This window comes from Pleurodeles waltl, chromosome 7 (genome assembly GCF_031143425.1).
Source record: "Pleurodeles waltl isolate 20211129_DDA chromosome 7, aPleWal1.hap1.20221129, whole genome shotgun sequence".
Classification (NCBI taxonomy): Eukaryota; Metazoa; Chordata; class Amphibia; order Caudata; family Salamandridae; genus Pleurodeles; species Pleurodeles waltl.
This window is the reverse complement of record NC_090446.1, coordinates 8735279-8799721: the sequence shown is the minus strand read 5'-3', so window position 1 is coordinate 8799721 and position 64443 is coordinate 8735279. Positions and strand designations below refer to the sequence as shown.

Below are 64443 nucleotides of genomic sequence, written 5' to 3'. Positions count from 1 at the left end.
GCTTCCACCAGACTCTCTTCAAATGAAGGGTTGTATCTCTTGCCCAAACTCCTCCTCATAGGTGTCATAGATAGCCATAGCGCAGACTAGAGAGGGCAGCCCCTCAGCCAGTGGAAACAGTCTGTCAACTGTATGGTGGGGTAGTGCAACCCCAGCAGGCGCAAACAATATAAAGCGTGGAGGGAGGCGCCTGCAAGCACTCTAGGCAGAGCCTATGCACGATTTATACGACCCTGTACACTCTCTGATGCCTCAGGCCGTAGGGAGCCCGGTAGCACAATTTTAAGAATAGTTTCACCCAAAAACGCTGCTCCTAGCATCTGGGGGGAAATTGGATTGTTGTATTCCCTTGAAAATCTGTGTTCAAAAGACGCGTGTGTGAAAAAGTGCATGCGCGCGAGTGCTATAGGACTGAAGGACTAGAAGGGGAATTAGCGGCCGGCTCGATATGGCAGCCGCTCTCCACTCCCGCTCCCTCTCCACAAGAAAAGAGGCATGTGACAGCCGTCGCAGCCTCCGGAAGCCAGAGCGCTCCCCTGTAAAAGGTTGCAAGTTAACAATAAATTATAGTGCTGGTTGTGCGGTGCGCGTCCTTTGCAACAGGTGTTGCTGACTCCCCGCGGGCCAGTGTCGTCAGCAACACTGTTGCCACAGAAACAAGAAACACACAATGTGATGCTAACAGCCCACGATCCGGCATCATCAGCAACCCGGTTGTCACAGCAACATAACCAACAGAAGTACACAAAGCGATTAGTACAACGCATACATAAGAGAATAAACAAAAAGTGACTTATCTGGCTGCCAAGCAGCAAAGAAAGAGGAGGTTAAGATGGTGGCAGTGACTATTGAAGGGCTAGACGGTTGGGGATTGGCCCATGTGATGGGATTTGTAGTTTTTTGGCAGTTTTCTTTATTGTATCTGATTGGCTGCTGTATTATGTGTAGTAAAGAAAGGGAAGCATAATCGGAGCCTCCGGTCCTGACATAGAATTACATCACGCATGGGCCTGGGAACCTTGGCGAGGAGAGCCAAGACAGCACTGCCAGCAGGTATCGCTGCTCCATGCGGGATGTGCTGCTCCAGGCCAGGTGTTTTCTTCGCTCTGGATTATGTTGTCTTGTTTATTCCTTTGTACAACCGGACTACAAGTCCCAGAATTCTAAGGATAACGTGTGGTCTGGAGCAGCCCATCACGCACGGACCGGGGTATACACCAGTCATCCACCTGCCTTGGCTTACTTCACTGCTTAGTAATGCAGAGTGAGGTCACGTGTCCCTGCAGCTGCTGGGTGGGATCTGTTGTTTCTGAGTCTATTTCCTCCAGATCTCATGGCTGCCTCGGTATTCTTTCCTCCAAACAAACATATAAACAGCTGTGCTCTGGCTCGCGGTTTCTGCACTTTCACTTTACCCCGGTGGTCCTTTCTCACTTTCTCTGACACACACTAAGCTCCGTGAACCCAGACCCGGAAGTATACCCTGTGGTCCTTCCTCTCTTTCTTTCACAGCACAGTTAGCTCGGTAAACTCAGACAGGGAAGCATACCCCGCGTCGGTGCCGCCCTGCGGTTGCGCGTTCCTTGTTCTGCGCATGCGCCATTGATGCGCGATGACGCGTTCCTTGTTCTGCGCATGCGCTATTGATGCGTGATGACCCGTTCCCTGTTCTGCGCATGCGCGGAAGCCTACATTGTGCTACAGCTCACTGCCAGATCCCTTCATTGTCCTCGGGTGCTCTCGGTGACTATCCCTCCCAAGGCGGTTCCTCGACCCTGCGGTAACCACGGAGGATCCTCCGCTCGAGACATGTACTGGCAGGGAGCACCCGAGGTGAGTCCTGTGACCCGGGCCGGTCAGGGGAGTAGTGTCTCCGGGGCCGCCCCGGCCGCTGCTTTCACTTCACGTCCCTGGTCCCTGGTCCCTGTCACCCCGAGGACCCGCTTCACGGCCAGGCCGAGGCCGGCCCGGCGGGGCGCGCGATGTAAACCTACCCTTCCAGTACCGGGATTTACAATAATAGCTTTAATTCCCCGGCCAAAGGCCCCTTAACTTAAGAACTTGTTTTTTATTGCACTGAATCCTGCAGATTTTCCAGTTATTAAGTCTGTTAATAATTAATATTACAACACTGGAATGTCGAGAGCTGCACTGAAGGCAGTGGAGTAGCTCCAGGCTCATAAAGGCTGGAATAAGCCAACATCCCAGTGTTGAGGAGTGGGAAATCCCTGGCCGTAGTTGTCAATAGGTGCTAGGCATCGGTCCGGAGAACAAGGCGGCTGCAGTAGCCGACACAGAGAAGCAGGCTTGTGATCGTGCCTATTGGCACACACAGGTGGAAGACAAACAACATGCCCGGGCCGCCAAGAATGCAAATGGCCTGCCCCCTCTTCTGTTGCTTCCAATCTTGGGGATATGAACAAGATTGGTATTAGAAGCTCTTAAAGTTCTGGTTGTAGGGAATTGTTTAAACCCTGCCATGAGATACTTTGGGCCTGTACCAAATAATGTTCTTTATACAAAGGCAGCCAACGTAGTTGTTTTAAGATGGGATGCTACTGATTGATGCATGGTAGGGGCATATTAGGAGAGGTGTCACTATTCTTGCTGCAGCATTCTGAGCTCTCTGCAGTTTGTTAATTAGCTATTTCAGAAGACCAAGATAAAGACTATCAGCCCTCCACTTTATGCAGAATTATTTTTTGTTGGCCTTAAGATTGTGTGCACTTTACCACTGCTAACCAGTGCTTGTGCTCTCTCCCTAAAACATTATTAAATCACCTTACACCCAACTGCCATATTTAATTTACATGTAAAACCCTGGTAATGTCGCACTAGCCGTACTCAGGGCCTGCAAATTAAATGCTACCAGTGGGCTTGCAGCACTGGTTGTGACACCCACTTAAGTAACCATTTAAACATGTCTCAGGCCTGCCATTGCAGAGCCTGTGCATGCAGTTCTAAAATGCCATTTCGACCTGACAAAGTAAACCTTTTGCCAGGCCTAAACATTCTGTTGTAATATATACAAGTCACCCGATGGTAGGCTCTGGTGGGCCCAGAGGTGAGGGTGCAGTGTTTTTGAAAAGCAGGACATGTATTTTTGAGTTGTACTTATCCTGGTGGTGAAAAACATTTGTTTGTTTTCCACTACTGCAAGGTCTACCTCCCCCATAGGATAACATTGGAGTTGCCTTATTATATTTTATAAGTGTAAGTTCCAAAAGGAAAGAGATAAACAGTATGTTGTGTTATGGATAAACACACACAGAGGCGGCAGGACTCTTTTAAGTAGATTTGTGTTTATTCCAGATAAAATCAGCACCAGTGTCCCCTCGCAGCCACTCCAGGCTCAGACTGCAATCTGTCAAGTCAAGGAAGCTCCAAGAACCACCAGTGAGTGCAGAATAGAACGTAAGAATAAAGAACATTAAACAGATTCTAAATTTACATGCCAAGCCCCATAACACTCTGGAATCACAATATAAGATCCTAACTTTCAATTGCAACTCCGAAGATAGTACTTTTAGAAAGTTGGCATTTTCTTACCTTTGCCATTTGGTGCCTGCAGCCTTTATCTGGTCACATGACTGGGTTCAACTGACAGCTGGGCTTTGTGAATTCCCTCTAGACTGTCCACACACAATGGGGAGGTTCGATGTGACTGGATGGGCCATCACTGATGGGATGGGTGACAGGAGTTGGGCCCAGCCCCACCTACACTTGAAAAGGCTGTGACCTGACTCCACACAAAAGACTGCATACCACCTGTAGTTTGTCTGGAGCCAGGGCCTGAAGAGAGGGCATTTGTGCACTTCAAAGCCGTGCCTCTAGAAGCTTTTCAACAACTTCAAAAGCACAACTGTGTATAAAAGAAGAACCTCAGACACCAACTCTTCAATTCACTTCTGGACCTGTTGATACCATTGGTGTAGCTCACTAGCTCCTTAAATGAAATTTTGGGTTCTTTGTGACCGCAAACTGGCCCATTTGTATTGGAACCTCGCCACTTGCCCCGAAAATCAGTGCAAACTGCTGCCAGCCCTCCTCTGCACAGCAAGCATTGATTGCCTGCAGAGGACCACCAACACAAAGCTCCAGGCCGCTGCCTCTCCGCAACGCCTGGCTTGCTCTTCGCATCACACCGACCACCACCAGTGATGCTCTCCCTGCTCCCCTCTTCACCACGAACAGGACTCTTGGCACAAAACTTTAGAAGGTAAAAGTTCAGCAGGACTGATCAGAGACTGTATCTGACCTGCGCTCCATCGCGGTCTGTCTGAACTTTTGACTTTGACCCGGTCTAGCGTGACCAGATATCCACAGTAGGAGCTTTATGCTTTTAGGCGCTGTTTTTCACTTTATTCTTTCAAAATTCATAACTCCGGTTCTACCAATTGGAATTTTGGGCCAGATGTACTAAAGGATTTTACCCATTCTGTGTCTATGAGAAAAAGCTTTCGTACATATGGCCCTTTGTCCTTTTGGTCATGTTCTATTTATTCAATTTTGCTTTATTTTTATAACCTGGTGTCAGATCTTTCTGGGTGGTGTTTTTACTATTTTGCTATTTGAAGTGTTGCACAAATACTTTGCACTTTGCCTCTAAGTTAAACCTGACTGTTCTGTCCCAAACTACCAGAGGGTTGAGTACAAGTTAATTTGGGTTTTGTGTGTGCCTTACCCTGATTGTGGTTGGTGCTTGACGAGAGCTCACACCCCAGTCCACCAGTAAGCCAATTTCTCACAGTAATTGACATGATTTGTGGATGAAATGATAAGTCAGAGTCAAACTTCTATTGTTCACTGTGGAAGGTGATGTGGGACGTATAGGCAGCCGTTCTAAAGCTGAGAACTAGTTGTTATTTTCATACAGGAGTATCTCACTTTGTAGCAGTTCTGCATTTCAAATGACTCTCATTCATTCGATTACCTCGGTAAAACAGACATAAAAGGTATGTTCTGTCTTAACAGATTTTTTTTTATCAATAGAGAGGATTAACTGTGTATCATCTGCATATGCTATCACTGTCACTCAAAATGACTCACTCAAGGCTGCCAAAGACACCATATAAACATTGAACAACAGAAGTCTCAAAGAAGACCTCTCTGGGACTCCATAGTTCAATATTTTATATTCTGAGCAAAACATACAGTGTGACAAAGCCAGTTTTCTATTGTCAAGAAATTATTGCAACCATTTAATGCAAGCCCGCACATTCCCACCTCTGCCGTCCTTTGCAGAAGCATGGTATGGGGCACAGTATCAAATGTTGTCAACAAATCTAAAAGGCAAGATGGTGGTGGTCTTCCTGGTGTACCCGAAGGTGGCAGAGGTGACGGTGTCATTGAGAACTGGAATGAGGGCGGTGCAGAGGAGCTCTAGTCCTTTAGTGGAGGCACTGTGGGGCAAGGTCTTCTGAATGGTTAGAAGGCATGGTAAAGGTGGTTTCCAGGCGGGTGATTGTTGGCCAAGAGGTCAGCACAGTTTCTGGTGTGTTCTGTTTCTTGTGTTGGAGGTCTGCAAGAGTTGAGTGGGTCAAGTTGAGGTGCGAAGTTGTTGTATACTGTGCTGATCTTGTTGCTGAAGAAGTGAGCAAGCTAGGAGTAGAGTTCCTGTCAGAGGTGATGGTTGTGGAGCTAGCGGCGTGGGAGATGAATTGCTTCACTTTGAACTCTTGTCATTCAGTTCAGTCAGGGCTGACCGCATGGTAAATTTGAGTTGCTGGTGGTAGTGCTAAAGGGTTTATTTATAGGTTTGTCTGCAATGGGTGTGACTGCATTGGCACGCCAGCTGTTTGCAATGATGTTTGGTGGTTTGTGAGTCATCAGTGTACTAACTTGCTAGGTGTTTGATTTTGAGTGAGGCCAGGGTGTCCAATTGTTGAAGTTACCAATGGGTCATGAAAGGTTGACTTCTTGGTGCCTCCGGTGGTGGGTATGAAGTACTGCAGATCATAGTTCCTCAACAATAGTGTTCCAGTTGGGTCGGGTGGTCTTGATGGGTTTGGTTCATGTTGGTGGGTTAGGTGTAGGTCAAAACAGATGAGGCACTGGTCCGCCCAGGTGAAAGGGGTGGTCTTGTTCCCCATGATATTTGCCAAGTTGGTGAAGGCAGGGTTGAGGAAATGTCAAGCAGCGTGGGTGGGGACCTTCACTTATTGAGTAAGTCCATGTGTCTTGAGGTCTTCCAGGAAATTGTTGGTGTTAGGGACGGTGTGATACTTTGAGTGAAGTTGAGGTCACCAAGGAGGATGAAGGAGCTAGAGTTTTGCATGAAAGGGGTTATGGTGTCCGCAATGGTGTTTCAAAAGGCAGCTCTTGGTCCAAGAGGCTGGGAGAGTAGGGTTTCTCCTGGGTAGTGTTGCTCAAGAGGCTGAGTTTGAAAGCCAGATTTTTGAGTTGGTTGCAGGAGTTTTTCAAGATGATAGAGCAGTGAATGTTTTCCTTATAAGTGATTACTTTGGGTTTGCTTTTTCTGTCCAATCTTGTCATCTTGGAGCTGGGAGGGAAGCGTGTTGAAATGTGTGGCGCGAAAGTAGGTTTGAGTCAGGTGTCGGTAAGGAAGAGTAGATCCAGCAAGAGGTCTTTCAGGAGGTCCCCTGTTTTTCAATGTGGTGTTTGATGAGTGAGAAAGTGTTGATGAGAGCACATGTCAGTGTGGGGTGAGTACTGCAAATGGCAGTATCCTGTGAGACAAGTTTGCTTGTGTGTGGAGGAGGGGTGATGGGCTGTGAGAGCTGGGAAAGGCGCAGAAGTAGCATCAGGCAGCCTAGGTGAATGCACTTTTAGTGCTGGCCGGGGAGGCCTGGCTGTAGTGCGGCAATGGGTGTCCAGGGTTTTAACTGTGGAGATCTGAGGCAGAGTAGCGTCTTGAGCTGCGATGGCTGGTGGGAGGACCGGGGTCCTAGCACTGGGCTTGAATGGAAACAGAGAAGCTTGCATTTGGCTCCCCGGCACCCGGCGTGGACAGGAACAGAGAAGGTTGCATTTGGCTCCCCTTCGGTGTGCTCGCTGCACTTGTCCATGGTGCAGCCACCATTAAGAAACTCCGGGAGAGGAGGTATTGGTGGTTGGCAAGGCTGGACGGAGCACGAGCATGCAGCAAGAAAACAAAGGAGGCAGTGGTGGGAAGGAGCAGGTGACTCTGCGGCACTGGGGGTAAAATGATAAGGAGGCAGAGTGCCAAAGCGAAACAGAGGCAAAAATGATGTGGAAAGACAGGCAAAAGGAAAGCTGAAGTCAGAGTGAGAGACTGAGTGAAAAGCGGTTTGCTGCAGGGACTCATAATGATGCAGCAGAGCGGAAGCAGGGTCCCAAAAGGCTACGCCTGGCCTTAGGGCCAAGGCAACAGGTAAGGCGGTCATGCAGGGCCAGGCAGCATTTTGTAACATATTTTAAAGTTTGCTGAGCTCTGGATCTGTGCTCTGCCTTTGATACAATATACAACCCTTCTTTAATTCAGTGACCTCACAATCCAAGCCATTGCCCTATTCTGAATCTCCTTGCATCTTTCCAAATGCTCTCATATAATTCCTTCCTTCCATTCTTGCCCTCCTCTTTTCCAAAGTTGCCACCAACAATCTCTAACCTCAGCTCATCCCAGACAGCATAAGTCCTTCAACTACATCTACGCCAAGGTCCTCAGATAATCCCCAAACTGGAAAATTTTGCAAACCTTGGCTCCTGTGCCCTCGGCCACTGCCTTGCAGCACGTTTTGCATAACCACCTTAAGCTCTGCTGCTCAAAATGAAAGATTAACACCTACAGAAACTGGGCCACCCCACCCCGCTGCCTTATGTCCCCAAGAACAAGGACCTACCTTGACCATCAACAGCAAAATAAGGAACCTGGGGTGGGTCGTAAACTCTGATCACAAAGTTCATCCTTAGGTAAGTCAAGTGAACAAAGCCTTCTTCCCAGTAAGCTTTATGCACCACATTTTCCCACAGTTTTGTTCCCCCAAAAGTTACAGGCCCTAATTGCTTAATAGAGCTCACATTCATTGCATAAACGTATTATATCCAGAAGCACCCATCGTTGCCATTCACAGACACTTGTCCTCTGCTGCCCGGCATCTTCTACACCTTATTATCTGCATATCATCATCCATGCCCTCCAGGCTCTTTTCTGGCTGCCTGTGGCCAGATACATCTACTTAAAGGCACTCTCCATCATTCACTGGGGTATCCCCAAAGTATGCTAGATTTTCCTGCACCTCAGACTAGGCACCTACTGCCAAACACGAAGGACCTTCAGATCAACACTGGCCCTGCTCCTGACCACTCCATGTTCAGAAAGTCCTGCATTGTTTGAACGTGGTTTGTAGCTCAGATAGCTAAATAGTAGAACGCCCTTCCACTAAGTATAAGAATCCTTGACAGCCACTTAGATTTCTGTGGTGCTTCCATGCACTCAAGTTACCCCACAACAAACACCAGTCTTGCTGTCTCATTGTGAATGTGCGGACCATCAAGAGCAGTGGATATGATTGTATCAGCAAGCACAAATTGTCCCACAATATATTCTTTTGTGCCACGGACATGCCTACGGGAAGGACCAACTGTGTGGCAACCCGGCTGGAGCTTCTGTGGCCTTTATGTATTTAGCACAATGATTGGAACTTAGGTCATACTAGAAACATACAATAACACACTGTTTCAGTCATACATGGAAATCTGGAAGGCCACTTGCTAGGTGGTACCAGAACATTCGGGTTGCCACATCAGTGGTAAGAAGCCCGATACAAATGTTTTATTGTAAATTACATTATTCCTATGCAGCAGAAGTGTGCACCTGGTAGAATGACTGGACGTACAGTAGTAACATGTTTATCCCATGCTTCATTAGCGTCTGTCTAATACTTGTGGTCTTTTCTGCAGGATGGGATAGTGCACCAAAACTCTTGGGACTTTGCTCGTGTGAGCACGATAATTTGGACTAGCTGAGATAATAGGGGTTTTAAGTCCTTCATAGAGCCTTGGATAGATCGAATCATGACACTGATTCCTGTACCAGTACAGAGAAACTCAGTGCATCACACTAAGGGCAAAGAAAAACCCTTTTGTTACTAAAGCCCTAGTTTCAACCTTGGCAGTCGGACGAGGCCGACCGCCAAGGCTGAACCGCCAGTTGGCCGCCCATGCAGCCGGAAACCCGCCGGCCGCATTTGGACCTCCCCACCGGCCCAGCGGGGATGTCAGCTGTAACATTGCAGCCGGCTCCTAATGGAGGGCAATGTGTAATGAGGCCCTAAATGTCCTAAGTCTGATGACCCTTTCAGGTTTTGGGGTCATAAGCCCTCATGAGCTCCTTCCTGCATCAGATGTTGCTCCAAGTAGTCGGCAGAGCCTGGCTTGTTTATCTGCTTGGTGAAACAAGTGAGAAGACATTTGGAATGCTTTAAATAGAAAATGATTGTCCTTGTTTGTATCACTTTTCTGACAAGATAAGCCTGCGGATTTGGCAAAGCCATGCAGGCTTGAAGTGTAAAGTTGGATAAATGCTGATGCCCGGCAGTGTTCAGTGTCATCACATGGTGATAACTTGTTAAACAACAGAGAACAGCTGGTGACCTCCTGTCTAAGAAAGTACTAGTTAGGCTGACTCTTTATATTTATTTTGTTTTTCGCCTACCCCTCGTTTGCCTGGACTTCATCTCGTACGTAGCCTCTCTGGTGTGTAGAGGGCTAGATTATGTAGGTGCTGGTGATAACCAATGAATAATTGTAGATTAAATGATATGGTCAGAGTATCCTATAGTTTACTAAATGCTGTAGAGAAGTAAGTAATATAACTTTTTGTATTTCAGACTCAGATCATTCAAGATGGCGCTGCCTATTTCTCTGAGGAAGAGTGGAGGCTGTTACAGGAATGGCAAAAGGAACTGTACGGGAATGTGATGAAAGAAATCCACCAAGCCCTGATGTCACTTGGTAATGTCCTTATGCAGAAGCTTTGCAGTCTGTGAGATGTCTAACATCACTGTATCCACAGAGGGTTTGGGTTCCAAGTAGGCCTTTGATGTGGCTTGAAGATTGGTAAGATCAGATCATTCTCCTTTTTCCAGTGATATGGTTTGTTCAGGTGTATCCATGCTTAGAAGCCAGTAGTGAAAGTTTGCAGGGTAGAAAGAAGGGGTGGGATGTCATTGGCTGTAGGTGCCACTAGATCAGGGGTCATAGTATATAAAGTGCCCCAGGAGTGCAACAGGCATGTGCGCCCACTTTGCGTGCCCTGAGGCACTTTGGTATTATAGAAAGGGCCACAAACGCTTCTACAGCCTTTTCTGTAAAACAGATAACTCTGGCGCACATATAGCGCTAATCACCAGAGAGTGTTCCCTCATTTGCACGGGGACAGAGCCCTATGTAGATGAGGGAACACCCTTTACCTCTGCTCCGTTGCTCCGTGTGCACAGAGACTGAGAAGCTGTCAGGACCGCCCTGACAGTGTGCCACTTCAGTGCGCCTCTGATGGCAGCCCTCCGGCGGGGTACAAGGGGTCGTATGGACCTCCCCCCAGACATCCCTTTGCAGGCATGTGCAGACGCTAACTGGGATCTCTAATACCAATTAAAAGTGCAGGCGGGTTGCTAACTGCACAGTGGAGCACAGAGCGGCTGCTTCAAAGCTGCACCCTTTTTCACTTGAATGCGCTGTGTGAGTTCGCTGCTGCGTTGGGGGCAGCGCTTTCAATGTAATAGCGCACACTTTCTCTGTTTGCGCCCAGCGCACCTATTTTAAAGTGCGCTGTGGCGCAAACAGAGAAAGCACACCCTGTAATGGGGCCCCAGGTGATATGGATCAGTACGGGGAACAAGACACCTGTAAAAGTGGACTTTAGCGAAGCAGGTTTGTGACCGTCATTATTGACACACACAAGTAGATGAATAGACTGTAAATTATTTCTTAGATATCGTGTGTGATATGACCTGGTGGCCATTACTTCTCATTAAAATAAAAAGCTGAACATGGAGTCAATAGTAAGTCTTTGGTCTCATTAACTGTAGCTGCAGCAGACTTACCTGGATTAAGTGATATAATTAATAGGGACAGAGCTGGGGATATTTACGTACGAGTAATGCTCATTCCAGAGGTGAAACCCACATTTTTTATGCTTGAAAAGGTGTATCAGTTTTTCATTCAGTGTGCAAAATACAGTCAAATCTCAATACAACAGCAACCAACTAGAAGCAATAATTATTTTTTTATAACCTGGGCTCTATATATAATTCAATATTTTTTTATTTTATTTGCCATATACCATGTTTATATTGAAAGAGAACTATATTGCTTCTGTAAATTAGAGGTGAGTTATGGGTGGTGCGATTCCATCAGATTCTAAGTTTCAGCACACAATAAAATCGCACAAAGCATGTCGGGCGACAAGAACATTTGAAACAAACATATTCTTGTGTCTGCTGGTTACAGACACCTTGTGCAGTGGGTTGTCGCCTGTCTCACGTTTCGTGTTGTGCTGTGAATGCCCTGGATTTGGTGCATTTATTTGAGGTGTGTGTGTTTGTGCACACAGTTTAAGCCCTGCACCACTTTCTTAACATAAGTCAATCTAGGGTCGGGTATAATGTGTATGTAAAATGTACTACACTATTGTCATCAATACAAAATAATGCCTGCTTTACTTTGACAGGTCCACTCATTTCCGGCGCTGCGATGTCAGTAAGAGCGAAAGAGAAGCAAGAGGTGTGCCCCACCGACAAGCAGGATCTTCAGGAAAGACTCACTAATAACTGTGCCATGAGTAAGTGGGAAGGGCATGAGTTGTTCCCGGACAGCTGTAGGCATCATCCACAGCCAGAAGACTAGGCCTCGCCCTCTCTTTATACCTCTTCGTCTACCTCTTTCACGCTCTCTCACTCTTACTAGTTTAGCTTAGCTTTGTCTCTTTTTCATTCTTCCCTCTTTCTCTTTCTGTCTCTTTCTCATGAGCCACCCTGCAGCACTTAGGATATAAAGGAAATTAATCACTGAATAACAGCTAGAGAATGGCCAGGGCTAGACCCAACCTCAAAACAGTCTCTAAAGCCATTCTCCAAGCCTGTTCTTCACAGATTTCCACTTTGACTGGTGCATGTTTAGGAAACCTGAGGGGGGGGGGGGGGGTGTTAGGTGCTCATCTGGTCACATTTCACACAGCACGGTGACCAAGAATCAGTAGCCCAGCACATGATCAAGCAGAATAGATTGGAGTGTTCTATCGAAAGGGAACGGTTTTTATTTGTTTCCTGAATGTTAACAGATTCCTCTTTTGCCAGAAGGGTAAGGAGAGGAAGGTGTCATGTAATGTCCTTTTAACCATCGCAAACATTTGCTCTAGCTTGACAAAACTTCTTCCTCAACCTGGTATTTTCCTCTGGATTGGAGTTCCTGAATCTAGTGCAGCCTAGTAAAACTTTCTAGAGCACACGTACACTGATGTATCATGGTGCTTTATAATCCAGGAGCTTTAAGGGGCAGATATTGAGTAATGGCTGAAAGGTTATAGAGCTCTCACTTCAGGTGAATATATCCTTGTAGCATTTATCTGAATCTCTTACGGTTCTGGGTGCTTTTAAACTTGGCGCCAACCATTCTGAATGTTTTATCACTGGGTCTCACCTGGTAGATTTTACGGAACGCTGAAGTAAACAAGTATCATATGAGAAGAGAGCTTGAGGCACTAATACGCTAGAACTCACCTCTCAGAAAAGAAGGTACAGAGGCGGGGACTGCCTTATGAATTGCAAGATTTACAAATCACTCGTTTCTCCACAAGAAGCCAGTGTAGTGTTCTGAGGATTTATGAAAGGTAGTCATATATTTTAAGTCCAACCAAGATCATGGCTGTAGCATTTTGGACGTGTTGCAGGTGTCCCATTGGGTAAAAAGGAAAACCAAGGCAGCCACTGTTGCCGTAGCCGAACAGGGTGTGTATGAAGGTGTTCAGCGCCTGAATGCCTAACAAAGAAGATAAGTCTAAAATTGTTCCGCTGGAAAAAGTTATTAATGGCATAGTTAACTTGATTCAGTTTTGACAAATGACAATAGAAAAGTAGACCCAGATCTTGACGGGCACCTGGATTGGGGTATGGGTCTGTGGAGCATGGTTGGAAGCTTTTATCCCACAACAGAGAAGTAAAAATAACTTTGTCTTCATTAGATTTATTTGAGAATCAGGTTCTGATGAATGAGAAGCACTGATATAGAGGAGCCGGGCTGTCACCAGGGGTGTTGTATAGAAGTCAAACAGTCATACTGAGAGTAAAGGACTTGGGGGCTCATTCTAATGAACCCGCCTTGGTTGGGATTGGAAAGGCAGCCAGTCGTGATCTTCCAAATAGAAGGCAGGTTAGCCACATACGCGTAACACCTTCAATACCAATTTCCTTTAGTTGAGTGAGAAAAAGTGGATGATGGATTGTCTCAGAGGCAGCAAAGAGATTTAGCTCGATCATCAGCCAGGCACTCACATCCAACCCTGCCTCCGGCTCTTTCAACTGAGAAAGTTTTCCCAGGAAAGGTAAAGGAAACTGGCATGTAATTTCAGAGTTCTGAAGAATCCAGAGAAGCCCTTTTTTAATGAAAGATCAAGCACAGCAGATTTCCACTCGTTGGCATAAACACCAACGGCAAAAGAAGAGGTCTGAGCTGCTGAGATGAGGGAAGTAACCAAAGGACCTAGAGCCCTGCAGTATCTCACGAGAGTAGGGGTCAGCCCTGGAGCCCGAGGAGAGGTCAGCAAGGACCCAAACAAAGGACCTAGAGCCCTGCAGTATCTTACAAGAGTAGGGGTCCCACCTAGAGCCCTGCAGTATCTTACGAGAGTAGGGGTCCCACCTAGAGCCCTGCAGTATCTCACGAGAGTAGGGGTCAGCCCTGGAGCCCGAGGAGAGGTCAGCAAGGACCCAACCAAAGGACCTAGAGCCCTGCAGTATCTTACGAGAGTAGGGGTCCCACCTAGAGCCCTGCAGTATCTTACGAGAGTAGGGGTCCCACCTAGAGCCCTGCAGTATCTCACGAGAGTAGGGGTCAGCCCTGGAGCCCGAGGAGAGGTCAGCAAGGACCCAACCAAAGGACCTAGAGCCCTGCAGTATCTTACGAGAGTAGGGGTCAGCCCGGGAGCCCGAGGAGAGGTCAGCAAGGACCCAACCAAAGGACCCAGTGCCCTGCAGTATCTTACGAGAGTAGGAGTCAGCCCGGGAGCCAGAGGAGAGGTCAGCAAGGACCCTACCAAAGGACCTAGAGCCCTGCAGTATCTTACGAGAGTAGGGGTCAGCCCAAGGAGAGGCCTGCAAGGTCCCAACCAAAGGACCTAGAGCCCTGCAGTATTTTACGAGAGTAGGGGTCAGCCCGGGAGCCCGAGGAGAGGTCAGCAAGGACCCAACCAAAGGACCCAGTGCCCTGCAGTATCTTACGAGAGTAGGGGTCAGCCCGGGAGCCAGAGGAGAGGTCAGCAAGGACCCTACAAAAGGACCTAGAGCCCTGCAGTATCTTCCGAGAGTAGGGGTCAGTCCGGCAGTCCGAGGAGAGGTCAGCAAGGACCCAACCAAAGGACCTAGAGCCCTGCAGTGTCTTACGAAAGTAGGGGTCAGCACGGGAGCCCGAGGAGAGGTCAGCAAGGACCCAACCAAAGGACCTAGAGCCCTGCAGTATCTTGCAAGAGTAAGGGTCAGCCCGGGAGCCCTCTCCTCCAGTATCATACGAGAGTAGGGTTCAGCCCAGGAGCCCGAGGAGAGGCCAGCAAGGTCCCAACCAAAGGACCTAGAGCCCTGCTGTAAGGAAATGCCTCCTTGGCATGGTTGCCCCCTGACTTTTTGCCTTTGCTGATGCTATGTTTACAATTGAAAGTGTGCTGAGGCCTGCTAACCAGGCCCCAGCACCAGTGTTCTTTCCCTAACCTGTACTTTTGTATCCACAATTGGCAGACCCTGGCATCCAGATAAGTCCCTTGTAACTGGTACTTCTAGTACCAAGGGCCCTGATGCCAAGGAAGGTCTCTAAGGGCTGCAGCCTGTCTTATGCCACCCTGGAGACCTCTCACTCAGCACAGACACCCTGCTTGCCAGCTTGTGTGTGCTAGTGAGGACAAAACGAGTAAGTCGACATGGCACTCCCCTCAGGGTGCCATGCCAGCCTCTCACTGCCTATGCAGTATAGGTAAGACACCCCTCTAGCAGGCCTTACAGCCCTAAGGCAGGGTGCACTATACCATGGGTGAGGGTACCAGTGCATGAGCATGGTACCCCTACAGTGTCTAAACAAAACCTTAGACATTGTAAGTGCAGGGTAGCCATAAGAGTATATGGTCTAGGAGTCTGTCAAACACGAACTCCACAGCACCATAATGGCTACACTGAAAACTGGGAAGTTTGGTATCAAACTTCTCAGCACAATAAATGCACACTGATGCCAGTGTACATTTTATTGTAAAATACACCACAGAGGGCACCTTAGAGGTGCCCCCTGAAACTTAACCGACTATCTGTGTAGGCTGACTAGTTTTAGCAGCCTGCCACAAACCGAGACATGTTGCTGGCCCCATGGGGAGAGTGCCTTTGTCACTCTGAGGCCAGTAACAAAGCCTGCACTGGGTGGAGATGCTAACACCTCTCCCAGGCAGGAATTGTCACACCTGGCGGTGAGCCTCAAAGGCTCACCTCCTTTGTGCCAACCCAGCAGGACACTCCAGCTAGTGGAGTTGCCCGCCCCCTCCGGCCAGGCCCCACTTTTGGCGGCAAGGCCGGAGAAAATAATGAGAAAAACAAGGAGGAGTCACTGGCCAGTCAGGACAGCCCCTAAGGTGTCCTGAGCTGAGGTGACTCTGACTTTTAGAAATCCTCCATCTTGCAGATGGAGGATTCCCCCAATAGGGTTAGGATTGTGACCCCCTCCCCTTGGGAGGAGGCACAAAGAGGGTGTACCCACCCTCAGGGCTAGTAGCCATTGGCTACTAACCCCCCAGACCTAAACACGCCCTTAAATTTAGTATTTAAGGGCTACCCTGAACCCTAGAAAATCAGATTCCTGCAACTACAAGAAGAAGGACTGCCCAGCTGAAAACCCCTGCAGCGAAAGACCAGAAGACGACAACTGCCTTGGCTCCAGAAACTCACCGGCCTGTCTCCTGCCTTCCAAAGATCCTGCTCCAGCGACGCCTTCCAAAGGGACCAGCGACCTCGACATCCTCTGAGGACTGCCCCTGCTTCGAAAAGACAAGAAACTCCCGAGGACAGCGGACCTGCTCCAAGAAAGGCTGCAACTTTGTTTCCAGCAGCCTTGAAAGAACCCTGCAAGCTCCCCGCAAGAAGCGTGAGACTTGCAACACTGCACCCGGCGACCCCGACTCGGCTGGTGGAGATCCGACGCCTCAGGAGGGACCCCAGGACTACTCTGATACTGTGAGTACCAAAACCTGTCCCCCCTGAGCCCCCACAGCGCCGCCTGCAGAGGGAATCCCGAGGCTTCCCCTGACCGCGACTCCTTGAACCTAAAGTCCCGACGCCTGGGAGAGACCCTGCATCCGCAGCCCCCAGGACCCGAAGGACCGGACTTTCACTGGAGAAGTGACCCCCAGGAGTCCCTCTCCCTTACCCAAGTGGAGGTTTCCCCGAGGAATCCCCCCCTTGCCTGCCTGCAGCGCTGAAGAGATCCCGAGATCTCTCATAGACTAACATTGCAAACCCGACGCTTGTTTCTACACTGCACCCGGCCGCCCCCGCGCTGCTGAGGGTGAAATTTCTGTGTGGGCTTGTGTCCCCCCCGGTGCCCTACAAAACCCCCCTGGTCTGCCCTCCGAAGACGCGGGTACTTACCTGCAAGCAGACCGGAACCGGGGCACCCCCTTCTCTCCATTCTAGCCTATGCGTTTTGGGCACCACTTTGAACTCTGCACCTGACCGGCCCTGAGCTGCTGGTGTGGTGACTTTGGGGTTGCTCTGAACCCCCAACGGTGGGCTACCTTGGACCAAGGACTGAACCCTGTAAGTGTCTTACTTACCTGGTAAAACTAACAAATACTTACCTCCCCTAGGAACTGTGAAAATTGCACTAAGTGTCCACTTTTAAAACAGCTATTTGTGAATAACTTGAAAAGTATACATGCAATTTTGATGATTTGAAGTTCCTAAAGTACTTACCTGCAATACCTTTCGAACGAGATATTACATGTAGAATTTGAACCTGTGATTCTTAAAATAAACTAAGAAAAGATATTTTTCTATATAAAAACCTATTGGCTGGATTTGTCTCTGAGTGTGTGTACTTCATTTATTGTCTATGTGTATGTACAACAAATGCTTAACACTACTCCTTGGATAAGCCTACTGCTCGACCACACTACCACAAAATAGAGCATTAGTATTATCTCTTTTTACCACTATTTTACCTCTAAGGGGAACCCTTGGACTCTGTGCATGCTATTCCTTACTTTGAAATAGCACATACAGAGCCAACTTCCTACATTGGTGGATCAGCGGTGGGGTACAAGACTTTGCATTTGCTGGACTACTCAGCCAATACCTGATCACACGACAAATTCCAAAATTGTCATTAGAAATTGATTTTTGCAATTTGAAAAGTTTTCTAAATTCTTAAAAGACCTGCTAGGGCCTTGTGTTAGATCCTGTTTAGCATTTCTTTTAGAGTTTAAAAGTTTGTAAAAGTTTGAATTAGATTCTAGAACCAGTTGTAGATTCTTAAAAAGTATTCCAACTTTTAGAAGCAAAATGTCTAGCACAGATGTGACTGTGGTGGAACTCGACACCACACCTTACCTCCATCTTAAGATGAGGGAGCTAAGGTCACTCTGTAAAATAAAGAAAATAACAATGGGCCCCAAACCTACCAAAATACAGCTCCAGGAGCTTTTGGCAGAGTTTGAAAAGGCCAACCCCTCTGAGGGTGGCAACTCAGAGGAAGAGGATAGTGACTTGGAGGACAATTCCCCCCTACCAGTCCTATCTAGGGAGAACAGGGTCCCTCAAACCCTGACTCCAAAAATAATAGTCAGAGATGCTGGTTCCCTCACAGGAGAGACCAACACCTCTGAAATCACTGAGGATAGCCCCAGTGAAGAGGACATCCAGTTAGCCAGGATGGCCAAAAGATTGGCTTTGGAAAGACAGATCCTAGCCATAGAGAGGGAAAGACAAGAGATGGGCCTAGGACCCATCAATGGTGGCAGCAACATAAATAGGGTCAGAGATTCTCCTGACATGTTGAAAATCCCCAAAGGGATTGTAAGTAAATATGAAGAGGGTGATGACATCACCAAATGGTTCACAGCTTTTGAGAGGGCTTGTGTAACCAGAAAAGTGAACAGATCTCACTGGGGTGCTCTCCTTTGGGAAATGTTCACAGGAAAGTGTAGGGATAGACTCCTCACACTCTCTGGACAAGATGCAGAATCTTATGACCTCATGAAGGGTACCCTGATTGAGGGCTTTGGATTCTCCACTGAGGAGTACAGGATTAGGTTCAGGGGGGCTCAAAAATCCTCGAGCCAGACCTGGGTTGACTTTGTTGACTACTCAGTGAAAACACTAGATGGTTGGATTCAAGGCAGTGGTGTAAGTAATTATGATGGGCTGTACAATTTATTTGTGAAAGAACACCTGTTAAGTAATTGTTTCAATGATAAACTGCATCAGCATCTGGTAGACCTAGGACCAATTTCTCCCCAAGAATTGGGAAAGAAGGCGGACCATTGGGTCAAGACAAGGGTGTCCAAGACTTCAACAGGGGGTGACCAAAAGAAAGGGGTCACAAAGACTCCCCAGGGGAAGGGTGATGAGACAACCAAAACTAAAAATAGTAAAGAGTCTTCTACAGGCCCCCAAAAACCTGCACAGGAGGGTGGGCCCAGAGCCTCTTCACAAAACAATGGGTACAAGGGTAAAAACTTTGATCCCAAAAAGGCCTGGTGTCATAGCTGTAAACAGCATGGACACCAAACTGGAGACAAGGCCTGTCCCAAGAAAGGTTCCACTCCAAACTCCCATCCAGGTAACACTGGTATGGCTAGTCTCCAAGTGGGATCAACAGTGTGCCCAGAGCAAATCAGGGTCCACACTGAAGCTACTCTAGTTTCTGAGGGTGGGGTGGATTTAGCCACACTAGCTGTCTGGCCGCCTAACATGCAAAAATACAGACAGCAACTCTTAATTAATGGGACTAGAATAGAGGGCCTGAGGGATACAGGTGCCAGTGTCACCATGGTGACAGAGAAACTGGTTTCCCCTGGCCAATACCTGACTGGAAAAACTTACACAGTCACCAACGCTGACAATCAGAGAAAAGTACATCCCATGGCAATGGTTACTTTAGAATGGGGAGGGGTCAATGGCCTGAAACAGGTGGTGGTCTCCTCAAATATCCCAGTGGACTGTCTGCTTGGAAATGACCTGGAGTCCTCAGCATGGGCTGAGGTAGAACTAAAAACCCATGCAGCAATGCTGGGTATCCCTGAACTGGTGTGTGTGAAAACGAGAGCACAGTGCAAGGCACAGGGTGAACAAGTAGAGCTGGAGTCTGGAAGAATGGCCCAGCCTACCAAGAGAACAGGAAAGTCAGTTGGGAAACCAACTGCAACACAGCAAAAGAAAGGGAACCTCTCTTCTCAGGAAGAAGTTCTGCCCTCTGAGGGAACTGAGCCTTTGGAGCTTGAACCTTATCAGGTTGAGCTCTTAGGCCCAGGGGGACCCTCAAGGGAGGAGCTGTGTAAGGGACAAGAAATCTGTCCCTCTCTTGAAGGCCTTAGGCAGCAAGCTGCTGAAGAGTCCAAAGGCAAGAAAAATGGAACGCATAGGGTCTATTGGGAAGATGGGCTCCTGTACACTGAGGCCAGAGACCCCAAACCTGGTGCCACTAGGAGAGTGGTAGTGCCTCAGCTGTTCAGGAAGTTCATCCTAACATTGGCCCATGACATTCCCCTTGCTGGACATTTGGGACAAACCAAGACGTGGGAGAGGTTAGTCAACCACTTCTACTGGCCCAATATGTCCAACATGGTTAAGGAGTTTTGCCTCTCCTGCCCCACCTGTCAAGCCAGTGGTAAGACAGGTGGGCATCCAAAGGCCCCCCTCATTCCACTTCCTGTGGTGGGGGTGCCCTTTGAAAGAGTGGGTGTGGACATAGTTGGTCCACTAGAACCTCCCACAGCCTCAGGAAATATGTATATCCTGGTAGTAGTGGATCATGCTACCAGGTATCCTGAAGCTATTCCCCTTAGGTCGACTACTGCCCCTGCAGTAGCCAAGGCCCTCATTGGTATCTTTACCAGAGTGGGTTTTCCTAAGGAGGTGGTGTCTGACAGAGGTACCAACTTCATGTCAGCATACCTAAAGCACATGTGGAATGAGTGTGGGGTGACTTATAAATTCACTACACCATACCATCCACAAACTAATGGCTTGGTTGAGAGATTCAACAAGACATTAAAAGGCATGATCATGGGGCTCCCAGAAAAGCTCAAAAGGAGATGGGATGTCCTCTTGCCATGTCTGCTTTTCGCTTACAGAGAGGTGCCACAGAAGGGAGTAGGATTCTCACCCTTTGAACTTCTGTTTGGTCATCCTGTAAGGGGACCACTTGCTCTTGTTAAAGAAGGCTGGGAGAGACCTCTCCATGAGCCAAAACAAGACATAGTGGACTATGTACTTGGCCTTCGCTCTAGAATGGCAGAGTACATGGAAAAGGCAACCAAAAACCTTGAGGCCAGCCAACAGCTCCAGAAGTTTTGGTATGACCAAAAGGCTGCACTGGTTGAGTTCCAACCAGGGCAGAAAGTCTGGGTTCTGGAGCCTGTGGCTCCCAGGGCACTCCAGGACAAATGGAGTGGCCCTTACCCAGTACTAGAGAGGAAGAGTCAGGTCACCTACTTGGTGGACCTGGGCACAAGCAGGAGCCCCAAGAGGGTGATCCATGTGAACCGCCTTAAGCTCTTCCATGACAGGGCTGATGTGAATCTGTTGATGGTAACAGATGAGGATCAGGAGGCAGAGAGTGAACCTCTCCCTGATCTTCTGTCATCAGACCCAAAAGATGGCACAGTAGATGGAGTGATCTACTCAGACACCCTCTCTGGCCAACAGCAAGCTGATTGTAGGAGAGTCCTACAACAGTTTCCTGAACTCTTCTCCTTAACCCCTGGTCAGACACACCTGTGTACCCATGATGTGGACACAGGAGACAGCATGCCTGTCAAGAACAAAATCTTTAGACAGTCTGACCATGTTAAGGAAAGCATCAAGGTGGAAGTCCACAAGATGCTGGAATTGGGAGTGATTGAGCGCTCTGACAGCCCCTGGGCTAGCCCAGTGGTCTTAGTCCCCAAACCTCACACCAAAGATGGAAAGAAAGAGATGAGGTTTTGTGTGGACTACAGAGGACTCAATTCTGTCACCAAGACAGATGCTCATCCAATTCCAAGAGCTGATGAGCTCATAGACAAATTAGGTGCTGCCAAATTCCTAAGTACCTTTGACTTGACAGCAGGGTACTGGCAAATAAAAATGGCACCTGGAGCAAAAGAGAAAACAGCATTCTCCACACCTGATGGGCATTATCAGTTTACTGTTATGCCCTTTGGTTTAAAGAATGCCCCTGCCACCTTCCAAAGGTTGGTGAATCAAGTCCTTGCTGGCTTGGAGTCCTTTAGCACAGCTTATCTTGATGATATTGCTGTCTTTAGCTCCACCTGGCAGGATCACCTGGTCCACCTGAGGAAGGTTTTGAAGGCTCTGCAATCTGCAGGCCTCTCTATCAAGGCATCCAAATGCCAGATAGGGCAGGGAACTGTGGTTTACTTGGGACACCTTGTAGGTGGAGGCCAAGTTCAGCCACTCCAACCCAAGATCCAGACTATTCTGGACTGGGTAGCTCCAAAAACCCAGACTCAAGTCAGGGCATTCCTTGGCTTGACTGGGTATTACAGGAGGTTTGTGAAGGGATATGGATCCATTGTGACAGCCCTCACTGAACTCACCTCCAAGAAAATGCCCAAGAAGGTAAACTGGACTGTGGAATGCCAACAGGCCTTTGACACCCTGAAACAGGCAATGTGCTCAGCGCCAGTTCTCAAAGCTCCAGATTATTCTAAGCAGTTCATTGTGCAGACTGATGCCTCTGAACATGGGATAGGGGCAGTTTTGTCCCAAACAAATGATGATGGCCTTGACCAGCCTGTTGCTTTCATTAGCAGGAGGTTACTCCCCAGGGAGCAGCGTTGGAGTGCCATTGAGAGGGAGGCCTTTGCTGTGGTTTGGTCCCTGAAGAAGCTGAGACCATACCTCTTTGGGACTCACTTCCTAGTTCAAACTGACCACAGACCTCTCAAATGGCTGATGCAAATGAAAGGTGAAAATCCTAAACTGTTGAGGTGGTCCATCTCCCTACAGGGAATGGACTTTATAGTGGAACACAGACCTGGGACTGCCCATGCCAATGCAGATGGCCTTTCCAGGTTCTTCCACTTAGAAAATGAAGACTCTCTTGGGAAAGGTTAGTCTCATCCTCTTTCGTTTGGGGGGGGGTTGTGTAAGGAAATGCCTCCTTGGCATGGTTGCCCCCTGACTTTTTGCCTTTGCTGATGCTATGTTTACAATTGAAAGTGTGCTGAGGCCTGCTAACCAGGCCCCAGCACCAGTGTTCTTTCCCTAACCTGTACTTTTGTATCCACAATTGGCAGACCCTGGCATCCAGATAAGTCCCTTGTAACTGGTACTTCTAGTACCAAGGGCCCTGATGCCAAGGAAGGTCTCTAAGGGCTGCAGCCTGTCTTATGCCACCCTGGAGACCTCTCACTCAGCACAGACACCCTGCTTGCCAGCTTGTGTGTGCTAGTGAGGACAAAACGAGTAAGTCGACATGGCACTCCCCTCAGGGTGCCATGCCAGCCTCTCACTGCCTATGCAGTATAGGTAAGACACCCCTCTAGCAGGCCTTACAGCCCTAAGGCAGGGTGCACTATACCATGGGTGAGGGTACCAGTGCATGAGCATGGTACCCCTACAGTGTCTAAACAAAACCTTAGACATTGTAAGTGCAGGGTAGCCATAAGAGTATATGGTCTGGGAGTCTGTCAAACACGAACTCCACAGCACCATAATGGCTACACTGAAAACTGGGAAGTTTGGTATCAAACTTCTCAGCACAATAAATGCACACTGATGCCAGTGTACATTTTATTGTAAAATACACCACAGAGGGCACCTTAGAGGTGCCCCCTGAAACTTAACCGACTATCTGTGTAGGCTGACTAGTTTTAGCAGCCTGCCACAAACCGAGACATGTTGCTGGCCCCATGGGGAGAGTGCCTTTGTCACTCTGAGGCCAGTAACAAAGCCTGCACTGGGTGGAGATGCTAACACCTCTCCCAGGCAGGAATTGTCACACCTGGCGGTGAGCCTCAAAGGCTCACCTCCTTTGTGCCAACCCAGCAGGACACTCCAGCTAGTGGAGTTGCCCGCCCCCTCCGGCCAGGCCCCACTTTTGGCGGCAAGGCCGGAGAAAATAATGAGAAAAACAAGGAGGAGTCACTGGCCAGTCAGGACAGCCCCTAAGGTGTCCTGAGCTGAGGTGACTCTGACTTTTAGAAATCCTCCATCTTGCAGATGGAGGATTCCCCCAATAGGGTTAGGATTGTGACCCCCTCCCCTTGGGAGGAGGCACAAAGAGGGTGTACCCACCCTCAGGGCTAGTAGCCATTGGCTACTAACCCCCCAGACCTAAACACGCCCTTAAATTTAGTATTTAAGGGCTACCCTGAACCCTAGAAAATCAGATTCCTGCAACTACAAGAAGAAGGACTGCCCAGCTGAAAACCCCTGCAGCGAAAGACCAGAAGACGACAACTGCCTTGGCTCCAGAAACTCACCGGCCTGTCTCCTGCCTTCCAAAGATCCTGCTCCAGCGACGCCTTCCAAAGGGACCAGCAACCTCGACATCCTCTGAGGACTGCCCCTGCTTCGAAAAGACAAGAAACTCCCGAGGACAGCGGACCTGCTCCAAGAAAGGCTGCAACTTTGTTTCCAGCAGCCTTGAAAGAACCCTGCAAGCTCCCCGCAAGAAGCGTGAGACTTGCAACACTGCACCCGGCGACCCCGACTCGGCTGGTGGAGATCCGACGCCTCAGGAGGGACCCCAGGACTACTCTGATACTGTGAGTACCAAAACCTGTCCCCCCTGAGCCCCCACAGCGCCGCCTGCAGAGGGAATCCCGAGGCTTCCCCTGACCGCGACTCCTTGAACCTAAAGTCCCGACGCCTGGGAGAGACCCTGCATCCGCAGCCCCCAGGACCCGAAGGACCGGACTTTCACTGGAGAAGTGACCCCCAGGAGTCCCTCTCCCTTACCCAAGTGGAGGTTTCCCCGAGGAATCCCCCCCTTGCCTGCCTGCAGCGCTGAAGAGATCCCGAGATCTCTCATAGACTAACATTGCAAACCCGACGCTTGTTTCTACACTGCACCCGGCCGCCCCCGCGCTGCTGAGGGTGAAATTTCTGTGTGGGCTTGTGTCCCCCCCGGTGCCCTACAAAACCCCCCTGGTCTGCCCTCCGAAGACGCGGGTACTTACCTGCAAGCAGACCGGAACCGGGGCACCCCCTTCTCTCCATTCTAGCCTATGCGTTTTGGGCACCACTTTGAACTCTGCACCTGACCGGCCCTGAGCTGCTGGTGTGGTGACTTTGGGGTTGCTCTGAACCCCCAACGGTGGGCTACCTTGGACCAAGGACTGAACCCTGTAAGTGTCTTACTTACCTGGTAAAACTAACAAATACTTACCTCCCCTAGGAACTGTGAAAATTGCACTAAGTGTCCACTTTTAAAACAGCTATTTGTGAATAACTTGAAAAGTATACATGCAATTTTGATGATTTGAAGTTCCTAAAGTACTTACCTGCAATACCTTTCGAACGAGATATTACATGTAGAATTTGAACCTGTGATTCTTAAAATAAACTAAGAAAAGATATTTTTCTATATAAAAACCTATTGGCTGGATTTGTCTCTGAGTGTGTGTACTTCATTTATTGTCTATGTGTATGTACAACAAATGCTTAACACTACTCCTTGGATAAGCCTACTGCTCGACCACACTACCACAAAATAGAGCATTAGTATTATCTCTTTTTACCACTATTTTACCTCTAAGGGGAACCCTTGGACTCTGTGCATGCTATTCCTTACTTTGAAATAGCACATACAGAGCCAACTTCCTACACCTGCAGTATCTTACAAGAGTAGGAGTCAGCCCAGGAGCCCGAGGAGAGGTCAGCAAGGACCCAACCAAAGGACCTAGAGCCCTGCAGTATCTTACAAGAGTAGGAGTCAGCCCAGGAGCCCGAGGAGAGGTCAGCAAGGACCCAACCAAAGGACCTAGAGCCCTGCAGTATCTTACGAGAGTAGGGTTCAGCCCGGGAGCCAGAGGAGAGGCCAGCAAGGTCCCAACCAAAGGACCTAGAGCCCTGCAGTATCTTGCGAGAGTAGGGGCCAGCCCGAGCAGAGGTCAGCAAGGACCCAACCAAAGGACCTAGAGCCCTGCAGTATCTTACGATAGTAGGGGTCAGCCCAGCAGCCCGAGGACAGGTCAGCAAGGACCCAACCAAAGGACCTAGAGCCCTGTAGTATCTCATGAGAGTAGGGGTCCCAACTAGAGCCCTGCAGTATCTCACGAGAGTAGGGGTCAGCCCGGGAGCCCAAGGAGAGGTCAGCAAGGACCCAACCAAAGGACCTACAGCCCTGCAGTATCTCACGAGAGTAGGGGTCCCACTTAGAGCCCTGCAGTATCTTTCGAGAGCAGGGGTCAGCCCGAGGAGAGGACAGCAAGGACCCAACTAAAGGACCTAGAGCCCTTCAGTATCTTACAAGAGTAGTGGTCAGCCCAAGGAGAGGCCAGCAAGGACCCAACCAAAGGACCTAGAGCCCTGCAGTATCTCACAAGAGTAGGGGTCAGTCCGGCAGCCTGAGGAGAGGTCAGCAAGGACCCAACCAAAGGACCTAGAGCCCTGCAGTATCTCACGAGAGTAGGGGTCAGCCCGGGAGCCCAAGGAGAGGTCAGCAAGGACCCAACCAAAGGACCTAGAGCCCTGCAGTATCTTACAAGAGTAAGGGTCAGCCCTGGAGCCCCCTCCTCCAGTATCTTACGAGAGTAGGGTTCAGCCTGGGAGTCCAAGGAGAGGTCAGCAAGGTCCCAACCAAAGGACCTAGAGTGCTGCAGTATCTTACAAGAGTAAGGGTCAGCCCGGGAGCCCTCTCCTCCAGTATCTTACGAGAGTAGGGTTCAGCCTGGGAGTCCAAGGAGAGGTCAGCAAGGTCCCAAACAAAGGACCTAGAGTGCTGCAGTATCTTACGAGAGTAGGGGTCAGCCCGGGAGCCCAAGGAGAGGTCAGCAAGGACCCAAACAAAGGACCTAGAGCCCTGCAGTATCTCACGAGAGTAGGGGTCAGTCCAGCAGCCTGAGGACAGGTCAGCAAGGACCCAACCAAAGGACCTAGATCCCTGCAGTATCTTACAAGAGTAAGGGTCAGCCCGGGAGCCCCCTCCTCCAGTATCTTACGAGAGTAGGGGTCAGCCCGGGAGCCCAAGGAGAGGTCAGCAAGCACCCGGTGTTCCATTCTTCTTGAAAGAATGGACAAAAGTCTACAAGAGTTCTTTTGAACGGGAAAATTTACTAATAGCTCCACCCTCGCTTTCTACTGATTATTTTGCTTCAGATAGTGGAATTTTTGTCTCGCATTGGGACCGTGAGGCAGGTGAGTCCGCTTTGGTTGCGGTGGGGGTGGAGTGGTGGATTAGAACACTGACATAGGGGAAGGTTATGTTGTCTATGAAGTCTGCAGTTTTCATAAATGTTCAAATTAAAGGATGAAATAACTTGGTGTACTTGTTTTTGAGACGCAGTTTGATCACAAATTAAACTAAGGGCCTGATTTAAGCGAAGTTGCCACTTTCTTTGCACTCCTTAGCGCCCCCTAACGCCACCAAGTGTGCACTGTATCTAAGATAAGGCACACAGTTAGGGAACTAGTGTCAACATTTTTGCCTCTAGTTTGGAGCTTTGCAGGATTAGCGTCAAAAATGTTGACGCTAATCCTTGAAAACCCATTGAGGCCCATTGTAAACAATGGTGTGCCTTCTTTTAATGACTGCTCAGAGCAGGCGCTAAAAGTGCCAGAAAAAATGGCGCAAAGAAATCTCTTAGATTTCTTTGCACCATTTGTTCGGCCCCACTAACGGGGGAACGCCCCCTTTGCATACATTTTGCCTGGCGCAGGCATAATGTAGTGCAAAGGGTTACAAAGTGGTGCAACGAATGCATTGCGTCGTGTTATAAATATGGCGTGTGGATTTTTTCTCCTCGTTGGTCCACATTAGCATAAAACAATTCCGCTAATATGGCGCAAGGAGGTGCTAGGGGCTCTTAAGTCTGCCCCTGAGTGTTTTTATTTTGTCCACAACAGGTTTAAATTCATAGGCCCAGATTTAAGAGGGCCTACCGGCCATCCAACAACACATTAGCATAATACCAACACTGCACCATATTTACAGAGTGGCGCGGCACAAGGGAGAGCAGGAATAGAAAGACACGGGGGGACAAGGCACAAGGGGGGGCAGGAACAGAATGACACAGTGAGGAGGGACAAGGCACAAGGGGGAGCAGGAATAGAATGATATGGTGGGAAAGGACAAGGCACAAGGGGGAGCAGGAACAGAATGACGCGGTGAGGAAGGACAAGGCACAAGGGGGAGCAGGAAAAGAATGACCAGGTGAGGAGGGACAAGGCACAAGGGGGAGCAGGGATAGAAAGACACTAAGGAGAAATGAGGTGCATGGGAGAGCAGGCATAGAAAGAAACGAGGAGGAGGAACAAGACACGTGGGAACGCAGGGATAGAAAGACATGGGGAGAAACAAGGCACATTGGAGATAAAATAATAGAACAACATGGGGAGAAACAAGGAACATGGGAACACAAGAATAGACCGGCATGGGAGGAAGAGCAAGGCACACGAGAGACCAGGTGTAGACGCATGAAGAGGGAAGAACAAGGCACACGAGAGACCAGGTGTAGGCACGTGAAGAGGGAAGAACAAGGCACTCGAGAGACCAGGTGTAGGCGCCTGAAGAGGGAAGAACAAGGCACACGAGAGACCAGGTGTAGACGCGTGAAGAGAGAAGAAAAAGGCACATGAGAGACCAGGTGTAGACGCGTGAAGAGGGAAGAACAAGGCACACGAGAGACCAAGTGTAGACGCGTGAAAAGGGAAGAACAAGGCACACGAGAGACCAGGTGTAGGTGCGTGAAGAGGGAAGAACAAGGCACACGAGAGACCAGGTGTAGACGCATGAAGAGGGAAGAACAAGACACACGAGAGACCAGGTGTAGACGCATGAAGAGGGAAGAACAAGGCCCACGAGAGACCAGGTGTGGACGCATGAAGAGGGAAGAACAAGGCACACGAGAGAGCAGGTGAAGACGCATGAAGAGGGAAGAACAAGGCACACGAGAGACCAGGTGTAGACGCGTGAAGAGGGAAGAACAAGGCACACGAGAGACCAGGTGTAGACGCGTGAAGAGGGAAGAACAAGGCATATGAAAGAGAAGGGAGGAACACGTCACCCAGAAGAGCTGCAATAGAAAAAGAAGGTGCAAGGCATACATGAGAGAAGGAAAGGAGAGGCACAGAGGGGAGTTACAAGGCACACAGGAGAGGAGTAGAAGACATCTCAGGAGGAGGAGGAACCAGGCACAACAAAGATGATGAAAGGGAGGGGGTGAGTGAGAAAGAGAAATTAAGTCTAACAGTAAAAGAAGAGAAGGCAAGAGTTGTTAGAACAAAAAGGTACATAAATATCTAGAAACTGAAGAGTAAAAGGTCATACCGTGGAATGATAAGAAAAACAGGATGAGTTTCATGACTTGGAAAGAAGGTAATGTGGCACAAAGAAACAAATGTTAACGCTGAGGTGAAATGCTGGTAAAACAGCATTATATGCCGAGACATGTACACGAAGAGCCCACTCGCCAACACAAGATCACCTGACGATATGAGATCAGACTAATATTACCTCAAAAAGTGTGGGAGGGCGAGCATATACATAATAATTGTGGCTTATTACTGGTGGGGAATCAAACCAGGTGAGTGGAATTCATAGATCTTTGTCTTTACACAACAGGGGACGCCGGTACCAATCCTGAGCGGTTACTTCGCATCAAAAAAGAAGAACCGCCATATCTGGAGAATCATCAGGACTCGGACACACGAGAAATACAGGAGAGTCTCAATGCAGGTGAAGAATCACGGTTGTGAGATATTTTTAAATAAACCTTACTAACGCCCCTGTCCTGCCCGTCCTCTTGCGCCTACCGTTCTTCTACGTCCTTAAAAACCTGTTAGGATTTACCACCAAAATCTTCAAATTAGACCTTCCTCTCTATGTCACAAGGACAGGCTTGTATTAAGTTACTTTGAAATGACTGTGATTTTTAACTACATAAGATCATCTGTAGAAATTCAGCATGTCGCCTCAAAAGTAAAAAAAAAAAAAAAGGTATTTTGTGCACAACTCTGCAGTGCTCCGGAAAGTACAGCGCAGCGCCACTGTTCTCTGTGTGTGTGTGTTTGCGCCACTGGTGGATAAGCAGTTCCGCAAGTGTTAATCAAGGGTATTAAAAAGAGAAGGATTTCTGTGCTCGTTCCAGGCCGCGCTGCCGCCCCTCATTGACATTATTGTATCCAGAGGGTGCTTACTCTGTGATATTTGTTTTAACAATGAATCCAAAGTCATTGACAGAAATATATCAGGGGCATATCTTGGGCTGATTGATTTTCAAATAATATCCTCTGTTGGTTTGATTTTTCTAAGCAAAGATCCGCTGTTACCTTACTCTACATGTTTTTCATTTTACAAAACTGACTTTGAGTCGACCAAGGACTGGGAATCACTTTCAGTGTCGATTGATCCATTTGGTGAAGAATTAGACAAGAGCAGCGTGGACCAGAGCTCAGGTGAGATGTGAATGCTCATCACCCGAAGCATTGCTGATACCAATTAGCAACTGACTGTTTATTTGCGTGTTACAAAGGGTCCAGAACAGCTTAGAAATGTGATATATCTACTCTTCAGTTTTACTGCTGGCATTTGACTCGGATTGGCCTGTTATTTATGAAACAGTCAGATGACCATATGTCTCCATGTCCCCAAAGCTGTACGTCCCCGAAAAGAATTTCTGTTTGGTTTGTACAGGTTGATCAGATCTCTTAGTATTTGTCAGTTCTTGATTAGAATATGTGATAGAACTGAACGGTGTTTGGACAAAATATTAGAAACACAAATATCGTGGAACAGAATATTGTGTCAAAAATATCGAGGACAAGAATATTGTGAAGGTCATTTTCTAGGAGTATGTAAAGTTTTACTCTATATATATATATATATATATATAACTCCACATATATGTACCTTGGTAATATGTATCTATCTTCAAGGAACGTGGATCTGGAGTTAAGAGTAGTAAATTCATACCTATTTGCAGTTACTGTATCAATATTTTTGACACAATATTCTGTCTTTGCAGTATTTGTGTTTTCTATATTCCGTCACTGATCCATCTGTACATCTTGATTCTTTCTGTCCATACCTGCTGGATCCCGATAAGATTTGTTGGTAGATCAGCCAATGTTGATCAGATTTTTGAGTAAGCATCTGCTCTTCATGTCTGAGCTACTTACCTTCGGTAACGATGTTTCTGGTGGATACTTTATCTAAATGCAAATTCCACACCTTGTGGTTCCTCCCCATGTGCCAGAGTGGATCCAGAACCAGTTGCAATAACTGCTGCCTATCGCTAGGTGACACTGCGACCTCTGTCGCAAATTCGCCTTGGTACCAGACAGGACGACAGAGGTACATCAAAGTATCACCACTGCATGTTGATATCAGCTTAATTGCAAAGAGCGTAGTGTGAGAGACTTGAGTGCATCTAGTAGTTTTCTATATGTAATGTTGAACTTTATTAAATCCCTAACTTTCATTCCACAGAACTGGGAAGTGGGAGGGTGGTAAGCAATCTGTGATTAGATAAAGTGTCAACCTGAAAGAGTATTCCAGAAAGTAAATAGCCCAATCCTCTAATGGATACTTCAAACTACAGATTCCTCACTTTGGAAATTGATACAACAGCAGTTCCCTTCCAAAGAGGTAGGTCTGAGAAGTAGACTTTCACTAGGAAGAACCTCAGACCCAAGTGGTCAAAACGGGCTTCCCTGAGGACTTGCGAATCAATGCAGCAGAGCCTGGGGAAAATATGGATGGTATCCCCACGGCTGCTTGGAAGATGTCCAAACCCGGAAATCCCTGACCTAGGGTAGCAGTTGAGGCTTTTGTTCTGGTGGAATGAGCTCAAAGGCCTCAGGGACTGTTATTGGTCAAGCATAGCACACCTTAATGCAGAAGACAATCCATAATGAGAAGGTTCTCTTCGGAGTAGGCTTTTCTTTCTTCACGCTACTGAACATGACAAACAGCTGATCTTCTAGCTTGTATTTCTTACTCCGATCATTGTGGAAGCTACGGGCACAGCTTGGATCCAGCTGATGTAGTGTTGTCTCCTACTTAGATGATTGTAGCGGAGAAAAGAATGTGGGCAACATCGTGGGGTGCTCCACGTGGAAAGATACACAAGTCCAAAGCACCACCTCTCCAGGGAAGAAGTTAGTATACATAGGCTCAATTACACTTCACTGACGTGACATGCTTAAGTAACTGCAATGAGAAACGCATGTTTCAAGGTCTCAACGTACACTATGAAGAGGCTCGGAAAAGCACACATCAAGGTTGTTAGTGTTATATTGAGGTTCCATGGGTGGCTGTTAGTCTAGGCACATTTTATATATGTGTCTTGCAATCCTCCAAAACCAGTGTCAAGGCAGGAACTGACATCACTTGTCTCCCGTTTAACCAAGTGATCAGAAAAAACAGGGTCAAGTCAAATTTGAGTGGAAGTTTTCAGATGCTAAGTCTCATGTCATGTCCTTTGTTGATCCAGGTAGTATTGTATTTGTGCATTAGTTCTGACAGACGTCAAGAACCTGAGGTTGAGAATCAGCCTCAATTCCCATCTTTCTCAGGGACCAGATAGTACAGATCCTAGCAATCCATCCACGCGTTGTCCCTGGTATGGGCTAGCTCGCCACTTTGGCGGCAACATCGCACTTCTTTGGACACATTGTTGGTGTGGTCTGCCGACGTCGGAGTGTGATCTGGGACAATGCGTGTATGTAGGAAGTTGGCTCTGTATGTGCTATTTCAAAGTAAGGAATAGCATGCACAGAGTCCAAGGGTTCCCCTTAGAGGTAAAATAGTGGTAAAAATAGATAATACTAATGCTCTATTTTGTGGTAGTGTGGTCGAGCAGTAGGCTTATCCAAGGAGTAGTGTTAAGCATTTGTTGTACATACACATAGACAATAAATGAGGTACACACACTCAGAGACAAATCCAGCCAATAGGTTTTTGTATAGAAAAATATCTTTTCTTAGTTTATTTTAACAACCACAGGTTCAAATTCTACATGTAATATCTCATTCGAAAGGTATTGCAGGTAAGTACTTTAGGAACTTCAAATCATCAAAATTGCATGTATACTTTTCAAGTTATTCACAAATAGCTGTTTTAAAAGTGGACACTTAGTGCAATTTTCACAGTTCCTAGGGGAGGTAAGTATTTGTTAGGTTAACCAGGTAAGTAAGACACTTACAGGGCTTAGTTCTTGGTCCAAGGTAGCCCACCGTTGGGGGTTCAGAGCAACCCCAAAGTCACCACACCAGCAGCTCAGGGCCGGTCAGGTGCAGAGTTCAAAGTGGTGCCCAAAACACATAGGCTAGAATGGAGAGAAGGGGGTGCCCCGGTTCCGGTCTGCTTGCAGGTAAGTACCCGCGTCTTCGGAGGGCAGACCAGGGGGGTTTTGTAGGGCACCGGGGGGGACACAAGCCCACACAGAAATTTCACCCTCAGCGGCGCGGGGGCGGCCGGGTGCAGTGTAGAAACAAGCGTCGGGTTCGCAATGTTAGTCTATGAGAGATCTCGGGATCTCTTCAGCGCTGCAGGCAGGCAAGGGGGGGGTTCCTCGGGGAAACCTCCACTTGGGCAAGGGAGAGGGACTCCTGGGGGTCACTTCTCCAGTGAAAGTCCGGTCCTTCAGGTCCTGGGGGCTGCGGGTGCAGGGTCTCTCCCAGGCGTCGGGACTTTAGGTTCAAAGAGTCGCGGTCAGGGGAAGCCTCGGGATTCCCTCTGCAGACGGCGCTGTGGGGGCTCAGGGGGGACAGGTTTTTGTACTCACAGTCTTAGAGTAGTCCTGGGGTCCCTCCTGAGGTGTTGGATCGCCACCAGCCGAGTCGGGGTCGCCGGGTGCAGTGTTGCAAGTCTCACGCTTCTTGCGGGGAGCTTGCAGGGTTCTTTAAAGCTGCTGGAAACAAAGTTGCAGCTTTTCTTGGAGCAGGTCCGCTGTCCTCGGGAGTTTCTTGTCTTTTCGAAGCAGGGGCAGTCCTCAGAGGATGTCGAGGTCGCTGGTCCCTTTGGAAGGCGTCGCTGGAGCAGGATCTTTGGAAGGCAGGAGACAGGCCGGTGAGTTTCTGGAGCCAAGGCAGTTGTCGTCTTCTGGTCTTCCTCTGCAGGGGTTTTTCAGCTAGGCAGTCCTTCTTCTTGTAGTTGCAGGAATCTAATTTTCTAGGGTTCAGGGTAGCCCTTAAATACTAAATTTAAGGGCGTGTTTAGGTCTGGGGGGTTAGTAGCCAATGGCTACTAGCCCTGAGGGTGGGTACACCCTCTTTGTGCCTCCTCCCAAGGGGAGGGGGTCACAATCCTAACCCTATTGGGGGAATCCTCCATCTGCAAGATGGAGGATTTCTAAAAGTTAGAGTCACCTCAGCTCAGGACACCTTAGGGGCTGTCCTGACTGGCCAGTGACTCCTCCTTGTTATTCTCATTATTTTCTCCGGCCTTGCCGCCAAAAGTGGGGGCCGGGCCGGAGGGGGCGGGCAACTCCACTAGCTGGAGTGTCCTGCTGGGTTGGCACAAAGGAGGTGAGCCTTTGAGGCTCACCGCCAGGTGTGACAATTCCTGCCTGGGAGAGGTGTTAGCATCTCCACCCAGTGCAGGCTTTGTTACTGGCCTCAGAGTGACAAAGGCACTCTCCCCATGGGGCCAGCAACATGTCTCGGTTTGTGGCAGGCTGCTAAAACTAGTCAGCCTACACAGATAGTCGGTTAGGTTTCAGGGGGCACCTCTAAGGTGCCCTCTGTGGTGTGTTTTACAATAAAATGTACACTGGCATCAGTGTGCATTTATTGTGCTGAGAAGTTTGATACCAAACTTCCCAGTTTTCAGTGTAGCCATTATGGTGCTGTGGAGTTCGTGTTTGACAAACTCCCAGACCATATACTCTGATGGCTACCCTGCACTTACAATGTCTAAGGTTTTGTTTAGACACTGCAGGGGTACCATGCTCATGCACTGGTACCCTCACCTATGGTATAGTGCACCCTGCCTTAGGGCTGTAAGGCCTGCTAGAGGGGTGTCTTACCTATACTGCATAGGCAGTGAGAGGCTGGCATGGCACCCTGAGGGGAGGGCCATGTCGACTTACTCGTTTTGTCCTCACTAGCACACACAAGCTGGCAAGCAGGGTGTCTGTGCTGAGTGAGGGGTCTCCAGGGTGGCATAAGACATGCTGCAGCCCTTAGAGACCTTCCTTGGCATCAGGGCCCTTGGTACTAGAAGTACCAGTTACAAGGGACTTATCTGGATGCCAGGGTCTGCCAATTGGGGATACAAAAGTACAGGTTAGGGAAAGAACACTGGTGCTGGGGCCTGGTTAGCAGGCCTCAGCACACTTTCAATTGTAAACATAGCATCAGCAAAGGCAAAAAGTCAGGGGGCAACCATGCCAAGGAGGCATTTCCTTACACAACCCCCCCCCCAAACGAAAGAGGATGAGACTAACCTTTCCCAAGAGAGTCTTCATTTTCTAAGTGGAAGAACCTGGAAAGGCCATCTGCATTGGCATGGGCAGTCCCAGGTCTGTGTTCCACGATAAAGTCCATTCCCTGTAGGGAGATGGACCACCTCAACAGTTTAGGATTTTCACCTTTCATTTGCATCAGCCATTTGAGAGGTCTGTGGTCAGTTTGAACTAGGAAGTGAGTCCCAAAGAGGTATGGTCTCAGCTTCTTCAGGGACCAAACCACAGCAAAGGCCTCCCTCTCAATGGCACTCCAACGCTGCTCCCTGGGGAGTAACCTCCTGCTAATGAAAGCAACAGGCTGGTCAAGGCCATCATCATTTGTTTGGGACAAAACTGCCCCTATCCCATGTTCAGAGGCATCAGTCTGCACAATGAACTGCTTAGAATAATCTGGAGCTTTTAGAACTGGTGCTGAGCACATTGCCTGTTTCAGGGTGTCAAAGGCCTGTTGGCATTCCACAGTCCAGTTTACTTTCTTGGGCATTTTCTTGGAGGTGAGTTCAGTGAGGGCTGTCACAATGGATCCATATCCCTTCACAAACCTCCTGTAATACCCAGTCAAGCCAAGGAATGCCCTGACTTGAGTCTGGGTTTTTGGAGCTACCCAGTCCAGAATAGTCTGGATCTTGGGTTGGAGTGGCTGAACTTGGCCTCCACCTACAAGGTGGCCCAAGTAAACCACAGTTCCCTGCCCTATCTGGCATTTGGATGCCTTGATAGAGAGGCCTGCAGATTGCAGAGCCTTCAAAACCTTCTTCAGGTGGACCAGGTGATCCTGCCAGGTGGAGCTAAAGACAGCAATATCATCAAGATAAGCTGTGCTAAAGGACTCCAAGCCAGCAAGGACTTGATTCACCAACCTTTGGAAGGTGGCAGGGGCATTCTTTAAACCAAAGGGCATAACAGTAAACTGATAATGCCCATCAGGTGTGGAGAATGCTGTCTTTTCTTTTGCTCCAGGTGCCATTTTTATTTGCCAGTACCCTGCTGTCAAGTCAAAGGTACTTAGAAATTTGGCAGCACCTAATTTATCAATGAGCTCATCAGCTCTTGGAATTGGATGAGCATCTGTCTTGGTGACAGAATTGAGCCCTCTGTAGTCCACACAAAACCTCATCTCTTTCTTTCCATCTTTGGTGTGAGGTTTGGGGACTAAGACCACTGGGCTAGCCCAGGGGCTGTCAGAGCGCTCAATTACTCCCAATTCCAGCATCTTGTGGACTTCCACCTTGATGCTTTCCTTAACATGGTCAGATTGTCTAAAGATTTTGTTCTTGACAGGCATGCTGTCTCCTGTGTCCACATCATGGGTACACAGGGGTGTCTGACCAGGGGTTAAGGAGAAGAGTTCAGGAAACTGTTGTAGGACTCTCCTACAATCAGCTTGCTGTTGGCCAGAGAGGGTGTCTGAGTAGATCACTCCATCTACTGTACCATCTTTTGGGTCTGATGACAGAAGATCAGGGAGAGGTTCACTCTCTGCCTCCTGATCCTCATCTGTTACCATCAACAGATTGACATCAGCCCTGTCGTGGAAGAGCTTAAGGCGGTTTACATGGATCACCCTCTTGGGGCTCCTGCTTGTGCCCAGGTCCACCAAGTAGGTGACCTGACTCTTCCTCTCTAGTACTGGGTAAGGGCCACTCCATTTGTCCTGGAGTGCCCTGGGAGCCACAGGCTCCAGAACCCAGACTTTCCGCCCTGGTTGGAACTCAACCAGTGCGGCCTTTTGGTCATACCAAAACTTCTGGAGCTGTTGGCTGGCCTCAAGGTTTTTGGTTGCCTTTTCCATGTACTCTGCCATTCTAGAGCGAAGGCCAAGTACATAGTCCACTATGTCCTGTTTAGGCTCATGGAGAGGTCTCTCCCAGCCTTCTTTAACAAGAGCAAGTGGTCCCCTTACAGGATGACCAAACAGAAGTTCAAAGGGTGAGAATCCTACTCCCTTCTGTGGCACCTCTCTGTAAGCGAAAAGCAGACATGGCAAGAGGACATCCCATCTCCTTTTGAGCTTTTCTGGGAGCCCCATGATCATGCCTTTTAATGTCTTGTTGAATCTCTCAACCAAGCCATTAGTTTGTGGATGGTATGGTGTAGTGAATTTATAAGTCACTCCACACTCATTCCACATGTGCTTTAGGTATGCTGACATGAAGTTGGTACCTCTGTCAGACACCACCTCCTTAGGGAAACCCACTCTGGTAAAGATACCAATGAGGGCCTTGGCTACTGCAGGGGCAGTAGTCGACCTAAGGGGAATAGCTTCAGGATACCTGGTAGCATGATCCACTACTACCAGGATATACATATTTCCTGAGGCTGTGGGAGGTTCTAGTGGACCAACTATGTCCACACCCACTCTTTCAAAGGGAACCCCCACCACTGGAAGTGGAATGAGGGGGGCCTTTGGATGCCCACCTGTCTTACCACTGGCTTGACAGGTGGGGCAGGAGAGGCAAAACTCCTTAACCATGTTGGACATATTGGGCCAGTAGAAGTGGTTGACTAACCTCTCCCACGTCTTGGTTTGTCCCAAATGTCCAGCAAGGGGAATGTCATGGGCCAATGTTAGGATGAACTTCCTGAACAGCTGAGGCACTACCACTCTCCTAGTGGCACCAGGTTTGGGGTCTCTGGCCTCAGTGTACAGGAGTCCATCTTCCCAATAGACCCTATGCGTTCCATTTTTCTTGCCTTTGGACTCTTCAGCAGCTTGCTGCCTAAGGCCTTCAAGAGAGGGACAGGTTTCTTGTCCCTTACACAGCTCCTCCCTTGAGGGTCCCCCTGGGCCTAAGAGCTCAACCTGATAAGGTTCAAGCTCCAAAGGCTCAGTTCCCTCAGAGGGCAGAACTTCTTCCTGAGAAGAGAGGTTCCCTTTCTTTTGCTGTGTTGCAGTTGGTTTCCCAACTGACTTTCCTGTTCTCTTGGTAGGCTGGGCCATTCTTCCAGACTCCAGCTCTACTTGTTCACCCTGTGCCTTGCACTGTGCTCTTGTTTTCACACACACCAGTTCAGGGATACCCAGCATTGCTGCATGGGTTTTTAGCTCTACCTCAGCCCATGCTGAGGACTCCAGGTCATTTCCAAGCAGACAGTCCACTGGGATATTTGAGGAGACCACCACCTGTTTCAGGCCATTGACCCCTCCCCATTCTAAAGTAACCATTGCCATGGGATGTACTTTTCTCTCATTGTCAGCGTTGGTGACTGTGTAAGTTTTTCCAGTCAGGTATTGGCCAGGGGAAACCAGTTTCTCTGTCACCATGGTGACACTGGCACCTGTATCCCTCAGGCCCTCTATTCTAGTCCCATTAATTAAGAGTTGCTGTCTGTATTTTTGCATGTTAGGCGGCCAGACAGCTAGTGTGGCTAAATCCACCCCACCCTCAGAAACTAGAGTAGCTTCAGTGTGGACCCTGATTTGCTCTGGGCACACTGTTGATCCCACTTGGAGACTAGCCATACCAGTGTTACCTGGATGGGAGTTTGGAGTGGAACCTTTCTTGGGACAGGCCTTGTCTCCAGTTTGGTGTCCATGCTGTTTACAGCTATGACACCAGGCCTTTTTGGGATCAAAGTTTTTACCCTTGTACCCATTGTTTTGTGAAGAGGCTCTGGGCCCACCCTCCTGTGCAGGTTTTTGGGGGCCTGTAGAAGACTCTTTACTATTTTTAGTTTTGGTTGTCTCATCACCCTTCCCCTGGGGAGTCTTTGTGACCCCTTTCTTTTGGTCACCCCCTGTTGAAGTCTTGGACACCCTTGTCTTGACCCAATGGTCCGCCTTCTTTCCCAATTCTTGGGGAGAAATTGGTCCTAGGTCTACCAGATGCTGATGCAGTTTATCATTGAAACAATTACTTAACAGGTGTTCTTTCACAAATAAATTGTACAGCCCATCATAATTACTTACACCACTGCCTTGAATCCAACCATCCAGTGTTTTCACTGAGTAGTCAACAAAGTCAACCCAGGTCTGGCTCGAGGATTTTTGAGCCCCCCTGAACCTAATCCTGTACTCCTCAGTGGAGAATCCAAAGCCCTCAATCAGGGTACCCTTCATGAGGTCATAAGATTCTGCATCTTGTCCAGAGAGTGTGAGGAGTCTATCCCTACACTTTCCTGTGAACATTTCCCAAAGGAGAGCACCCCAGTGAGATCTGTTCACTTTTCTGGTTACACAAGCCCTCTCAAAAGCTGTGAACCATTTGGTGATGTCATCACCATCTTCATATTTAGTTACAATCCCTTTAGGGATTTTCAACATGTCAGGAGAATCTCTGACCCTATTTATGTTGCTGCCACCATTGATGGGTCCTAGGCCCATCTCTTGTCTTTCCCTTTCTATGGCTAGGATCTGTCTTTCCAAAGCCAATCTTTTGGCCATCCTGGCTAACTGGATGTCCTCTTCACTGGGGCTATCCTCAGTGATTTCAGAGGTGTTGGTCTCTCCTGTGAGGGAACCAGCATCTCTGACTATTATTTTTGGAGTCAGGGTTTGAGGGACCCTGTTCTCCCTAGATAGGACTGGTAGGGGGGAATTGTCCTCCAAGTCACTATCCTCTTCCTCTGAGTTGCCACCCTCAGAGGGGTTGGCCTTTTCAAACTCTGCCAAAAGCTCCTGGAGCTGTATTTTGGTAGGTTTGGGGCCCATTGTTATTTTCTTTATTTTACAGAGTGACCTTAGCTCCCTCATCTTAAGATGGAGGTAAGGTGTGGTGTCGAGTTCCACCACAGTCACATCTGTGCTAGACATTTTGCTTCTAAAAGTTGGAATACTTTTTAAGAATCTACAACTGGTTCTAGAATCTAATTCAAACTTTTACAAACTTTTAAACTCTAAAAGAAATGCTAAAGAGGGACTTTACACACAAGGCCCTAGCAGGACTTTTAAGAATTTAGAAAACTTTTCAAATTGCAAAAATGAATTTCTAATGACAATTTTGGAATTTGTCGTGTGATCAGGTATTGGCTGAGTAGTCCAGCAAATGCAAAGTCTTGTACCCCACCGCTGATCCACCAATGTAGGAAGTTGGCTCTGTATGTGCTATTTCAAAGTAAGGAATAGCATGCACAGAGTCCAAGGGTTCCCCTTAGAGGTAAAATAGTGGTAAAAATAGATAATACTAATGCTCTATTTTGTGGTAGTGTGGTCGAGCAGTAGGCTTATCCAAGGAGTAGTGTTAAGCATTTGTTGTACATACACATAGACAATAAATGAGGTACACACACTCAGAGACAAATCCAGCCAATAGGTTTTTGTATAGAAAAATATCTTTTCTTAGTTTATTTTAAGAACCACAGGTTCAAATTCTACATGTAATATCTCATTCGAAAGGTATTGCAGGTAAGTACTTTAGGAACTTCAAATCATCAAAATTGCATGTATACTTTTCAAGTTATTCACAAATAGCTGTTTTAAAAGTGGACACTTAGTGCAATTTTCACAGTTCCTAGGGGAGGTAAGTATTTGTTAGGTTAACCAGGTAAGTAAGACACTTACAGGGCTTAGTTCTTGGTCCAAGGTAGCCCACCGTTGGGGGTTCAGAGCAACCCCAAAGTCACCACACCAGCAGCTCAGGGCCGGTCAGGTGCAGAGTTCAAAGTGGTGCCCAAAACACATAGGCTAGAATGGAGAGAAGGGGGTGCCCCGGTTCCGGTCTGCTTGCAGGTAAGTACCCGCGTCTTCGGAGGGCAGACCAGGGGGGTTTTGTAGGGCACCGGGGGGGACACAAGCCCACACAGAAATTTCACCCTCAGCGGCGCGGGGGCGGCCGGGTGCAGTGTAGAAACAAGCGTCGGGTTCGCAATGTTAGTCTATGAGAGATCTCGGGATCTCTTCAGCGCTGCAGGCAGGCAAGGGGGGGGTTCCTCGGGGAAACCTCCACTTGGGCAAGGGAGAGGGACTCCTGGGGGTCACTTCTCCAGTGAAAGTCCGGTCCTTCAGGTCCTGGGGGCTGCGGGTGCAGGGTCTCTCCCAGGCGTCGGGACTTTAGGTTCAAAGAGTCGCGGTCAGGGGAAGCCTCGGGATTCCCTCTGCAGACGGCGCTGTGGGGGCTCAGGGGGGACAGGTTTTTGTACTCACAGTCTTAGAGTAGTCCTGGGGTCCCTCCTGAGGTGTTGGATCGCCACCAGCCGAGTCGGGGTCGCCGGGTGCAGTGTTGCAAGTCTCACGCTTCTTGCGGGGAGCTTGCAGGGTTCTTTAAAGCTGCTGGAAACAAAGTTGCAGCTTTTCTTGGAGCAGGTCCGCTGTCCTCGGGAGTTTCTTGTCTTTTCGAAGCAGGGGCAGTCCTCAGAGGATGTCGAGGTCGCTGGTCCCTTTGGAAGGCGTCGCTGGAGCAGGATCTTTGGAAGGCAGGAGACAGGCCGGTGAGTTTCTGGAGCCAAGGCAGTTGTCGTCTTCTGGTCTTCCTCTGCAGGGGTTTTTCAGCTAGGCAGTCCTTCTTCTTGTAGTTGCAGGAATCTAATTTTCTAGGGTTCAGGGTAGCCCTTAAATACTAAATTTAAGGGCGTGTTTAGGTCTGGGGGGTTAGTAGCCAATGGCTACTAGCCCTGAGGGTGGGTACACCCTCTTTGTGCCTCCTCCCAAGGGGAGGGGGTCACAATCCTAACCCTATTGGGGGAATCCTCCATCTGCAAGATGGAGGATTTCTAAAAGTTAGAGTCACCTCAGCTCAGGACACCTTAGGGGCTGTCCTGACTGGCCAGTGACTCCTCCTTGTTATTCTCATTATTTTCTCCGGCCTTGCCGCCAAAAGTGGGGGCCGGGCCGGAGGGGGCGGGCAACTCCACTAGCTGGAGTGTCCTGCTGGGTTGGCACAAAGGAGGTGAGCCTTTGAGGCTCACCGCCAGGTGTGACAATTCCTGCCTGGGAGAGGTGTTAGCATCTCCACCCAGTGCAGGCTTTGTTACTGGCCTCAGAGTGACAAAGGCACTCTCCCCATGGGGCCAGCAACATGTCTCGGTTTGTGGCAGGCTGCTAAAACTAGTCAGCCTACACAGATAGTCGGTTAGGTTTCAGGGGGCACCTCTAAGGTGCCCTCTGTGGTGTGTTTTACAATAAAATGTACACTGGCATCAGTGTGCATTTATTGTGCTGAGAAGTTTGATACCAAACTTCCCAGTTTTCAGTGTAGCCATTATGGTGCTGTGGAGTTCGTGTTTGACAAACTCCCAGACCATATACTCTGATGGCTACCCTGCACTTACAATGTCTAAGGTTTTGTTTAGACACTGCAGGGGTACCATGCTCATGCACTGGTACCCTCACCTATGGTATAGTGCACCCTGCCTTAGGGCTGTAAGGCCTGCTAGAGGGGTGTCTTACCTATACTGCATAGGCAGTGAGAGGCTGGCATGGCACCCTGAGGGGAGGGCCATGTCGACTTACTCGTTTTGTCCTCACAAGCACACACAAGCTGGCAAGCAGGGTGTCTGTGCTGAGTGAGGGGTCTCCAGGGTGGCATAAGACATGCTGCAGCCCTTAGAGACCTTCCTTGGCATCAGGGCCCTTGGTACTAGAAGTACCAGTTACAAGGGACTTATCTGGATGCCAGGGTCTGCCAATTGGGGATACAAAAGTACAGGTTAGGGAAAGAACACTGGTGCTGGGGCCTGGTTAGCAGGCCTCAGCACACTTTCAATTGTAAACATAGCATCAGCAAAGGCAAAAAGTCAGGGGGCAACCATGCCAAGGAGGCATTTCCTTACAGTGTAGAAATATTCAATTAGGGAAGGTCATAGCCAGATTGGACAACCAGGTCCATCAGGTCCAACGTGATGGAGCAACAGTATGGTAGTCAGTGATGGATTCTGTTGCCTTCCGGCATCCACAGATGATGGAAGATAAACTAAAGAGGCTTGGCAATGATGCCAGGAGCAGAGAAGGTTGAGAGTGCTGCTGCTGTGGTTGAGCTGGTCTTTTTTGCACCACATCGCCCCTCCTGCCACAAAAAGTCTGCATGGATCGTGGCACATGCAGAGAGGATTCTTGCTGGCAATATGTAAAACCCCACGAATATCCTCTGAATTTTCTATATTACTGATAGACTGGTGATTGGGCTGAAATAACCCCGAGAGCTGTCTGCAACTCTGCTGTGTTTACATCTAAGGCTGGATGTAAGGGCATATCCCTAACTTTCCCAGAGAATCTTGCGTAGCCCATCCATGCCCGTCTCCTGACAATGACAATGGTGCCCATCCTGGTGGCAACAGAACCTGTATTCTGCAAGCCAGGAGATAGGATATACTTTAGGTATCCTGTCTATCATAATTTCTGACCAAAAACATTGCGCATATCAGTTGGCAAGGCCGGCCACGCATTACAAACCATGTTTGTAAAGGGTATGTATGTAAGAAACAGGAAACAAACCATGTTCAAGGAGTGCAAACCCACACTGGCAGAAGAAATGAAAATGTCACTTACCCAGTGTACATCTGTTCGTGGCATCAGTCGCTGTAGGTTCGCATGTTTTGCATAGCTCGCCATCTGGTGTTGGGCCGGAGTGTTACAAGTTGTTTTTCTTCGAAGAAGTCTTTCGAGTCACGGGACCGAGTGACTCCTTCTTTTGTCTCCATTGCGCATGGGCGTCGACTCCATCTTCGATTGTTTTTCCCCGCAGAGGGTGAGGTAGGAGTTGAATTGTAGTAATAGTGCCCATGCAATGGAGTGACTAAGTATGTACCTATTTAAGGTTGAGATGATACATATACAAATAGTTGAAGGTAACTTCCAAACTGCTACAGGCTTTTTCAGTTCGATGGCATCTGTCGCTGTAGATACGCATGTTTTGCATAGACTAGTAAGCAGTTATCTCCCCAAAAGCTGTGGCTCAGCCTGTAGGAGTGGAAGTAGTTTGAAATAATGTTCTTAATACGGCTTGACCTACTGTGGCTTGTTGTGCGGATAACACGTCTACACAGTAGTGCTTGGTGAATGTGTGAGGCGTAGACCATGTGGCTGCCTTACATATTTCTTGCATTGGGATGTTTCCTAGAAAGGCCATGGTAGCACCTTTCTTTCTGGTTGAGTGTGCCCTTGGTGTAATGGGCAGCTGTCGTTTAGCTTTAAGGTAGCAGATTTGGATGCATTTAACTATCCATCTGGCTATACCTTGTTTTGATATTGGGTTTCCTGCATGAGGTTTTTGAAATGCAATAAATAGTTGTTTAGTCTTTCTGATGTTCTTTGTTCTGTCAATGTAATACATTAATGCTCTTTTGACATCTAATGTATGTAGTGCCCTTTCAGCTACGGTATCTGGTTGTGGAAAGAACACTGGAAGTTCCACTGTTTGATTTAGATGGAACGGTGAAATAACCTTTGGCAAAAATGTAGGATTAGTCCTTAGGACGACCTTATTCTTGTGTAGTTGTATAAAAGGTTCTTGTATTGTAAACGCCTGAATCTCGCTTACTCTTCTTAGGGAAGTAATGGCGATGAGAAATGCAACCTTCCAGGTTAGGAACTGTATTTCGCAGGAGTGCATGGGTTCAAAAGGTGGACCCATAAGTCTAGTTAGGACAACATTTAGGTTCCATGAAGGAACAGGTGGTGTTCTTGGTGGTATAATTCTCCTAAGGCCCTCCATGAATGCTTTAATGACTGGTATCTTATATAGGGAAGTTGAATAGGTAGTCTGCAGGTATGCAGATATTGCTGCAAGGTGTATTTTAATGGAAGAGAAAGCCAGGTTAGATTTTTGTAAGTGAAGCAAGTAACCCACTACATGTTCTGGAGTTGTGTGTAATGGTTGTATTTGATTAATATGGCAGTAGCAAACAAACCTCTTCCATTTACTTGCATAGCAGTACCTGGTGGATGGCCTTCTGGCTTGCTTTATGACTTCCATACATTCTTGGGTAAGTTGTAAGTGCCCGAATTCTAGGATTTCAGGAGCCAGATTGCTAGATTCAGCGATGCTGGATCTGGGTGTCTGATCTTTTGGTTGTGTTGTGTCAACAGATCTGGCCTGTTGGGCAATTTGATGTGGGGTACTACTGATAGGTCTAGCAGCGTTGTGTACCAAGGTTGCCTTGCCCAAGTTGGTGCTATTAATATGAGTTTGAGTTTGTTTTGACTGAGTTTGTTTACCAGGTAAGGAAGGAGAGGGAGAGGAGGAAAAGCGTAAGCAAATATCCCTGACCAGTTCATCCATAGGGCATTGCCTTGGGACTGTTTGTGTGGGTATCTGGATGCGAAGTTTTGGCATTTTGCGTTCTCCTTCGTCGCAAACAAGTCTATTTGAGGTGTTCCCCAGAGTTTGAAATAGGTGTTCAGAATTTGGGGGTGAATTTCCCATTCGTGGACCTGTTGGTGATCTCGAGAGAGATTGTCTGCGAGTTGATTTTGGATCCCTGGTATAAATTGTGCTATTAGGCGAATTTGGTTGTGAATTGCCCAACGCCAAATTTTTTGTGCTAGCAGGCTTAACTGCGTGGAGTGCGTCCCCCCTTGCTTGTTTAGATAATACATTGTTGTCATGTTGTCTGTCTTGACGAGAATGTATTTGTGAACTATTATTGGTTGGAAAGCTTTTAGTGCTTGAAAAACTGCTAGAAGTTCTAGGTGATTTATATGCAGTTTTGTTTGATGTACGTTCCATTGTCCTTGTATGCTGTGTTGATCGAGGTGTGCTCCCCACCCTGTCATGGAAGCATCTGTTGTTATTACGTATTGTGGCACTGGGTCTTGGAAAGGCCGCCCTTTGTTTAAATTTATGTTGTTCCACCACAGAAGCGAGAGGTAAGTTTGGCGGTCTATTAACACCAGATCTAGAAGATGACCCTGTGCTTGAGACCACTGTGATGCTAGGCACTGTTGTAAGGGCCTCATGTGCAGTCTTGCGTTTGGGACAATGGCTAAGCATGAAGACATCATGCCTAGGAGTTGTAATATCATCTTTGCTTGTATCTTTTGTGTTGGATACATGCGTTGTATGATGGTGTTGAAATTTTGAATTCTTTGGGGACTTGGAGTGGCTACTCCTTTTGTTGTGTCTATTATGGCTCCTAGGTATTGTTGTACCTTGCACGGCAGAATGTTGGATTTCGTGAAGTTGACGGTGAACCCTAGTTTGAAGAGGGTTTGTATGATCTGATTTGTGTGATTTGAGCACTCTATTAACGAATGGGCCTTGATTAGCCAGTCGTCTAGATATGGGAACACATGTATTTGCTGCCTTCTGATGTGTGCAGCGACTACTGCTAGACATTTGGTAAAGACTCTTGGTGCGGTTGTTAATCCGAAAGGCAGTACCTTGAATTGGTAATGTATTCCTTTGAATACAAACCTTAGGTATTTCCTGTGCGATGGGTGTATTGGTATATGGAAATACGCGTCCTTGAGGTCTAAAGTTGTCATGTAGTCGTGTAGTTTTAGCAATGGTAATACTTCTTGTAGTGTGACCATGTGAAAGTGGTCTGATTTGATGAATGTGTTCACTATTCTGAGGTCTAGGATTGGTCTCAGCGTTTTGTCCTTCTTTGGTATCAGAAAGTACAGTGAGTAAACTCCTGTGTTTATTTGTGTGTTTGGCACTAATTCGATTGCATTCTTTTGCAATAGTGCCTGCACTTCTATCTCCAGGAGATTGGAATGATGTTTTGTCAAATTTTGTGCTTTTGGTGGTATGTTTGGAGGGAATTGTAGAAATTCTATGCAATAACCATGTTGGATAATTGCTAGAACCCAAGTGTCTGTAGTGATTTCCTCCCATGCTTTGTAATAATGACTTATTCTTCCCCCCACTGGTGTTGTGTGGAGGGGGTGAGTGACATGTGAGTCACTGCTTAGTAGTAGGGGTTTTGGGGCTTTGAAATTTTCCTCTATTCCTAGGGAATTGCCCTCCTCTCTATTGTCCCCGAAAACCTCCTCTGTACTGTCCCTGGTAACTGGACGGTGTTGCCTGTGAGGTGCTGGCTTGTGTGCTCTGACCCCGAAACCCCCCTCTAAAGGGTGTTTTACGGAATGTGCTGTAATTCCCTCTGCTCTGCGGGGAGTAGAATGCGCCCATGGCTTTAGCAGTGTCCGTGTCTTTTTTGAGTTTCTCAATCGCTGTGTCCACTTCTGGACCGAACAGTTCTTTTTCGTTAAAAGGCATATTGAGAACTGCTTGCTGAATCTCTGGTTTAAATCCAGACGTTCGGAGCCATGCATGCCTTCTGATAGTTACAGATGTATTAATTGTCCGTGCAGCTGTATCTGCAGCGTCCATGGAGGAGCGGATTTGGTTGTTGGAAATGGTCTGTCCCTCCTCAACCACTTGTTTTGCCCTATTTTGTAGGTCCTTGGGCAGATGGTCAATGAGATGTTGCATCTCATCCCAATGGGGTCTGTCATAGCGCGCAAGTAGTGCCTGGGAGTTAGCGATGCGCCACTGGTTTGCAGCTTGTGCTGCGACTCTCTTACCAGCTGCATCGAACTTGCGGCTTTCTTTATCTGGGGGTGGTGCATCTCCAGATGTGTGGGAGTTGGCCCTTTTCCTAGCTGCTCCTACAACGACAGAGTCTGGTGGCAGCTGTGTAGTGATGAAAACCGGGTCTGTAGGAGGCGCCTTATACTTTTTTTCCACTCTTGGTGTGATTGCCCTACTTTTGACCGGCTCCTTAAAGATTTCTTTTGTGTGCCGGAGCATACCAGGGAGCATAGGCAGGCTTTGGTAGGAGCTGTGGGTGGAGGAGAGTGTGTTGAATAAAAAGTCATCCTCGACCTGTTCTGAGTGGAGGGTTACATTGTGAAATTGTGCTGCTCTAGCCACCACTTGAGAATACGCAGTGCTGTCCTCTGGTGGAGATGGCTTCGTAGGGTATGCCTCCGGACTGTTATCTGACACTGGGGCGTCGTATAGGTCCCATGCGTCTTGATCTTGGTCACCCTGGCTCATGGTGGTGTGAGCTGGGGAATGTGATGGAGTTTGTGCTGGTGAGACGTTAATCACAGGTGGAGGAGAGGGTGGTGGGGTAACTTTTTTCACCACTTTTGTTTGTGGTGTTTGTTCAGTTTGGAACTCCAATCTTCTCTTTCTTCTAATAGGGGGAAGGGTGCTTATTTTTCCTGTCCCCTGCTGTATGAAAATACGCTTTTGCGTATGGTCTACATCAGTTGAGTGTAGCTCTTCCTCAAACCTATGCTTTTGCATTTGGGAGGTTAGCGAGTGCTCTTCTGTATAAGAGCCTGAAACTGGGTCGGTTGCAGTTTGTTTTGGCACCGAAACCCTGTCTGCATCTTTTTTCGGCTCCGAGGTGACTTTTTTCTTTTTCGGGGCCGAAACCTCTCGGCGTCGATCTTCTTCGGTGCCGCTGTCTCGGCGTCGAGCCGTGTCTACACCGGTATCTCGGTGTCAATGCTTGTCTCCAGCACTTTCTCGGTCCCGAGAAGGCTGCGTGCCAGTGTCTCGACCGGAGTCGGACGATCTCGGCACTGTTTGGGCCTTTTTCGGTGCCGACGGTCGGTCACCGAATTTATGGGTCGAGCCATGGCCTGGTGGCAGTGGCGTCCCCTGGGCCTTGTAAATCTTCTTCTGAGTGGTTTTCGACGTCTTACTCACGGTTTGTGTATTGTCGAATCCTTCGGAGTCCGATTCTTGGATCGAAAAGGTTCCCTCCTCTTCTTGTTCCTCGAACTAGCGGTGGGATGTCGGCGCGGACGCCATCTGAAGTCTTCTGGCTCGACGGTCTCGGAGTGTTTTTCGGGACCGGAACGCACGACAGGCCTCGCAGGTGTCTTCACTGTGCTCAGGTGACAGGCACAGGTTGCAGACCAAGTGTTGGTCTGTATAGGGGTATTTATTGTGGCATTTGGGACAGAAACGGAACGGGGTCCGTTCCATCGGCGTTCTTCTGCACGCGGTCGGGCCGACCAGGCCCCGACGGGGGATCGAAAAAATTACCCCGAAGGGCACCGGAGCTCTTCGATCTTAGACGCGGTGTTGAATCTAACTACGCCGATCCCGAACGCAACAATACCGACGAAAATCTTCCGAAATTAGCTATCTTTCCGTTCCGAAACTCGGAGCGACAGGAACACGTCCGAACCCGATGGCGGAAAAAAAACAATCGAAGATGGAGTCCACGCCCATGCGCAATGGAGACAAAAGGAGGAGTCACTCGGTCCCGTGACTCGAAAGACTTCTTCGAAGAAAAACAACTTGTAACACTCCGGCCCAACACCAGATGGCGAGCTATGCAAAACATGCGTATCTACAGCGACAGATGCCATCGAACATATTTTTTCCACTTATGTCAGTTATTTTAGATTCCAGACTGGGGAGACTGGTCGGATAAGAATTTGGGTGTCACTCTACTTGAGAGGCCAGCACCACAAGGCTCTCTGGTGATGGATGCTTTGTCATAAATTAGGGTGTCTGACAGCTTGTGACGTGGCGGCTCAGTACCAAAGTCAAGAATAGTTTGAAACAAGTTGCCAACACTGAGTCACTTAAAGCTTCATTGAAAAACCAAGGGCTCAGATGTTGCTGGCCTAGATTACAAAATCTCTTATCTATAGCATTCTTAGTAGGCAGTGATAATTCCAGCACATCTACAGCCCCTTTTTTCGGTTTTATATAGATTGAACTCAGCTCAAGGGCGTATGACCGCTTCTCTCGCATTTGGGCCACATTGCCTCCCTTAGTCCTGTGAACTAACCACTTCAAAAGAACCCCATTCCTTTTTATAGGTTCCCAAGGGCGAATCCAGGAACGATTCCTGAGAGGTATCCAATCCACTGGTGTTTTGTCGAGCTAAGGTTCAGCATCTGTATTGTGAGGAAGGAGCAAAGTACCTGCCTCCTCATTGTCAGCCTCATTGTGTGGAACATATTGGAGACCTCTTATGGTGTCTGAATCCAATCCCCAAAAATTCCTCCATTCTCCAGAAGTACTGTTGCCCAGTGATAGGGACTGGTGGAAAACCCTTGTCGGTTTTGGGATCAGCCTTGGTGATAGGGTATCTTGGCATTGCATTGGACGGGCCCTTATAGGAATTTATTTGGATCTGAAATCGGAGGCCGGGATGTATCTGGAACCGGTGCCCACAGTTGACCAAGTGATGAAGCTTGCAGCAGAAAATCCATTGCTGCCAGGGAAGGGCATCTAGGCACAAGCTGAACTCAATCTCTGACAGGTTAGTGAGGTGCAGTCAGCAATGCCCTGGGAAATTACTGCACATCGCTGTCAGTCTCAGACCCTATGCCAAACCAGAAGTCCAAGTTGCTCTTGGATGCCATGAGTGGAACTGCAAACTCTCTCTGGATTGAAAGTTTCAGGTGAACTTCTTGTGGTTCGTCTTTGACTTATCCATGATCTTGTCTTTCAACATTTTCTTTGGCCTACATGATGAGAGCAACCTCAACCAAAATCGCCCTGCGTCTTATGTTCTTCAATGTAGATCTTAGCCTCACGTTCCCTGGCGGCCTTCGGTGCATTAGGGAACATTTGTCGAAGGACGTGCAGTTGCACTTAGTTCCTATGCACCATAAGCAGCTGTTGTGCAGGTCCATAGATGACGTCTGCTTCCTACACGTGCAGCCCAGCTTGAATCTTGTTGTCTTCAGGGTTTCACACCCACACTCTGCCAGGACATGATTTCAAGAGTTTCGGTGAAATAACTAAACCCGTAGGCTCCATGTCTTCAGGTGCAGAAAAGAGGAACCGAAGTCAGCATTCTAGGGTGGCATTTTTAAGTGACTCCATATTCTTATATCTAGTGGCTGGATAGAGCCACAACAGAGGTCCGCGGTGCCCCCTGCTGGTGTGCCAGACCTATTGCAAGAGCATCCACATTCAGGTTGGGGCCTGGGGAGATCGACAAGATGAGAAATTCACAGTTAGGAGTATTAATCAGAAACAACTCTTTAGTAGCCATGTGTGAGCAGCTCTACTCTCCCGTCAGTCTATTCGAATGACCAGTTTTAGTATACACCTTTACACCACCCTGCTGCCATTTCTAATCATTCTAAACAACAAGTATTAATATTGCCCAATTTAATGGTGCAAGACTTTCCAACCCCAGAGTTGGCATTGCTGGGGGTCGATTTGTGACCTGCAGATCACAGCAGATGTCAGTGGTAAACATTAATCACTGAGCTATAATGAGTATTGCTATTGGTCGGATTTTAGTGCTGTTAAGAGCTAATATCTTTTTTTAAACACACACACGCAGCCTTTCTTTACAGAACAGGCTCTTGCTTAAATAATCACTAAGTCTAGCTTACTTTTGTTTCTATTTATATCACAGAACAAGAGATTTTTGCATTCTGCATAAAAGACGAAGAAGACACATACTGCATTGGCCACCTTAACGGTTTAACAAAAGACTACATTGAAGTCTTGCTGGGTGAGTAAAGATACTTGGTATCAGAATGGATATTTACAGTAATGCACACAATTCACATATGTGTACCCCCTTGTGGTGCCATACATTCTTTAATTAAACACACTTGTACTTCGAAGTTTTTGCTGATTGAAATACTGTTGTGTCAGGCTTATCTTGTTTTGTAATATGACCTATATGATCCCCTTAATGCACTTGCTGTTCGCTTCAAGGCAGTCAGGGGATTGAAAGAATGTATCTTTGAATGTAGGTTTATGAGTCTGCCAACATTATTGTACAGCTTCCTAGAAACAGATGTCTCTTCGGGTTCTGTTGCTCCTTCTGCCTCCCTGTGGCATCGGAGAGTTGGCCAATAGTCAGGGGGGTAGTTTAGGGATGACGTTTGGGGTGTAACACTCCCAAATAAATGCATTCCTACCCTAGTAACTCCGCTTTAGACAAGGCTGATCAACAATAAAGTCAACTTAAAATTACTGAAACATAAAGGTTTATGCACATGCTTTGTCAACTATTCATTGGCTTTTGACCAGTAAAACGTACAAAGCTATGAGAAAAACTGTCTAAATGGGACATTGATCAAACACTGCTACATTTCCTATTTATGCTGCGTGAAGACACTTGGCTACAAATCAAGTCAGCAAATAATAATTTTTCTCCAGGCATGACCATCAGCAACAGTCTGAAGCAAGGTTGCGTTCAAGCCCCTTTGCTTTTCTCAATGTATATATCTGGTTTAACCTCATATTTGGACCACCCAGGTGGTCTCGCTCCTAAACGTGAAAAACAGCCCATTACTTACTTAACTTACGCAGATGATATACTGCTTTCATTAACACCCAGCGTCTTCAAAATAATCTGGCAAAACAAAAAGAATTCAACCAAAAGAAGGATTTAAGGATAAAACTTGACAAAAGAAAAATAATGTCTTTTTGGAGGAACAGGCAAGGTCAGAGATGGTTCATTGATGGGCGCCATGTGGAAGAAGTAACCACATACGGCTACTTGGGGCTAACTGTAGACAATAACTGGCTCGAAAACATATGAAAGAAAGCTGCCAACATCACCAAATCGGTGAAGAGATCTGCAAAAGTTTACAGTGGTTGACTGACTATCGAGGCACCCAAATAATTAATTTAAAACTAATACCAACTCTTATTTTGTGAACAAGCTCAACAAAAATTACAATAAATAAATAAAATCTTTGTTGAGCCTGTGTTGTTCGACTCCCGTGGCAAGGCTCCAACTTGAACTCACTCTATCTTTATTGATTAGCCTGTACCACATGGCTAACAAATTATTTCTGCAACTATTTAACAGCAACAGAGAATTTAGATTCACACTTTAACAACTAACAACTGAAAAGATGACTTACTCCCCTTAGGAGAATACAAAGTTTCAGAAAATGTTGTTGTTAATTTTCAAAATACATAATAAATTCATATTTCAATCTAACTCAGTGGTCCTTCTCATCTGCCTTGGCACCCATTTGTAAACGTAAGTACTTACAATTCAGTTTTTTCTACATTCCTGCTGCACAATTACAAGGTGCAGGGAATACCAATGGCGTGACAACAAAAGCTTGCTGCCTTTGCTAGAAGAGGATTAAACTAATGAACACATATTATGTATAATAACTGGCATTTCTCAAATGGGGAAAATTGAGGGAAAAGTATCTGAAGCTTCTATTCATCTTCAAGAATCTTCGTACAGTCAGCGGAACAGTAATGTACCGCTGCACAAGACTCTCACACCAGAGGGAGGCTAACCAAATTCTTAGAGTTAGCATACCGCCTTTTCTTCTGATGAGCAGTCTGGGGATGTGAGTCAGTGCCATGCACTGGAATTATAGCTCGTATGTTGCTTGACTACTTATTGTTCCGATGTTTTATTATTTTTAAAAAGGTCAGCCTATATTATGTACGGGAATTTAACTCCACGTTGTTAATCTTAACTTTCGTTGTACATATATTTTATTATTTCTAATACAATAAACATATTTATTCGTTCATTTGCACCCTGGTAATTGGATCTGGGGGCCCTGAGTTGGGTCTGGCATATCTATGTTGGTTTTCTCGCATACTGATTTCACTAAGAAATGTTAATTTGTTCATTGTTTGGATCAGGAACATAAAGATATATAGTGACCAGTTTATCAAAAAAGTAGCAATCTGCACCCCTAGAATTACTCCTTGAACAAATGGAAATTTACTATTGTATAGAGTTAGCAAACTTTGGCACTAGTAGACATCGAAAGGTGGGCCAGTCTTGGGTTTCCAAGTATATTAATGACAATAAAACATTCAAAAGAAGACAGAATGTGTGCTTGCAAATAGTCTACCACAAGCAATCCTTTGATATAGCATTTCAAACCATTGTTTTTCGCCCGCTGTTCCTTTCTAGTCAGATGATCTGATTTAGGGTTTAGCAGACTGAGTAAAAGCAGACAGGGTGGTGGAGGACTTTACATACGCTGCACTGAAATTTCTCTGCCAGCCCACCCACCTAATCTCTAAACATTAATATATATATATATGAATCGCACATCAATACTGAGGCACTCACGACTTAATAATCACGAATATAAAAGTCCACAATGTAGGGAAAAGTTAGAAAAATGGTCGTAATTTATTTGAAGTTTCCAGCTGGCCCAATATTCTTTTGGCATTTACAACATCAATCAGATGACAAGTGTAAACCTTGTGGTGCGCCCAATCCAGTATCCGGCAGATATACCTAGAGTGTGGCAGCAGTGTCGCCATTGCACTACACTGCAAGGGTACCTACGTTGGTGCTAGGCAGCACACAGTGCCCCAACACAAGGAGAGCACAGAAATGCTCTATATCTTCGTAAATATGGATCATTTCTGCTGTCTCCCTTTCCAGTTACTTTGCATGAAATAATACTTAATGTCTCCCAAAATGTGCAGAAAGTCATGTTACAACTCCTCCTCAAACAGCCATTGTTACTGAAGCAATTACACATTCAATTATCTCTGTTTTTCTAATTGTATTTATTTCTGTAACAACAATAACAAGAGGAACAAATGCTAACACACTTGGAACAAATCATGTATCGAGGAAAAAGAATGCATCCAGAACACCTTGATAAATACATATAACTTGCATTTCTGTTTATTCCACCTCTACTCAGAGCTTATATTGTAACGTTCTGTTTTCAGACAAGCTTACTTACATAAAAAAAGAGTTTCAAGTGAAGTACTTTTTATTTACAGATTTTAGTAAAGATCGAATAACTGACTATTGTTTTAATCCAACAGATGATGAAAGCATTTTCACACAAAATGAAGCTGCAGAGTTTGAACCTTGTGTAAAGACAACCGAGCAGGGCATGCTTTCATTAAGGACAACTAACACCGAGGGTCTTCAGACCTGGCCAAGGCGAAGGCATTCTACTCTCCAGCTGCCATCAGAAAGCTACTGGGAAGAAAGAGAACAAAATACTCATTGTGATAGTGGTTTCGTCACTTCTGAACATTTCAGTTTAAACAGAAAAAGGCCCAGACTAGGAACATCGAAGAAGCATAACCAAACTCAGAGTAATTTGAAGAATTTGGAGAATGAAAGCATTAACACAAAAAATGGAGCTACGGAGTTTGTACCTTGTGTAAAGACAACCGAGCAGGGCATGCTTTCATTAAGGACAACTAACACCGAGGATCTTCAGACCCGGCCAAGGCGAAGGAATTCTACTCTCCAGCTGCCATCAGAAAGCTACTGGGAAGAAAGAGAACATAATACTCCGCACTGTGATAGTGGTTTCAGCACTTCTGAATATTTCAGTTTAAACAGAAGAAGGGCCAGACTAGGAACGTCGCAGAAGCATAACCAAACTCAGAGTAATTTGAAGAATTCACTGTTCTGTCATGGTCTTCCAAAACCACAACAAAACCGAGCTTTGCTTGCTGACACAAGCTACAGTCATGAAGAAGAACTTCTTAATCTTACTGAAGAAAATTCCCCAGCGAGGCTACATGTATGTAATGAGTGTGGGAAATGTTTTCCTTATAAGGCTCACCTTGTTAAGCACTACAGAACACATACTGGTGAAAAACCTCATGTTTGTGATTTTTGCCATAAAGGTTTCAGTCGCAAAGACCACCTGAAAAGACACATGAGAATGCATACTGGAGAGAGGCCATATAAATGTGCTGAATGTGGGAAAAGATTTACTTGGAAAGAAAGTTGTAATCTACATCAAAGAAAGCATATTGGAGAGAATTCACGTACACGAAAAATCCAGAAAAAGCAGAATGAATAATGTAAAAGTTAAAAAAAAAGACGTAAACAGTGATGATAAAATATAGTGACAACAAATCATGTTGATATTGGAGGTCGTGCACTGAGGAGGAAAAAAATGGCAGTTAATAAGGTTACCAGCAATTCATTTCCTTCCTGGAGTGTGAAAGTATTACTACATCTTCCTTTTGTTTTCCAGAAATGTTTCTGTCAGCCTTTTGCTCTCTGGGAACATTTATGATAAGGACCTCATTCATATCTGTTTACAATGACCATTCTCAGACATCCCCAGACACTTTTGCAAGTATGTGGTGTTTGCAGAGCGCAATCCTGACCAAAACCCAAACTGGTAGCTCAGGTCGGGAATACAATCAACCCCAAACAGATTTCAGCCTAGTTGGACCTCGTCAGTGAGGTATAGCTTGATTTGTGTGTCTCAGTGAGCAGAGGACCCTCATCTGGGCCTAGCCATTGCAATTAGGGCATGTGCTGAGGAAAACAGGCTCATCAGATAAAATAAAATACCGTTGCAATATGAGATAAAGTCCTCTTTTGGCTAGTACAGCTCAATATTCTGCAACCTGGAACCTATTGAGTGTTTATAGCTGACTCCCAAGCACGATCTTTACCTCTGAAATGCTAGCAATATGCTCAGAACGATTTAGGGACTTGCAGTGTAGGATGTAAGCAATCTTATCCATTTTGGTCAGCACACCTGTGTGTCATCGTCAAGGCAGGGATGCCACATTGGAGCTGTCTGAAATGCTGTCAGTACACAGTTTTCTTTCCTAAGCAAGAGTGGTATAGGTGTCACTACTTGCCAAAATCTCATGCTGTCTCTAGCACCTCTAAAAGGTTTAAACGTTTGTCTATGGGCATTTCACACATTACACTGAGCATCATGTTGTGGGACGGTCTCAGAATTGTTCTGGCAAAGGGGATATAATGTTCTAAACTTGAGCCCATGTCTACCAAAGTTTTGTATGAGCGCTCATACGACTCAACTAATGTTGTTAATTTATTTACCATTTTAAAGTACACCATGCACATTCCAAAATTGTGTCCCGTCGCACAAGCACCTGTGCAAACTTTAGTAATTATGGGTCGTACCCCCCAAAATCAACTCTCAAAAAATGAAAATAACTACACTTCAGTTTTACAATAATAGTGGAAGACAGGTAGTAGTTATGCCGAGACTCTGCAAGAATTTGCCATGTTTGGTGGTGATGCCTCTGCTAAGGTTCTGAATTAACCACTCTTAGCAGATATGGCACTTTCCTGCTCTCCTTCATGCAACACAGCACAGCAACTTTGGTTGGTGTGTTGCATTCTGTGAGTTTTTAGTAACTATATTCCCATGAGTGAGTTATCATAACCATAGATATTAAAATAATCAAGCACTGCCCTGGCTGGACCTTCAGATGTTAAAATAATCAATGACACTCTTTGCATGATGGATAGCTGCGACTCCCATCTCCTTGTCATTCAAGACAGTCGAGCAGTCCTCCCTATTCAGAATTCTAGAAAACTGTACAAGCATTAAAGGCACCACGCTAGACTGGTTCCAGCCGTACATTTCAAATTGATCGCAACACATTAAGCTTTCTAATTCCCTCTCTAACTTCATGCCGCTGCAACAAGGAGTACCACAATACTTTACCCTTTCACCCACATTATTCAATAACATGCACTCTTCAAAGAAATTCAGCGGCTTCCTTCCATCCCCACGCTGATGACACCCGTTTTGACATAAAAACCTCTACAGAAGGCTTAACAATCATTTAAAGGATCCTCCTTGACCTTCAATCATGGATGTCAGTCACCTCAAACTCAACACCCAGAAAACAGAGTTTCTTAAACACACCCAAAATCGCTGCAACCGTCCTTCGAAGACCGGGGTAACTACTAAAACCTACTTGACTGTACTCCAACATTAGTCAAAAAGGCTGAATCCTTGTGTCTCACCCTTGACACTAAATTCGTCTTCATGCTCATAATCACACCATAGATAAGGGTGACCACCTCCAAATCAGAGGTGTCAGAGGAATCAAGCCATAAATTCCTGCAGATTTCTTCAAAATGGCTGTCCAATCGTTTCTCTCGAAACCTGACTACAGCAACTCTTATGTAAGAGATGTTCCCAAAATCCCACCTTGCCACGCAGAGTGCAGCTGTAAACTCTGCTGCATGCTTAGCCTCTGGAGAAAAAAAGCACATCACCCCCTGTCCTAATTTCACTTAACTGGCTCCCCACTGAAACGAGATTCACCTATAAAATGGCCATCATCAGCCACAAGACTCTTCATGATGATTCTGCAAACTACCTTGCGAACTAACTCACCATCTCCGGTAGCTCCCTCTCTCCCCAAAGCCCAGACTCCCAACAGCAAAATCCCCCACCTTCAAAACGTCCAGAATTCTGAAGCAATGCTTCTGTCTCTGCCCCTAAGATCTGGAACATCATCCCACCTGTGATCAGGACCAACACCTCACATCACATCACATCACATCTGTTTATGTGTTTCACTCTCACATTTGTTTTCTGTTTTTATTTTAACTTGTGGCATTAATTTCCAATAAGTTCACCTGGGAGGGGAGCCTGCCAGGTAGGAGTGGAGCTGCTGGGCTGTTTGGGTTAATGTGGCTCCCTGCTTTTTTTTGTACCTGATTCGATCTCTCTAGCCACACCCCTTCTGGGCAGGCTATTTAAACATGGCAGCTGTGCACCTAAGGCAAGCCCGTCTGCAGCTATACACGCCTAGACGGCGCCACGGCTCAGGACCCCTGCCACCATAATATTAGATACCAAGCATTAAACGTCAGAGGAGATCCCGCAACTTGCACCAAGTAGTTCTGAAGCATGCAGGCATTCTATAGATGTTTCCATGAAATTTGTAAGTTGTGGGGAATGCGGGTTTCAATTAGATACAAGCTTTCCAGAGGCTCTTGGGGGAAAGAGAGAGGGAGCTAAATAGCACTTTGTTATTATATCAATTACCAGTCATTTCCAAAGCACAAGGCTGAGATTTACGACATCTTGGCTGACCTCCAGCCCAAGGCATTCTTTCAGACTAAAACTTGGCTGACCACACACCTCAGCTTCTGACATCCTCGATTCTGCCCCGCAAGACTAGGAAGCACAGAAGCTAGGCAGTCACGAAGGGGTGGCGGGATAGCACTTATTTTAAAATGCACTTTTCCCTGCTCCTTTTCTGAGGTTACAATTGCGGACTGTGAAGCGTCAGCTTTTGTTGTGACAGTGTCCAGCAACTGTACGCTAGCAGGGCTCTTGATTTATTGCCCACCTGGCTCTGCTTCACAATTTCTAACCGCTATGACTGATGTCATACCCACCTTTGCACTTCGTTATTTTAACTTTTTAACTTTGGGTGACCTCAACTTACATTTTGAGGACACCACATACCCCTCAGTGATCTCCCTTAGGGAGAATCTTAAGCCTTTCAGTTCAATCAGTTGGCCAACGCTCCTACTCATAAGCAGGGTCATACTTTGGACCCTTTATTTTCGAATTCCTCACAGGTGACTATGGCTCCGCAGATACCCGTGCTTAGTCAGACCATTTTATGCTTCCTTTCCAAGTCACTTACACCAGTAGGTAGTCAGCTCCGACTAAGGCGGAAGTGGTCTAGCATCTCGCCAGGAAGCTTTACAGCAACTTTGGGAGCAAATTGCCCAACCCTTAGTAGCAACCCAGATACAGCAAACTCATAAGTAGAAAAGTGGATTAGCAGCGCACTTGATGGTACAGGCTCGCTGGCCCCTGCAAAACCACTCAAACCCAACCATGAGCAAAGTGGTTTAATGATATGCTGTGCCTGCTAAAAAATAAACTGTAAGCGTCTAGAACGCCAATGGCGTAAAGAATACAATGTTGCAGCAAAGTCGAACTACGATAAAGCACGGAATTCTTTCTACAAGCAGATCAGGCTGGTACGTTATCAGATTTATGCGCATAAGGTTGAGCAAGCCCAAAATTCACCCCATAAACTGTTTCAGATAGTGAAATCTTTGTCTTCCTTGGAACGTATCTCCCCCGCTACGGTTTCTTCAGTGGAGAAATGTAATGAAATTGCTCATTTTGTTCTCCAATAAAGTTTCTAATATATACAAGCTCTTCCCCTTAGAAGACAGAGTGATTTCCAACCTCACTATCTGGCCAGCGCCACCTTATTTCTTCAGTGTCTTGCTCAGGATGAACACCCTGACCATACCAGAGTGTGTGAGCTCTCAAAGTAAAATAGGACTCCCAATTGATCCAGCCCTTCCAGCAATCCTAGAGCGATGACTGGAGACCATTTTACCCAGTTTATGCGACCTACGTAGCCAGTCATTTAATACAGGTCAACTCTCTCGGAAATGGAAACACTAAATAGTAATGCCTCTGTTGAAAAAGCCCAATCTGGACACAGACAAACCAGAACATTTTAGGCCTAGCTCTCTGCTCCCATTCTTTTCTGAGGTGGCAGAAAAATACGTCAACCAACAGCTGACGAATTGTATTGAAACTAAGGACCTGCTACATGAGACTCAATCAGGGTTCCGCCCCAGTATAGTACCGAATCTGCACTGTTGCTGGTGTCGGAATCACTGAGACTCATTGCGGACAAAGGCAAAACTGCAGCTTTGATTATGCTTATATTTAAGTGTGGCCTTCAACACAATTTCCCATGGCCTTTTAATTAAACGGCTATGGTCCTATGGCTTCACAGGCCTTGCCTTAAAATGGCTGACCTGTTTTCTTCAGAACCGCACTTCTCAGGTAGTACAACAGTCATGTTCCTCCGAAGTCGTCACGCTCCAACAGGGGGTCCCGCAAGGCTCTACACTGAGCCTGACTCTTAACTTGTATATACGTCCTTTAGCTGAAGTGATTGAGCGTCATGGAGTAAAAATACTTTCATACGCTGATGACACTAGACTTATTATCACCCTTACACAAGACAATGGGATCTCTGCGACCTGCTTTCAAACCTGCCTGGCTAGCCTGGCAGAATGAATGGACCAGAGCTGCCTAAAACTGAATGCAGAGAAAAGTGATTTACTAATTGTGGGAAAACAGCCGTCCGTCTAGTCCACAGTGTGGTGGCCAGATGTTTTAGGGTCAGCCCCAACTCCAAAACCAAAAATAAAGAACCTAGGAATCTAGTTTGACAGCAATCTTATGTTTGGCAACCAGATATCCAAACTAGCAGGGGAATGTTTTGGCATACTGAAAACGCTACGCAAGATCTTTGATCTGCTTCCAGAAGCGGCTAGGAAAAAGGTAATCCAAGCACTCCTGGTCTCCAGATTAGACTACTGTAACATACTCTATCTGGGTGCTACCCAAGATAGATTGAAGGTGCTCCACAGAGTATAAAACGCAGCAGCCCGGCTGCTTCTGAATATCCCTGGACGCTCTTCTCTGGGAGCAGCGCTTATGAAATTGCACTGGCTCCCGATTTTATTAAAAGAGTATCATTCAAAGCCCTTTGTTTCTGACTAAAATCCTGACCACCAAAGGAGCCTGCTACCTTCATACTCTGATTATGCCCTTCTGTCCTCATAGCCAGGCTAGCGGCTGTGCCAAGGGTGGAAGGAGTTTGGATGGATGGCCGCTCCTTCAGCCTTCTGGCCCCCAAATTAAGGAACTCCCTTCCTCTTGACCTGAGGCAGAAAAAGTCAGAACTGATCTTCTGAAAAAGAAAAAAAAAAACCTCAAAACCTAGCTTTTCAAACTATCTTAATAGTCTTTTCCTGTGTATTTCTGGTAGCCTGAGTTTGTAGCACAGGGACCGTCTGTTTTGAAGTAACTAAGCGCTTTATAAACACTATCACATAACACTACAAAATAAACTGTCAGAGGAAGTTCAGAAATCTTCTATAGGTCTCTTAGGTAAAATAAAAAATTCTGAGTGAGTCACAAACTAAATAAGTTAAGTAGAAAACTGGTAGAGAACAATATGGCTTGGTAGGATATAATATATTAGCTGACAGAAGATATTATAACAATTATTTGCTTTAGACATAAAAGAGAAGTACCGTCCAGCCCAAAAAAAGGTACAAATATCTTAATTGTCCTCATCTGTACTGTCTGCATCTTATATTAAAACAACTCACATTTACATGGTGATTTAGTAGAAAAAATTATCACAAATAAAACTGATTCAAAATTGACATGCTTTGAAATAAATTACTTGTTGGAAAAAAAAAATTATGAATTCTCTGTAAATCTAGAGAGAGGACAGATGTGCGTCAGATCCAGAGATGCACTTGCTGGGTTTACGGATTCATCCAGCACCCACCTTGGAAATATAAAGACCCTCGGTGTTCCTCAGTTCTTCTGGTCTTTGATTTTCAATCATATTTTCCTTCAGATTGTCCATATAAGCTCTACACATTTCTTCACAAACAAGCTATTTAGCTCTCACGTTCACTTTTTGTTTGTATGGATACAGCAGATACTAAGAGCAAAGAAGATCTGAAATCAAACACTGCCAAATTCAGGTGGACCACATCCTCGAACCAGGCCCACTCTGCTAATGTGCTGCATTGCTCTTCTTTATATATAAATTACGGTTCTCTAAACTGGCTATTCTTTTGGAAAGCATTAAAACATCATTTGATTTCAAAGTCATTCTGAAGGTCTGTACTAGTTGATTGCGTGTAATAAGTTGTTTACACTCTTTTTCTAGTTTATTTAGTGTTGACATTGTTTATATACTTTTTATTTATTTTTAAGTTATAGTCATTTATTATATTCTATTTATATGGTTGCTTCAGGTCCTTTTGTGTAGCACACAACTGTCTGTGGTTTTGATTGTAATTTTGAACTTTTTAAATAATAAATATACATATGCAGTTTTCCATGATGCGCGATTTTGTCATTAGTAGATAATGCTTGTTTACCACTTTTTTTTGTTTTCTGTAATGTACTGTATTCTGTTGCAACCAATTCCACTACTTGCTAGGATTTGTACTTCACTAGATTCCATAACGCATCGTCACACCTGTATTTATCTCACCTCAAAGTGCGTATTACCCTCATTCCACTATGACTCAAGAGTACCTTGGCTTGTGTTAGAAGCTCTCATTTGTGTTCAATCCTACGAAAGCCATATTGTTTATTAGATTTGTTCTTTAATTGAACTTCTCACATTGCACGTTTTTAATGCTGGCGTACATTTTGGCCCATATTTATGGGGACTTGGGGTAGGGCAACGGCGTAGATCTTCTTGCCATGCTGCCTACGCCAATGTAAAATGGAAGGAATGCACTACATTTGTGAAATATGGTGCTTTCTTGTCCTTTCCCCCTGTGCTGGGGCACAATGGGCTGCCTAGCGCCAACACCGGCACCCTTGCACCGTGGTACTCGGGGGCCTGCGCTGCATGCAGGATTGCTTTAACAAGAACAATTCCAAGTGGCGTTTTGCTCTTGCTATAGGTGCTGCAGAATGCAGTATACATGAAAAGTGGGAGAAACAAGAAGAAATTAAAATATTTCTCCTCGTTACGCCAGCTCTAGGGGGGCGTAAGGTTTTGGCGCTGCCTCAGGTTTACGTAATCAAGAAAATCTGAGACAGCATTAAAACCCATGGGCGTTTTTTGGGAGAAAACCCACTGCAACACCCACGGAACGTCTCCCTTATGCAGAGTAAGGCAACGCAGCGACTTGTGCTACCTTGCCATACTCCATATCTACAAAGTGGCTTTGGCCTCATAGATATGGTTGAGAGGCTTGTATCCCCAGAGCATTAAAAAAAGTGAGGCTAATGGGGCGCAAGCCTCTCATAAATATGCCCCTTTGCTTTGGGCCTGGTGCCGTTAGTGCTGCGCTTGCACTGTAAGAGAGTAAGGGCTCAGGTCACCCAGTTGGCTTCTGGCTATGCAGGCCTACAGCCTCACTTGCTTCCTTTCTCCTATGTGTGTGCCCACTGTGTGATTCTGGTATGCCCGCGTTGCTCTATGGAATGCACATGGTTGTCTGCGTTTGCACTGTAAGAGAGTAAGGGTTCGGGTCACCCATTGGCTTCTGGCTATGCAGGCCTACAGCATCACTTGCTTCCTTTCTCCCATGTGTGTGCCCACTGTGTGATTCTGGTATGCCCGCGTTGCTCTATGGAATGCACACAGTTGTCTGCGTTTGCACTGTGAGAGAGTAAGGGCTCGGGTCACCCAGTTGGCTTCTGGCTATGCAGACCTACAGCCTCGCTGGCTTCCTTTCTCCTGCGTGTGTGCCCACTGTGTGATTCTGGTATGCCCGCGTTGCTCTATGGAATGCACACAGTTGTCTGCGTTTGCACTGTGAGAGAGTAAGGGCTCGGGTCACCCAGTTGGCTTCTGGCTATGCAGACCTACAGCATCACTTGCTTCCTTTCTCCTGCGTGTGTGCCCACTGTGTGATTCTGGTATGCCCGCGTTGCTCTATGGAATGCACACAGTTGTCTGCGTTTGCACTGTGAGAGAGTAAGGGCTCGGGTCACCCAGTTGGCTTCGGGCTATGCAGACCTACAGCCTCGCTGGCTTCCTTTCTCCTGCGCGTGTGCCCACTGTGTGATTCTGGTATGCCCGCGTTGCTCTATGGAATGCACATGGTTGTCCATTGGTACATTTAACTTCTTCCCCAAAAAAAACCCAAAATACAGCTGCAAAGTCAGATGCCAAAATTCAATGAAATAAAGCTGAGAATTTTAATTAAGGTTTTCACAACACATGAGTCGAAATGCCTTTGGTCCGATCACACTGGACATCCTAAGTGGAAAAAATGCAACTTGGCACAAAAGAATGGACAAAGTGAATGGATTGGCTGTTACTGAGATGAACTGCAGT

At 46.9% G+C, this 64443-nt stretch overlaps 1 protein-coding gene across 1 annotated transcript; it reads left to right on the top strand.

The window, feature by feature from the left end:
* The first annotated feature begins 29309 nt into the window (after positions 1-29309).
* LOC138303532 (zinc finger protein 614-like) lies at positions 29310-62484 on the top strand. Its single transcript, XM_069242746.1, has 3 exons — positions 29310-30011; positions 51260-51358; positions 54634-62484. Exon 3 carries the CDS (start codon positions 54705-54707, stop codon positions 55632-55634), a length of 930 nt encoding a protein of 309 aa, XP_069098847.1. The 5' UTR covers positions 29310-30011; positions 51260-51358; positions 54634-54704; the 3' UTR covers positions 55635-62484.
* Positions 62485-64443: the final 1959 nt, after the last annotated feature.

What these genes read in the sequence shown, in the direction of transcription:
- LOC138303532 (XM_069242746.1), top strand. Translation starts at nt 54,705, where the DNA reads ATGCTTTCATTAAGGACAACTAACACCGAGGGTCTTCAGACCTGGCCA.